This window comes from Oncorhynchus mykiss, chromosome 19 (assembly GCF_057628025.1).
Source record: "Oncorhynchus mykiss isolate SJ-2025 chromosome 19, ASM5762802v1, whole genome shotgun sequence".
NCBI lineage: Eukaryota > Metazoa > Chordata > Actinopteri > Salmoniformes > Salmonidae > Oncorhynchus > Oncorhynchus mykiss.
This window is the reverse complement of record NC_143040.1, coordinates 49,438,257-49,510,345: the sequence shown is the minus strand read 5'-3', so window position 1 is coordinate 49,510,345 and position 72,089 is coordinate 49,438,257. Positions and strand designations below refer to the sequence as shown.

Below are 72,089 nucleotides of genomic sequence, written 5' to 3'. Positions count from 1 at the left end.
CGAATGCACTGTATGTATCAAGTTAGGTAGGACTTTTGCCATTATATTGCTTATAAGCTTTGTTATTTTATTGTCACTATTTATTAAACTTCTATAATCAGCAGGAGACTCTACTGATTTTTGTGGTTTAATTTAACTTGAATAACTGTTTTTAAAAGGAAGTTTCTAAATTTGATTTAACTTTTGCGGAGTATGAGATTACCATTCCCATAATGTACGCCTTAAAGGCATCCCTAATTATATTGGGGGTCTGCTTTATTCTGTCATCTGTCTACATTTGTCATTTATTATTTAGTCCATGTATTTGAATACATTTCGGGTCCAGAAGATGCACTCTGTTCATTCTCCAAATTCTGTAACTAAGAGTTTTCTATTGGTGTAATTAAGCATGTTACCAGAGAATGATCCGATATCCCTATATCATGAATGTTTTAAACCAGTAAATTGATGAGTGCATTTTTGGAAATAGAAATGTAGTTGATTCTTGAATAGCTTTTCTTACTTGGAATGGTGAGGAAGATTTACATAACTACTCATTAGATTTTATTTGCCGTGCTCACTTCCTAAGCCAATATTGGGGTGGAAAGTGATCATTAACATAACACTGTTTAGCATAAACTCATAAAACAGCCAACAGAGTGAGTGATGCTTCTGACGAGTTTTGAGTTCCCATCATCTCGCTCCACTTCATAGTTTATCTTACTTGGAGAAAAAAGGAGTAGTCTTTTGTAGTTGAGAATAGTGATCTCCAGGTGTCCTGTAAATTATTTGTAGGGATTACATTTTTCAGCCTCTTTAGAGGCGTCTGTCAATCATTTGTGTGAATTAGGTCACCTGCTAAAATAATAGTTCCTATCTGGATTTTTTTTTTGTTTCAGCTTTATTTAACTAGGCAAGTCAGTTAAGAACAAATTCTTATTTTCAACAACGGCCTAGGAACAGTGGGTTAACTGCCTTGTTCAGGGGCAGAACGACAGATTTTTACCTTGTCAGCTTGGGGATTCGAACTTGCAACCTTTTGGTTACTAGCCCAACGCTCTAACCACTAGGCTTACCCTGCTGCCCCATTTGATCTAATATAGCTTGAATTTTGTCTAAAATTGTGGGATATACAATGAAATCAGTGTAAGGTATAATTCAACATCAGAAAAGTAATTTTTACATTATAATCTACAGGATTCTACTTAATCAGGTAAGAAAGAGCCCTAAAACATGCTATGATATATTGATTCTGATATTAGTGAAAATCTGTTTGTATGCCTAGTACAGTACTACACAGAACACTGTTATGGAATCTATTTAGAATCTACGTTGGAAATAATCTATCATACAAGTAACCCCCTTTCAATTATGTTTATTCTTGTTGGAGTCAATTCACATCCAAAACTTGAGGGAAGGTCAGCTTTGCTTCTTTGCTCGTACATTTTGTTCTCAATGTTGCACCCTTGGATGTAGTTCCACTGTCATATTTTGAAATGAAGTAGCACCATTAAAAAGTAACGTGTCTCAGATCACTGAGGTGGATGTGGGTGGCTCCGTTTAGTCTCAGTGATGTCACAGCCTCTGAGTATCAGATGGGTCTCGGATGGGGAGTGGGAGGGGCAAAGCCTGGTCACATTTCCTGTAACTGCTAGTTTGACTAGTGTTTACTGCAGTCAAACTGGGACTCCTGCTGGAAAACAAAGCGCCCTTCACCACTACCACTTCCCTGTGTGGCCATTGGCCTGAGTCCCTGATAACCTTTAACGCCAAGCCACTGTCCCCTCTGGCTCTGGAACACACTAATTGGTCTGATGGTGACCCTCCCAGTCCCACCTTTCACAATGATGAGACGTAATGGGAGCCCCCCTCCTTCCTATCTACCTCCCTTCCTCCCTCAGCCCTACTTCTCACACAGATGGGAGCCGAGATGATCTCTCTTGCTCACTCATTAGCAGGAGGGCTGAGTGGGTTATTATTGCCATGCCCTGTGGAATGTTTGTGGTTTTCCCAGCATGGAGCAGTGTGTGAGGGCCTATGCACTGCCATGCCCCCCTGTGTCTGTCCACACGCTTGGCCCCCTTTTTATAAGGGTAAACACTTATCTACCCTGCCAAAGGCTGATGGGCCAATTTACCTTAATTACTGCATGGCTTAGGGCTCTCACAGACCCCTGCCCCCTCTCTTGATGAGATGAAAGTGCCTCAGGGCTGTTTTAAATACACCCTCCCACTGTGTCCACAGGGTACACGCATACACAATATACAGTACACAAATTCTCATTTTTTGTTTAATGTCCTTATTGCAACAACTTTTTATTTATTTAAAAAAAAAAAAAAAAAATCTTATTTTTATGCACAAGGCCTTATGTTTTGATGTGTATTTTCTCCACTACCAATGTGTCTGCATTGTGGTGCTTGTGAAATATGTTGTACACTTACAGTAAAAGACTGCATGACTCAAAGGCTGCTTTTACACAGGCAGCCCAATTCTGATCTTTTTCCACTAATTGATCTTTTGCCCAGTCAGATCAGCGCGTTTGCCCATAATTTGGCAAAATATCAGAATTGGGCTGCCTGTGTAAAAGTGATTCCATCATGTTTCATCATGGCCCATGGCAAAGTATGTATGGACATGTGAATCTATTTTATGCATGATCTAAAAGTAGGCTCACGTCAGGGCCTGTAATCCACAAAGCGTCTGAGTAGATAATTGGTTTTGCGTGCTGAGAACATTTTACTTCTACTCTTATGGGTACAAATAAAAGCTATGCATGGAGCCTCTTTTAGTCATCAGAGTCCCACCTAGTCGACAAATATTTAGGAGACCTCGAGCTGTTCTAACCAGTTAAGGGATACCAGCAGATGTCTTGATAATAGAGAAGGGCAGCGAGTCAGTGGTTCCTGTGCCAAATTATTGCGCAATTGCTTTTTAAAAGTTGTTAAAAGAATGTATTGATATTTCTATATGATCAATCCATAAATAATCTAGACCTGCAACCGTATCTCTTGCGCGTTTGACAATGATTTTACATGTGGCCTATTTCACATGATATCTAAAATAAGTACAACCACAAGGCTAATAAATAATCACATTTTTCTTTCAATTATTTAATTAACCTATATCACGTTGTTTAAAAAAGCCTTCATTGGGAATGCATATAAGAATTGGGCAATTAAGGCATTTGATTGTGTTCAATGAAAATTATTGAAAGGTCTAACATTTTATGCAACATTATGGGCAAGTGACTACTGTGCCAAAGCGATAGTCGTTACACGGTAGTGACATAACGGTAATATTATCAAAATTCTGATTTTAAACGACCCTCGGGATTGGTTAAAAAAAAATATACACTGCTCAAAAAAATAAAGGGAACACTAAAATAACACATCCTAGATCTGAATGAAATATTCTTATTAAATACTTTTTTCTTTACATAGTTGAATGTGCTGACAACAAAATCACACACAAATGATCAATGGAAATCGAATTTACCAACCCATGGAGGTCTGGATTTGGAGTCACACTCAAAATTAAAGTGGAAAACCACACTACAGGCTGATCCAACTTTGATGTAATGTCCTTAAAACAAGTCAAAATGAGGCTCAGTAGTGTGTGTGTGTGGCCTCCACGTGCCTGTATGACCTCCCTACAACGCCTGGGCATGCTCCTGATGAGGTGACGGATGGTCTCCTGATGGATCTCCTCCCAGACCTGGACTAAAGCATCCGCCAACTCCTGGACAGTCTGTGGTGCAACACACAGTTGGTGGATGGAGCGAGACATGATGTCCCAGATGTGCTCAATTGGATTCAGGTCTGGGGAACGGGCGGGCAAGTCCATAGCATCAATGCCTTCCTCTTGCAGGAACTGCTGACACACTCCAGCCACATGAGGTCTAGCATTGTCTTGCATTAAGAGGAACCCAGGGCCAACCGCACCAGCATATGGTCTCACAAGGGGTCTGAGGATCTCATCTCGGTACCTAATGGCAGTCAGGCTACCTCTGGCGTACACATGGAGGGCTGTGCGGCCCCCCAAAGAAATGCCACACCACACCATGACTAACCCACCGCCAAACCGGTCATGCTGGAGGATGTTCTCCACGGCGTCTCCAGACTCCGTCACGTCTGTCACATGTGCTCAGTGTGAACCTGCTTTCATCTGTGAAGAGCACAGGGCGCCAGTGGCGAATTTGCCAATCTTGGTGTTCTCTGGCAAATGCCAAACGTCCTGCATGGTGTTGGGCTGTAAGCACAATCCCCACCTGTGGATGTCGGGCCCTCATGGAGTCTGTTTCTGACCGTTTGAGCAGACACATGCACATTTGTGGCCTGCTGGAGGTCATTTTGCAGGGCTCTGGCAGTGCTCCCCCTGCTCCTCCTTGCACAAAGGCGGAGGTAGCGGTCCTGCTGCTGGGTTGTTGCCCTCCTACGCCCTCCCCCACGTCTCCTGATGTACTGGCCTGTCTCCTGGTAGCCAGGAAGCATAGGAACTGAGAAGTGGTCTGTGGTCCCCACCTGCAGAACCACTCCTTTATTGGGGGTGTCTTGCTAATTGCCTATAATTTCCACCTGTTGTCTATTCCATTTGCACAACAGCATGTGAAATTTATTGTCAATCAGTGTTGCTTCCTAAGTGGACAGTTTGATTTCACAGAAGTGTGATTGACTTGGAGTTACATTGTGTTGTTTAAGTGTTCCCTTTATATTTTTGAGCAGTGTATATACCTCCTAATACATTCTAAACTCTCACCATTACAATAACAGGGGAGGTTAGCATTTTGCCTCCAACTTTCTCACTCAACATCATTCACGATTAATTTAGGATTATCCTTAATCATGGTAGCATCCACATTAACTTTAGAAACATTATATTCTTATTTACAATAAAAGTGACTCCAAAATGACACTACATTATTTACCATTTATTTATATTGGGTGCAAAATAACCTGAAACAACCAAAACAAACAGCAAATGCATCCAACAGGTTTGTAGAGTCACACGTTTGATGCAGTCATTGTGTGCTAGGAATATGGAACCAAATACTTAACTGTTGACTACTTTAATACACTTAAGTGAATTTGTTCCAATAACAGCCCTCCATAATTTTGGTTCCCTAAAATGGGGGGACTATGTACAAAAAGTGCAGTAGTTTCTAAACGGTTCACCCGATATGGATGAAAATACCCCCTTGTATCATTTCAAATCCAAAATGCTGGATTACAGAGCCAAAGTAGCAACAAAATTGTCGCTGTATTAGGCAAGAATTTAAGAGTAGGCAAAGTGATCCTGTCAGGCCAAAAAAGTTTTACCATTGCAACATTTAATGTAGACACATTCACCATTGTCTGAAGCGTGCTATTGAGTTCACAGCTGGCGATGCGTCATCTTGATTGGTTATACCCATCATTTGCAACAATGTCAATGAGCTTCATGACCATCTTTCCATTGCAGTACCTCAAACCGTCTGTCGTGATTACCAGCGAAGAAACTTTTATGAATTGAATTTATTGCTGGCTCAGTTTGTCTGAGCATCCAAAAACCTACTCTGCGTTGGGAGCTTTTTTTTTTTAGTCTTAAAACAGGTTTTAACAGGATTCCTAAGACCTTTTCTGAGACGCTTTGTCAATATGGTCTTTGTGTTCCACATGACAAACTTCAGATTAAACTCCAGGCTAAGTGTTGTCATGTTCTGTATTTATCATAATGTCTGTGAGCTCTGAGAGAATGTGTGAGCCAGGAATATCACACTGTAGCTATACCACTGGGCAATTATGTCTCAGGAAGGGAGATTATACCACTGGGCAATTATGTCTCAGGAAGGGAGATTACTGGCACCCCCATAGTAACTGCTCTAAATAAAGCGGGCCAAAACTGTAACTGCAGTTAATCCAGGCCCAGGGCAGAGACAACAGCTGGAGTCGTTCCACCTCAAAAGAGCACAGGGAAGAGGACAAAAACCATTCTTTTGTTGAAATATAATTTGATCAGTGAGAAATTAAGCTAATTGATCGCACACAAATAAGTTATTTATGTTTGACCAAGTAAGTAGTAGGGCTCCCGAGTAGACCGTCATTGTAAATAAGAATTTGTTCTTAACTGACTTGCTGACTTAACTGACAAAAATATGAAACTGCGGCTTGGAGTATTGTCTAACATTGTCGAAAGACCCATGGGGCGGCGCACAATTGGCCCAGCGTGGTCCGGGTTAAGGGAGGGTTTGGCAGGGATGTTCTTGTCCCATCGTGCTCTAGCGACTCCTGTGGCGGGCTGGGTGCAATGCACGCTGACACGGTCGCCATGTGTTCGGTGTTTCCTCCAAAAGGGTTTGTGTGGCTGGCTTCCGGGTTAAGCGGGCGTTGTGTCAAGAAGCAGTTGTGGCTTGGCTGGGTTGTATTTCGGAGGATGCACGGCTCTCGACCTTCGCGCCTCCGGAGTCCGTACGGGAGTTGCAGCGATGAGACAAGACTGTAACTACCAATTGGATACCATGAAAAAGGGGTAAAAAGTAAAGAATGAAATGTAAGAAATCCAAATAAATGGTCAAAAGTCACTCATGGACCACCCAAATCCCACACCAAGCCTACCCAAACAGAATACAGTATCATTTTTTTTACATCTTAATCATTGTTAGGTTTGATCCAAATCAGATGTTGGGTACTATATTTATTGAATATTATATGAATCCTATTAATTAAAATGGGCAATTTGGGTGCAATCAATTATTTTAATTTCTCAAATGAAATTATATTAAAAAAATAATGTTTCAGGAATGCTTATCTGTTTCTAACTACAGAAGCAATTTCAGAACAATCTGAGATGCTAGGTGTCATAGCTTGCTGAAATGACATTGAACAACTTGTTGGCATGTGATGCTGGGGTTCCCTCACACATCCTGTGAGAAAAACGACACTGTTAAAGGCACAGTCTTTCATCTTTCAACTTCATGTGTATCTGTGTGAGTCCATGATAGGGGCCTAGTGGGTGTGTCAGTCTGTGTGGGAAGTAGTGTTATTGGAAGAATTTTCTAATGAAAACAATTAGTGGATCAGTCGGGATTAGGGTCTAGGTTAGTTTAAAGGAGACGGGAAGACCAGCCCCAGGACAGTCTGGTTCTGGTCCCAGGCAGCTAGCCCAGGCCCTCCCTCTTTCCCCAACCTAATCCCTAACACTGTTTCCCTTTACCATAGCCACTGACTAACTCTCTCTCTCACTTACCCTGTTCCAAACACTTCTCCCCTCACTTCATTTGCTCCATCTGTCCCTTTGCCCCTCTCTCTCCTGCTCTGTCATATTCGGGGTGGCAGTCTGACCCACAGGAAGTGACCTAAAGTCCGGCCTCTGATTGGCTGTCAGAAGAGTTTGGGGGGAGTGAGGGGGCGAAACACCTGGATTAGCGTCAGGGATCATTATGGTTAGCATTCCTTCCCTTTCCATTCTGGCCGCCCTGACGGGGGCTTCTGTAGTGGGAACATCTGCATAGTGTCTAACTCAGCACAGCAGGCTTAGCTGGGGGGATCCCCAGAGTCTGCTGCCCCACCTCTGTCAGCTTGCTAGAGACGAGGACTAATATTCTAAACCTGTGTCTGTCTGACCTGTGGTTGGAACAGCATATTTGACTGTATTTGCTTTTGTGTGTGAATAATGTGTTTGCACTCCAATAACTCACTCTTTTTAATGACCGTCTCTGTTGATATTCCTCCCCAGCCATGTCGTCATACATGTTCATCTTGAAAACCGAGCTTCCTGCAGCCATCGCCAGCTTCCTAAGCCGGTACGCATAAGCTTCCAGCATTATCAATTCAAATAAGTAGACCTTTATTCAAACAAACATAAAATCCTAGTAATCGTGCCATTCTTTCCCTATGGTGCATTAATCATATGACCTGACTGACAGGTAAAATGCCATTAGAGCAGATTTGGATCAAACAACAGACATAAGATCAAGAGAATACTAACCACAAGGCTACAAAACCTGGAATCAACTACCCATACCTAGCCAGGCATCAGAGATTCCGCTAAGATCACATGAAGAATGTGGAGGAAACATGTCACCAAACCAAAATACACGGCTACACTGTTTAGCAGGGCTTGGAGAAAAGCCTGTGTGGTGTTGTATAACGTGGAGCAGCAGTGGAGGAAATGTACCTCTGACTGAGAGAGAACCATTCATCAGACCCCATCAGCACCCAGTGTCCTGTCCTTCATTTGGGCCTAGCTGCCTGTGTAAATGTACCTTCCACTCTCCCTACGCCCTGAAAACAGCCCACAGAGAAGTCCAAGGCCAAACTTTTTACTTCTATCATTTTATTATCAGCCACACTGAGCTGAGCAGAGAGCTGTGGCTGGCCCAATCCGTCAACATCTGACTCTTCCCCTTACAGCTGCTTTGTATTAGAGGCTCTCCCTCGCCCCAAATCTCTCGCACATGTTCCCCGGAATCAGAGCGATACAACGGGATATCAGTTCTGCCATTCTAATTATGGCCCACGCTGAGGGAAACAAAACAGTGCTGATAATGAGTGGCTTTGGGATGTTAACACACTCTTATTGAAGCACATTAAACGCTAAATAATACATTTGATTTATATTAAAAAGCATTTTCCCTTTGCAGCCTCATTTATCTTTATCCTAGAGTAAAAGAGTTGTGGTCTATTTTGGAGCCTTTGGATTATGTCTAGTGATTTATGTACTGCCTACAATAAGTCAATGGGTCCTTGTTAAAGCCTACTGACACAGCCAGGTTTCTACAGTGCTACCATTTTACAGTAGTCTCCTAAATATTTTGCTGTGCTGCCTGGAATTTTAATTTGAGAGCCCCAGTGCCCCTACAAGAAAACAAACACCTCGATAATAATTGTTGTAATGGTTACTTTGCTGTACCGCTGCCTCTGGGTGCCATAGAGAATACACTGAGCATATATTAGGGACCGCCATGCCTGCATCATTACTACAGGAAAAATGGCAGGTTTCTAGCTCAAACTGTTCAAATGTTATGACCCATATTACCGGCGGAAACGCATTTTACATTCATAAACCATGTTGCGGGCCATTAACCTTGTTCAGTAATGTTACAGCATTAGCTAGCTAGCTAATTACCTGCTAACCACAGATGAACGTTATCATATTCTTTGTGGTAATTCTACCAGTAGTGTGCAAACATTTGGTGGCACAGAAAAATTGAGAGCTTCTTCAGGAGATAAGCTTCAAAAGTAGCTAGGATTCATATAGGCTCAATGAAGGCTACATCTTAATCAATTTTCTGGTGCTCCTTAACCCTGTATTTTGTGATTGCTGGCAATTTTTATCATTAAAGGACCCCCACCAGAGGCAGTTGCCGCCACTATTTCGGCATAATTTCCTGTCCTGGAGAGAAAATACACACACAAAATGTTCCACCTCCGAAGAATGACGAAAGCTAACATTACTTATTTTTTCACGAATTTGGTATGGAAATTTCCACATGGAGTTGGTTAACATCAACAAATAGGGCACTGACAGCTGTCAGTGTAGCTAGCTACCATGCTAATCTTATCTAGCTAGCTAATGTTATCTGTTATTGGTGTTTGTTGTATTTTTTTTCACTGCGCCATATTCAGAAAATTAACCAGCTGGTTCTGGAGCTAGATTTGTCATACGCATTGATTTAGGGAAAACTTTGCCAAAGATGGAAACCACATGCCTATCTTGTACTTCTATTGTTATATCAAAGGTTTTGGCATCTTCCATGAATTGTAGCCGCAAATCCGCCATAGATATAGTTAGACAAACTCCTGAGTTTTCCTGTTTTGAAGGTGAACCTTCGCCCCATTCTGAGGTTCTGAGTGCTCTGGAGCAGGTTTTCATCAAGGATCTCTCTGTACTTTGCTCCCAATCAAACCTGGCAGAGCTTGAGAGGATCTGCAGAGAAGAATGGGAGAAACTCTCCAAATACAGGTATGCCAAGCTTGTAGTGTCATACCCAAGAATAATAAATTGTGTAATTGCTGCCAAAGGTGCTTCAACAAAGTACTGAGTAAAGGGTTTGAATACTTATGTAAATTTAAATATTTCATTTTTTTAAATTTATTTTATTTTATATATTAGCAAACATTTCTAAAACTGTTTTCCTTTGTCATTATGGGGTATTGTGTGTAGATTGGGGAGTGGGGGGGGGGGGGCTCAGGCAGCCAAGTGGACACAACTCATCTGTTACAATGAGGAATAACTTGCCATTGTTAATTAATCAGAAACAGCTGCAATGCTGGTGGGTGGTAACATTCAAATAAAACCCAGCCCTGAAACAAAACCTAGGCTGAAAATAATTTGTATGTCCTATCATAGGAAAAGACACCGCATTCACAGTTCGGATTTGTCACTTCAATCCAAAATACTGTATATAATACTTTGACTAAAACGATGATTTGACTTAACTCGTTGTGCAACATGGGTAAGCTCTGGTCTTTCTGGTCTTTCTGCTCAAAGAAGTGGATTTCTACTGGTGTGGGCATTTAATACCTCATATGTTTAATTTTGCTCCTAAATCTCCGTGCTCCTACTTTTTTCAATTTAGGAGCACATGTAGAACCCCGAGAGCCAGGCAGGGTCATGGACAGCTGGGATGTATTTGCGCTGCATTGACCAGATTTATTCTAATCCCCAACACTTGGAGTCCCGTCCTGCAGCTTGTTATACCATGAAATGTGGCACATTTCATGGGTATTTCAAGTATCCTTTTCCCTCTCCATTGAGTATTCTAACCAGGGTGGATCCATATCCTTGAGATGGCCAGTGGCAATTTGTTATCCCTTTGTCAGTCAGCAGTAGTGTGGGTAGAACCAGCGAAAAGGTTTGGCTCTGAACTGAACAGAAGTATATAAAAACAGAAAGCTATGTTTTAAGTGAGAAGTAGGCATTGGTCTGAAGCTGAAAAAGAAAGTAAATTCACATGGTTTTCCAGCATACAGCTTTGACCTACTAGGGAAAGGGGGATACCTAGTCAGTTGTACAACTGACTGCATTCAACTGAAATGTCTTCCACATTTAACCCAACTCCTCTGAATCAGAGCCTTAATCTACATCATCGGTGCCCGGGGAACAGTGGGTTAAATGCCTTTTTTTTTTTTTTTTTAAATGCCAGATTTTTACTTGATCAGCTCAGGGATTCGATCCAGCAACATTTTGGTTACTAGCCCAGCATTCCTACCCGCCAGGCTACCTGCCGCCCCATAGCTATGTTGGTATTGTATTTCAAACTATGTTAAGGCAGATTGCTTAGGGTTCAAACCTTCTCAAACAGGAAAACCTTGGGAGAGCATGGGTGGAATAGGCATTGTGGTGCTCATGAATTTCCTTTTTCGGCTTCAGACCAATACCTACTTCTCACTTAGTTTTTTTTGTTTTTAATTTCCATGGTTATTACACTGGAAGGTGATTATGCAACATTATACAACAGATGGGTCTAACACTGATTGGTTAAAACCGCATTCCCGCCGGTGTCTATTTCACAAGTTACCATTGGCTAAAAACAGTGGGGCAAAAAAGTATTTAGTCAACCACCAATTGTGCAAGTTCTCCCACTTAAAAAGATTTGGAGGGAGTTGAAACCAAGCTGCTTACCTATTGCAGATTCAGTCTTCCCAGCCATGTGCAGGTCTACAATTTTGTTTCTGGTGTCCTTTGACAGCTCTTTGGTCTTGGCCATAGTGGAGTTTGGAGTGTGACTGTTTGAGGTTGTGGACAGGTGTCTTTTATACTGATAACAAGTTCAAACGGGTGCCATTAATACAGGTAACGAGTGGAGGACAGAGGAGCCTCTTAAAGAAGAAGTTACAGGTCTGTGAGAGCCAGAAATCTTGCTTGTTTGTAGGTGACCAAATACTTATTTTCCACCATAATTTGCAAATAAATTCATTAAAAATCCTATAATGTGATTTTCTGGATTTTTTTTTCCTTCTAATTTTCTGTCATAGTTGAAGTATACCTATGATGAAAATTACAGGCCTCTCATCTTTTTAAGTGGGAGAACTTGCACAATTGGTGGCTGACTAAATACTTGTTTGCCCCACTGTATATGCTAAAATGCCTATTTACTGTTCCATCTGACTGCACAGTCCACTGTCTCATCAACACAGCCAGGCAATTTATAAACTTGATCTCCACTTAAAAATAATCTAAACATTCTCACATTTCTTTTAGACTAACATTTAGTTTTCAACATCGGAGATATGTATAAACCATGCGGTCTGTCTCTCCGACATTTGCAACATTGTTTCAATATTCAAATTCGATCTCCAGCAGTCCCATAATAATGAACGAGTCGGGCGGGATGAGACAGTCATGCAGGCAGCGTTTCTCAGCCAGTCGAAATCATGAATCAGCTGGCCTAATTTTATTGGTATATTCAAAGAAACGTAATTTGAAAAAAGGTCAAATGAAACAAAGTGCAGATAGTTTGCAGTCTTTCCAGCTTCACTTTTAAGTGGTTGTGTAAGCTGTGTTGTTGGCTAGCTTCTCTGAACAACTGTGTCCTGACGAGACAGCACATTTTCTATGATATAGCCTCATTAGCTAATTTTTATGGATATATCCAAATAAATGTCACCTAGAAAACAGCTTAAGCAAATGCTTTGTTTTTTTTTAGTAGCTACTATCTTGTCTCATCGCTACAACTCCCGTACGGGCTCGGGAGAGACGAAGGTTGAAAGTCATGCGTTTACTGAAGAAAGGCCTAGTACTACATTACCTGTAAACAAACGGGAGTTCTCACTTAATATAAAATGTACAACTGAATGTACATTCATTCACACAGCATGACGCACAATTTAAGCAAGCAGGGAGGTGGTTCGATTAATCTGGCCCAGGGTACACCGGGCTAAGGCCCACCACGTTATCGGTCGAAAGCGGGGAGGGAAGGCACATAATGCGTTTTTATCAAAAGCAATCACTTTTTCCATGTCAAAACAGGGAATCCTACTCATTACCACACATGCTTAATTACATAACTTTTTGTTGTTGTTTTGAGACGAATTCGCTGTCGGACAGAGCGGGGCACCTGGCTCACGCCCGGGAATGCAATACACTTTCAGCCGGTGCAAAAAGTGACTTGACACTGTTAATCAGTCAGCACAAATGTGGATAGTAATAATGACAAGAAGGCAGATAGAGCATATGCAGGAGCTGGGATGTATTCTACATGTTTGAAACAGAGATGCTGTCAGTTGAGTCTGCTAAATTGTCTGATGCTAGCATGTATTTGCACTGAACTTAGGCTCTGTTTACATGAGGTTCAACCTTAGATTATATGCGCTTCATAACTAACTTACTGTTTCCTAACAAAGCAATGCATTTTCTTGGTTGTAGTTTGTAGCCTAGCTAACTGCAGTGTTTGTCCTGTCTGAAATCTGGCTACCTTGTCAGTTTTGCAATGCCCAATGTAGCTAGCTAGAAGTGTGGCAGTTTCCCAAAGTTTGGCGTTAGCTTTGATCCTGCTTCGAACTAGAGCCAGACGATAAATCGATTTGCCAATATTATTGGTGATATTATCCTTTCACAGAAACATTTGCATCGTTCTTTATTCCACAGATAAAGCACTGATATTATATACATAGTATCAACTAAAACACATATTTTTTTTTTTTTTTTTTACATTTTCAACGGCTGGCTGAAGAGGGCATTTTTCAAACTTCTCATTGAACATCATTCATCATTCTCTTATGAACATCATTCATAAATCACGACGTGAGAGAGAATAGACATGGTGGTTTGACGGTGAGTAGCTTGCCACAGCCAGCAACAACGTATTTAATCAAATTTACACGTTTACCAGCAAGCAGCCCTGTCCTCATCAAATGTTCACTTTCGTTAATGTTAGCTGGCTAGCAGTCTGTACTAATGTGCGAACATTGGACTGGCGCCAAAGTGAAAACTGACTCATCCTTTATACAAAAATAACACTGTCACTGTCTGGGCCTATTATGTTAGTGGGCTTAGTTAGTTTTCTGAAATATGCAAGCTACAAAAAGCAAGACAGTTGGTGGAGGTCTTCTGCCCATGTGTTTGCATTCATGATGGATGAGATACGATAGTTAGCTAGCTAGATGGCTACACTGAACAAGAATATAAACGTGTCATGCAACAATTTTAATGAGTTACAGTTCATAAGGAAATCAGTCAATTATACCATAATTGATGGATTTCACATGACTGGGAATAAATATATACATCTGTTAGTCACAGATGCCTCAACAACAAAAAAACTTGGAGCGTGGATCAGAAAACCAGTCAGTATTTGGTGTGACTACAATTCCCTTCATGCAGCACAACACGTCTATTTCGCATAGAGTTGATCAGGCTGTTGATTGTGGCCTGGGGAATGTTGTCCCACTCTTCAATGGCTGTGCGAAGTTGGTGGATTTTGGCGGGAACTGGAACACTGGTGCACGTCGATCCAGAGCATCCCAAACTTGCTCAATGGGTGACATGTCTGGTGAGTATGCAGGCCTTGGAAGAGCTTCCAGGAATAGTGTACAGATCCTTGCAACATGGGGCCGTGCATTATCATGCTGAGGTGATGGATGCTGATGAATTGCACGACAATGGGCCTCGATCTCGTCACGGTATCTCTGTGCATTCAAATCGCAATTGTGTTCGTTGTCCGTAATTTATGCCTGCCCAGACTATAATCAATGCCTCCATGGGGCACTCTGTTTACAACGTTGACATCAGCAAACCACTTGCCTACATGACGACATGCTGGTACAGTTGAAACCGGGATTCATCCGTGAAGAGCACGCTTCTCCAGCGTGCCATTGAAGGTGAGCATTTTCCCACTGAAGTCTGTTACGACACTGAACTGCAGTCCGGTCAAGGCTCTGTTCAGGAAGACGAGCATGCAGATTAGCTTCCCTGAGACGGTTTCTGACAGTTTGTGCAGAAATGATTTGGTTGTGCAAACCCACAGTTTCATCAGCTGTCCAGGTGTCTGACCTCAGATGATTCTGCAAGTGAAGAAGCCGGATGTGGAGGACCTGGGCTGACGTGGTTACACGTGGTCTGCGGTTGTGAGGCCGATTGGACGCACTCCCAAATTCCCTAAAACAATGTTGGGGGCAATTTTATGGTAGAGAAATTAACATTGAATTCTCTGGCAACAGCTCTGATGGACATTCCTGCAGTCATCATGCCAATTGCATGCTCCCTCAACTTGAGACATTATGTTGTGTGACAAAACTGCACATTTTAGAGTGGCCTTGTATTGTCCCCAGCACAATACCTGTGTAATGATCATGCTGTTTAATCATCTTCTTGATATTCCACACCTGTTGAGTGGAAGGATTATTTTGGCAAATGAGAAATGCTCCCTAACAGGGATTTAAACACATTTGTGCTCAACGTGAGAGAAATAATATTTTTCTGTGTATGGAACATTTCTGGGATCTTTTGTTTCAGCTCATGGAACACTTTCAATGTTGCGTTTTTATATTTTTGTTCGGTGTTAATTAGAATGTGTGACTAAAACCAGTTTGGCAAGCCTTGTCCTGCAGAAGTTGAAATATATAGCCAATACATTTTGTATCGAATGAGTGTAATTTACATTATGGTTTCAGTGAGATTTTTTTCCACCACGTAATGAACAGCTAGCGTGTGCTTGTCCTAAGCCATCATTCCACGGTTGCCATAGTGTTTATTTACATGACTTGACTCTTGTAAAGCACTGTAGTGAATCTACTCAGTACAATGACATTACAAATGACTGCATTTCACTGCACAGTTTGAACTTCTAAACAGTGCTATTTTGAGACCGTTTAATTCAGGCCTTGTTTATTAGTGTGCTTGTGTTGCTTCAGAACAAACACTTCTGCATTGTTATCAACTGTCATAGATAGGTACAACTTATTAAATATTTGTCTAAGAAGGTAAACTGAACAAGTGTTTTGTATTTACTTTCGAATTTGTAGAGGAGATAGTTGGTGTTGTAAACCACAAATAAAATCTTAATATTAAGTTAAGAAATCATCATTTAGAGTATCTGTTAGTCCTTTGGCACACAATTTGTGCGACTATTATACACTGCTCAAAAAAAATAAAGGGAACACTTAAACAACACAATGTAACGCCAAGTCACTTTTGAATGATGGCGGTGCTTTCACTCTAGTGGTAGCATGAGACGGAGTCTACAACCCACACAAGTGGCTCAGGTAGTGCAGCTCATCCAGAATGGCACATCAATGCGAGCTGTGGCAAGAAGGTTTGCTGTGTCTGTCAGCGTAGTGTCCAGAGCATGGAGGCGCTACCAGGAGACAGGCCAGTACATCAGGAGATGTGGAGCAGGCCGTAGGAGGGCAACAACCCAGCAGCAGGACCGCTACCTCCGCCTTTGTGCAAGGAGGAGCAGGAGGAGCACTGCCAGAGCCCTGCAAAATTACCTCCAGCAGGCCGCAAATGTGCATGTGTCTGCTCAAACGGTCAGAAACCGACTCCATGAGGGTGGCATGAGGGCCCGATGTCCACAGGTGGGGGTTGTGCTTACAGCCCAACACCGTGCAGGACGTTTGGCTTTTGCCAGAGAACGCCAAGATTGGCAAATTCGCCACTGCTCTTCACAGATGAAAGCAGGTTCACACTGAGCACGTGACAGACGTGACAGAGTCTGGAGACGCCGTGGAGAACGTTCTGCTGCCTGCAACATCCTCCAGCATGACCGGTTTGGCGGTGGGTCAGTCATGGTGTGGGGTGGCATTTCTTTGGGGGGCCACACAGCCCTCCATGTGCTCGCCAGAGGTAGCCTGACTGCCATTCGGTACCGAGATGAGATCCTCGGACCCCTTGTGAGACCATATGCTGGTGCGGTTGGCCCTGGGTTCCTCCTAATGCAAGACAATGCTAGACCTCATGTGGCTGGAGTGTGTCAGCAGTTCCTGCAAGAGGAAGGCATTGATGCTAAGGACTGGCCCGCCCATTCCCCAGACCTGAATCCAATTGAGCACATCTGGGACATCATGTCTCGCTCCATCCACAGACTGTCCAGGAGTTGGCGGATGCTTTAGTCCAGGTCTGGGAGGAGATCCATCAGGAGACCATCCGTCACCTCATCAGGAGCATGCCCAGGCGTTGTAAGGAGGTCATACAGGCCTCCCTAAAATCAGTATCGGCTCCAAAAAATCCCATATCGGTTGTGCTCTACTTTGAAGTTATTTAGCTAGCTAGCTATGTTTTGTGGAAGAATGTAGCTATGATATATTAACATTTGAGTTGTGGTACAGTCTTGTTGGGGTAACATTGGCTACCTAACTAGCTAGTCCGGTAGTAAGCATCGCATCTATTGTACCTAGCAATGCAAAATAATGTTAGCAGCATGGCAGTTTCCGAAAGTTTGGTGGTTTTAAATTTAACATAACTAACGTTGGCTGGCTAGCTAGCTATGTTTTGTCTAAGAAAGTATGATACTGTATATTGTGGTGCATGAACTGGTCATACGTGTTAGCTAACGTTAGTCCTACGTTAACTGGCTATCACGGCAGCCAAGGACGTTAGCTTATTTGTTTGTGCTCTGCTTACATGCAAGTGTCTAGGTCAGCAATTGACCCATGATGACTTCAGTCTTATATGGAAAAACCTTACTTTGCAAAATATAGCTAGCTTTCCTCGCTTGTTGTTTAGCTACCTAGCCAACGTTCTCTCATATGGCTGGTATAACTTTACATTAGCTAGCTAGCATGCAAATGTATGTTAGCTATCTAGCTAATCAAAACAAAACCACATTCATTGGTTAGCTCAAATGCTACAAAAAGAAAGCAGCACATCGTTGGTTCTTGAGAGCGTTACATTTTATGAATTTAATCAGAACTGTTTACCCTACAAACGTATTCAGTCCGAAGGTGGCAAATCTAATGGTCACTATGGGCGCTATAGTCTTGTTGTTGTCCGTCGCCTAGATCTTGAGCTAGTTCTGCGCAACAAAATATATATTTTTCCTCATGTTAATGATCCTATTAAAAATCCTGTATGTGGTTCTCGTTAACAGACGCACAGCTCATGATGAGAGGCAGAGAGTGTGTTGCATACCTCCAATATTGGCTTAGAAATGGTAGGGAGATTTTAATTTAACATTGATTGAAGCTCAATGCCAATATATTGTGGTGGCTATCGTCCCCACAATAATACAGGCTGTGTTTGGCCTGATTGTCCTAGGTTAAGTGAAGGGTGAGGTTTAAGTTGAGGCAGGCGCTAGGATGAGAGATGGGATCAAAGTGGTTGTCTACATGACATCCAGTTAAGGACTGTCCACCCAGTGCAGACAGAGAGACGAGACTTTGGGCCACTATGGTAACCCAGGAGCTGTTAAACTGCCAAGCAAGAGTCATTTGGTGTTGATATGGTCAGAGCAGGTGCTGCTGATACTGTGAGCCCCATAAACAGCCCTGGAGCCAGTCCCCCATGACCCCACACTGCGTCCCCTTCCTCCCCTCCCAACACAGCAGCCAGCGCTTCCTTTCCGCCACCCCTCACCCCGACCGACCCTGATCCCAGTGAGCCAGCATGCCTTCCACATGTTTCACCCTTTCGTCCCCCCCTCTCCAACTCCTCCCTCCTGAATAAACTGCCAAGGCTGCCTCAGCAAAGGAAAATATTATTCGCCCTCAGAAAAAAGCCAATGAGTGAAATCTTGCCCCATCTGACAGAGCGACAGAACGTTTGCATGTGAATTAAATAATTGTTATGGTTTGCGAGAGCTAATGCCCTTAATTTATACCATATTATGAGGCTGTATTTGAGCACGAAATGGAGACTCATTTCCAGGCAGAGAAGAGAGGTCCAGGGAGAGAGGGAGACTCCTCATTGTCTTCATCATAAGACTTGTGGAGGGGGGACATTTCTAAAGGTATCAACTTTCATCCATAAAAATAGTAAATATTCTCTTTCCCTTTATCCTCTGTTTGTCTCTCTGTAGGGTGGCCTGGTATGAAGATGGCAGGATGTTACTGATTCTGATGACTTGTGAGGTTCCTCTGGCTCTACTGACCCAAGATTGGAGAGTGGCACAGTTTGGTCTCATCTGGCACACTTGTCCTTAAATCTATATGATAGACATGTGTATCACCATCTTTGTCCTTCCACCCTCCAGGATTCCAGGCTACACCAGCAGCCTCCTCTTCATGCTCATCTTCTTAGTTGTGGTGAGTTCAGTACAAATCTTATGCCTCTAAAGGTTGACTAGTTTCTCTTCCACCATAATCCACCTGATCTGTTGCTTCTCTCACAGGTTGTGGTCAAGAAATGGGTACATCCCCTGCCCCGTACCAAGCAATGTGACCAGGTAACAACCACATTACAAACGGCCCTAATCACACACACCAAATACTGAACGTGACCTGTAGGCTGTGAGCTTCACTTCATGTGGCAGGTAGCCTAGCGGTTAACAGCGTTGGGCCTGTAACCGAAAGGTCGATGGTTTGAATACCCGAGCCGGCAAAATATGGAAAAATCTGCTTCTGAGCAAGGCAGTTAACCCCCAACAAAAACTGTTCCCAGGGCACCGGTGACGTGGACGTCGATTTAAGGAAGCCCCCTGCACCTCTCTGATTCAGAGGGATTGGGTTAAATGGGGAAGACACATTTCAGTTCAATGCATTCAGTTCTGCAACTGACTAGGTTTTCCCTTTCATAGATTTTTTTGTATCTAACTGCCACAGTGACTGGTGGACCAAAATGTTAATTTCCCACCCTGGTAACACCTACCCTCAAGTCCTGGTTGTAGGATTAGGCAGGAATCCTGGAGATTGTTTTTCTGAATGGGAGGCTTTGGTGGCTGACTAAGCCAGTTATGTATTGACGAATACCAGAGAATGCTGCACTGTGACTGGTGCCAGTCCTGAAGGGGAGGAAGTACTTACGACCCTGCCAGTGCCAGGAAGTGAACTTTGACCTTGTTGGATATAACAGCAGCACTATTGCTTCCTTGTATACAGTCATGGCTGTGGGTCCGTTTAAATGGCTGTTGTTTAGTTTCCTCCGTGGTCAAGACTATGGAATTCAATCTACCCCAAAGACACTCGTATTTCCAACCACCCTTTTTTAACTCCTCTCATTTTGGAAACATTAGAAATGAACAAGAGTGAAATTAACATTGCTGCATTTATTCATTTAATAAAACATTTCCAGATATCGAATTCCTTCGGAATTGGAATGTACGCCCAAACTCTCACCCAGTAAGGTATGTATGCATCGGTGCCATTTTATGATGAGTGAGGACGATAGAAGAAAACAAACATTATGCCCATGGCCTTATTTCTATTACAGCACATTGGATGACTGTCATTCATATTCCATTCACTCCGCTGAATGTAACATCAATATGTTTCGGCTACTACATGCTACTCAAATGTTCCCTATACCCATCATGAGGTTGCTACAACCTAGCTTATGAATGAAACTTTACAACATAAGTGCACAGGTCGAGAGAAATTTGAGTAATCAAGGTGACAGACATTGACGCATTCAATACCGCCTTGCACACTCGTCTGCATCTAGCTGATCTAAGGTGTAATCATTAGTCCTGCAGTTGCAAACAAATTTCTATTGGACAAATTCAAGTATGTTTATCCCTGTTTTGTTCTGTTTGCTTCCGTTTAAGAAACATAAGCCCTTGATCACATGCAAACACAGTTCACTTTCATGGCAGCCACATACAAACAGCAATGATCCCTTTGATTGTTGTATAATTCCTTATTGGATCTATGCAGTCTCCTCTCACCTTTTCCCTTCGCTTGTGAACTTCAGTGCACAACACATCAGCTGTCTGTTAACAGGTGAAAAAAATCTTCCAAGCCAAACCTTAATATCATAACCGCTAACAGCTACACACAGCCTACATCGTCGTCACCATATTAGCTAACATCATAATTAACATAGCTACTAGAACTAATGTGTTACTAAACTGCTACAATCACACAGGACCGCGTACAGCAAGCAGTTTAGCAGTTACACCGGCGGGCGCTGGTGGTTATAAAACCAAAAGCTTACCTTGACTTGGAAGAGTTCCAGTGTTGGATAGCCATAGCCAGCTAGCTAACATAGCATCCCTCTTGAGCCAGGTATTAGAGTAGGCTAAACTAGCTAGCTGCATCTATGTCTCTTGCTTCTCCATTTTTTAAGAAATGAATTTGTTCAAAACTGTTCAACTATTGTCTTTCTCTGAGTCAACTACACATTTTATGCACTGCAGTGCTAGCTAGCTGTAGCATATGCTTTCAGTACTTGAATTATTCTCTGATCCTTTGATTGGATGGACAACATGTCAATTCATGCTGCAAGAGCTCTGATGGGTTGGAGGACGTCCTCTGGAAGTTGTCATAATTACTGTGTAACTCTATGGAAGGGGGTGAGAACCACGAGCCTCCTAGGTTTTATGTTGAAGTCAGTGTACCCAGAGGATTGCGGAAGTTAGCTGTACCTCGGCTACATGATGGTGCTACCCTACAGAGTGCTGTTGAGGCTACTGTAGACCTTCATTGCAAAACAGTGTTTTAATAAATTATTTGGTGACGTGAATAAATGTGGTATAGTTATCAAAAAAGGATGACTTCAATGTTTCACTATTTAACATTTTCTGAAATTGACTGATGAGGATGGTCCTCTCCCTCTTCCGAGGAGCCTCCACTGATGCATTGACTCAACTTGTCTCCATCAACCCTGGATATGTAGTCAGTAAAACAGACTGTATAATATTTGTAAGCTGTAATACGCTTTATTGCATTTAATAGTGCACTACAATTATTACTGTGGCAGAAGCAGTTTTCTGGATCTTCTGGAGCTTTAGTAAAAGGCACCGTCTGTCTGTAGTTCTTAGTCACTGTCAGTGGTGACATTTCCCAATCATTAAGAGTGCAGGATTGTGTAGTGTATGGAATAGCATATGCTCCAGAGCTGAGTGCAACCAGCAGCTGCCACTCGCATGTGAATGTGCCTGTACTATTAATCTGTGTGTGTCTTGGGGGGGCGTGCAGAATTACATGGCACACATGGTTATACGATTCAGATACCATTATATATTGCTGCCAGAGGAGGCAGTGCAAAAGTGTGTTTATTTGTGTGCAGTGTGCATGTATTTATAGATATGTCTCAAATACTAAATCAGAGAACTTCTCACCTCAACTTTACATTATCACACACTGCAGTTTTGCTGGTAATGACTACTACTATTATTATTACTCCTACAACTATTACTACTAGACACACACACACACTGCCCCCCTCTCCCCTACTTTCGCTGGGTAACCGTATACGTTTCTACGGTGTTAATGATGGCAGTGTAGTGAATGATGGATGTGTGTTTTGAGTGCTTACATCATCCCCACCATGGCCTTCTCCTTCCTCTGCCACACTACTGTGGTGCCCATCTACTGTGAGCTGGACCAGTCAGTACCCTGCCTGCCTGCCTGACTGACGCAGCCCTTACACATCCTTCTAAACAGTGATTTTTCTGCCATTGTAATCCTTGGGCTGGCCGTGTGTGTAAAAAAAAAATGAAATAAAAAAATTAATAAATATATATAAATATTTATTATTCATTTTCTTGAATGGAAAAACACTTTCAGTGTAAAACTTCAATGACTAAAACCAGATATAAAGTATGTTGAAATTATGATGGTACTATTATTTTTAAATGTAATTTTTGAGAACTAGCAATCACCAAAATAAAAGCTAGACAGTCAGACAGAGACTGAGCTAGACGGAGAATTGAAAATTCCCAAAACAATGATTTAAGCAGTATTGGTTTTGTTGTGTTTGAGCAAAAGAACACAGTATATGCCATGGAAAAATCAATTTAATTGCAGGAAATTGGTTTTAAAACTGCAAAAATGTATCTTGGCTCCCATGGACAAATGTGTATAATTGGCTTAAAAATGCAAAATGAAATGGGCAGTGACACACCTCACAGAGAGAGAGATAGCTGGTTGACACTACAAGCTCTATTAAATCCATGGTGTCTCTACCTCCTCCTAAAATGTTATATTGAACCAGTCCTTCACTTTGCTTTATCTCTCTGACAGGCCACATGGACACAGAGCTGTTGGTAGGCTACGAAGTGAACCTTCCGAGTGATGTGTTGGTGATGGAAAAGAGACCATGGTCTCAGCATTGACTCCATGTCAAATTAAATGTTCAATTAAAAACTAAAATGCCTGAGTGTCTGACAATCCTGCTGGCTGTGCTGCTGACTGTGTTTGGGGTTGTGGGTAGGTGTTAAGTCGTTTAACTGATGGGGTTTCCTTTTGGGGGGTATTCATTGTCCCATTAGCATCTACTGGTAATGTTAGGACCTTATTAGCTAAATGGGTTTTGAATGGTTGGTTAATGTTCTCATGTTTAGGTTATTTAATCTGTAGTTTGCTTTGGGTGTTAAGTATAGCATGGTGTACCGTGTGTACAAAGTCTCTGGAGTCTGTCGTGGTAAATGCACACTTCCCAAATTCATCCTCATACTGAAGTTGTTTAGCCTCATAAATCATGGAAAAGACAAGATTGCAAGGACCCCAAAAAAATGAAAGAAAATGTTACATTTTTAATGGCAATGTTTTCATATTGGCTGGCGATGTCATGCAATGTAATGATCATGACTAACCTGTGACTGCACTGTATCACTACGATGATGTAATTTCCTTGTGCCCCCAGGCTCTGTTTCTGCTGATCTTCAGCCTGTTTGTGGGACTGCTCAGTCTGTGTCATCGTGGTCACCTGGGCAGAGAACCCCTGAACAGGACCACATGACCAGACAAGCCATGTACCTGCTCCATGGAGCCTAAAGGGAAAATGCTGCCAGATAAATCATATTTGGCAGCAAACCAGGACGCTATGACCACCAAACAGGCCAGTGGTAGGACCACAAGATCACTGCATCCAGACTCTGAAAGCAGAAGACTGCCCAGTTACTGAATGTTGCTCTGATGTATTGAGTGAATATACTATACCTTCCTCTATACCGCACCATAGAAGAAGTCATAAAAATGCTTATCAACTATTTCATTATATGATCAATTTATTGTACTGTAAAATGTTAAATAAAAGGGAAACATTGTGATATGTATAATTGACTTTGGTCTTTTGAGGACTGTTGTGATCTCTTTTACTGTGGAATGATAATCACTCGAGCATGTTGTGTGCGTGTGTGTGTTTGACTGACAGCCATATTATTGACGTTGGGACAAACTCTCCAGTGTAGGGCTGGGGGTCCTGTCTGTAGCTAATGAAAGCCAAATGCCCAGTACGTTTCCAATCATGATGCTGTTTAGATTGTCTCGGCACCCTCTGGAACCTCTGGTCGCTGAACTGCCGCTTCTAATCTGAGGAATTAGGCTCACTGACTGGTCCCCATTTCCCTCCCAAAGCAGAGTAGGAGACCGCCCTCTCCTCACACCCCCAACCAGGGGTTAGGAGGCTCCCTAATCCAGGAAATCTCCCTGGTCTCCCCCATACCCCGCAGGACGTTCCTAGAATAGGCAGACAGCCTGCTGGCTATGAAAAATAACATGGGAGATCTGCTATCGTCAGGGATGTGAGTCATTGCTGGAGTATTCTGGTAAAGCTTTGCTAGTTTGGCTCTCATATACAGTGCCTTTGGAAAGTATTCAGACCCCTTGACGTTACAGCCTTATACTAAAATGGATTAAATAAAACCATTTCCTCGGCAATCAACACACAATACCCCATAATGAGAAAGCAAAAAAAGGTTTAGGAATTTTAGCTAATGTATTAACTGAAATACCTTATTTACACAAGTATTCAGACCCTTTGCTATGAGACTCGAAATTGGGCTCAGGTGTATCCTGTTTTCATTGATAATCCTTGATGTTTCTACAACTTGATTGGATTTGGAAAGGCACATATCTGGGGAAAGGTACCAAAACATTTCTGCAGCATTGAAGGTCCCCAAGAAACAGTGGTCTCTTTTTTTAAAATTACTTTTACCCCTTTTTCTCCCTAATTTCGTGCTATCCAATTGGTAGTCAGTCCTGCCTCATCGCTGCAACTCCCGTACGGACTCGGAGAGGCGAAGGTCGAGAGCTGTGCGTCCTCCGAAACACAACCCAGCCAAACACAAATTGCTTGAAACAATTTCCGCTTAAACCGGAAGCCAGCTGCACCAATGTGTCAGCGTGCATTGCACCCAGCCTGCCACATTTGAAACAAAACAAAAAAATACAAACCTGTTTTTGCTTTGTCATTATTGGGTATTGTGTATAGATTTGATGAGGGGAAAAACAATTTAATCAATTTTAGAATAAGGCTGTAACAAAATGTGGAAAAAGTCAAGGGGTCTGAATACTTTCCGAATGCACTGTGTGCAAAGATGTATACAATACCAGTCAAAAGTTTGGACACACCTACTCATTCAAGGGTTTTTCTTTATTTTTTACGATTTTCTATATTGTAGAATAATACTGAAGACATCTACTGTGAAATAAGACATTTGGAATCATGTAGTAACCAAAAAAGTGTTAAACAAATCAAAATATCTTTGATTCTTCAAAGTAGCCACCCTGTGCCTTTGCACACTCTTGGCATTCTCTCAACCAGCTTCACCTGGAATGCTTTTCCAACAGTCTTGAAGGAGGTATGAACATATAGTGAACACACATGCTGAACATTTGCTGAACACTTGTTGGCTGCTTTTCCTTCACTCTGGTCAGACTCATCCCAAACCATCTCAATTGGTTTGAGGTTGGGTGATTGTGGAGGCCAGGTCATCTGATGCAGGCCATATGATATCTCCAAAACCCACTGCTTGTATAGTGCCTTCAGAAAGTATCCACACCCCTCAACTTTTTCTACATTTTGTTGTTACAGCCTGAATTGAAAATTGATTAGATTTAGATCCTTACTGTCCCTAGAATTTCTAAGCAAACAGCTGTAGGCAGGGCTTTCTTCTATAGAGCTCAATTTTTATGAAATGGTCTGCCTACCCATGTGAGAGACGCAGACTCGGTCTAAAGCTTTTAAGTCTTTATTGAAGACTCATCTCTTCAGTAGCTCCAATGATTGAGTGTAGTCTGGCCCAGGAGTGTGAAGCTGAACAGAAAGGCACTGGAGCAATGAACTGCCCTTGCTGTCTCTGCCTGGCCGGTAACCCTCTCTCCACTGGGAATGTCTGCCTCTAACCCTATTACAGGGGCTTACTGAGTCACTGGCTTACTGGTGCTCTTCCATGCCGTCCTGAGGAAGGGTGCGTCTCTTGAGTGGGTTGAGTCACTGACGTGATCTTGCTGTCGAGGTTGGCGCCCCCCCTCGGGTTCGTGCCGTGGGGGTTATCTTTGTGGGCTATACTCGGCCTTGTCTCAGGATGGTAAGCTGGTGGTTGAAGATATCCCTCTAGTGGTGTGGGGGCTGTGCTTTGGCAAAGTGGGTGGGGTTATATCCTGCCTGTTTGGCCCTGTCCGGGGGTATCGTCGGACGGGGCCACAGTATCTCCCGACCCCTCCTGTCTCAGCCTCCAGTATCTATGCTGCAATAGTTTGTGTCGGGGGGGGGGCTAGGGTCAGTCTGTTATATCTGGAGTATTTCTCCTGTCTTATCCGGTGTCCTGTGTGAATTTAAGTATTTTCACTCTCACTCAGAGGACCTGAGCCCTAGGACCATGCCTCAGGACAACCTGGCCTGATGACTCCTTGCTGTCTCCAGTCCACCTGGTCGTGCTGCTGCTCCAGTTTCAACTGTTCTGCCTGCGGCTTTGGAACCACTGCCTATTCACCGGAAGTGATACCTTGTCCCAGACCTGCTGTTTTAAACTCTCTAGAGACAGCAGGTACTCTGAATGATCGGCTCTGAAAAGCCAACTGACATCTACTCCTGAGGTGCTGACCTGTTGCACCCTCTACAACCACTGTTTTTCCTAACCACTGTGCTACTACATCAGCATTGCTTGCTGTTTGGGTTTTTAGGCTGGGTTTTTGTACAGCACTTTGTGACATCAGCTGATGTAAGAAGGGCTTTATAAATACATTTGATTGATGCATTACTCCATCACTCTCCTTCTCAGTCAAATAGCCCTTACACAGCCTGGAGGTGTGTTGGGTCATTGTCCTGTTGAAAAACAAATGATAGTCCCACTAAGTGCAAACCAGATGGGATGGTGTATCTCTGCAGAATGCTGTGGTAACCATGCTGGTTAAGTGTGCCTTGAATTATAAATACATCACAGACAGTGTCACCAGCAAAGCACACAGACACCTCCATGCTTCACGGTGGAACCACACATGTGGAGATCATCCGTTCGCCTACTCTGCGTCTCACAAAGACACAGCAGTTGGAACCAAAACTCTCCAATTTGGACAGAGGACAGATTCCCACGGGTTCCCAACTAATGTCCAGTTCTTGTGTTTCTTGGCCAAGCAAGTCTCTTCTTCTTATTGGTGTCCTGTAGTAGTGTTTTTTTTTGCAGCAATTTGACTATGAAGGCCTGATTCACGCAGTCTCCTCTGTACAGTTGTTCTGTTATCTGAACTCTGAAGCATTTACTTGGGCTGCAATTTCTGAGGCTGGTAACTCTAATGAACTTATCCTCTGCAACAGAGCTAACTCTGGGTCTTCCTTTCCTGTGGTGGTCCTCATGAGAGCCAGTTTCATCATAGCGCTTGATGGCTTTTGCGACTGCACTTGAAGAAACTTTCAACGTTTTTCATTTTCTGCATTGGCTGACCTTCATGTCTTAAAGTAATGATGGACTGTCATTTCTCTTTGCTTATTTGAGCTGTTCTTCACACAATATGGACACAACTGATTGGCTCAAACGCATTAAGGAAAGAAATTCTACAAACTGACTTTTAACAGGACACCTGTTAATTCAAATCCAATAAGAGTACATCAGAGTGTCTAGTTTGAGAAACAGACACCTCACAAGTCCTCAACTGGCAGCTTCATTAAATAGTACCCACAAAACACCAGTCTCAATGTCAATAGTGAAGAGGCTACTCCGGGATGCTGGCCTTCTAGGCAGAGTTCCTCTGCCCAGTGTCTGTGTTCTTTTGCCCATCATAATTGTTTATTTTTATTGGCCAGTCTGAGATATGGCTTTTTCTTTGCAACTCTGCCTAGAAGAACAGCATCCTGGAGTTGCCTCTTCACTGTTGACGTTAAGACTGGTGTTTTGAGGTACTATTTAATGAAGCTGCCAGTTGGGGACTTGTGAGGTGTCTGTTTCTCAAACTAGACACACTAATGTACTTGTCCTCTTGCTCAGTTGTGCCTCGGGGCCTCCCACTCCCCTTTCTATTCTGGTTAGAGCCAGTTTGCGCTGTTCTGTGAAGGGGGTAGTACACAGCGTTGTACGAGATCTTCAGTTTCTTGGCAATTTCTCGCATGGAATAGCCTTCCTTTCTCAGAACAAGAATAGACTGACGAGTTTCAGAAGAAAGGGCTTTGTTTCTGGCCATTTTGAGCCTGTAATCGAACTTAAAAATGCTGTTGCTCCAGATACTCAACTAGTCTAAAGAATGACAGTTTTATTGCTTATTTAATCAGAACAACAGTTTTCATCTGTGCCAGCTCTTTTGCAATTATGTTTTCTAATGATCAGTTTGCCTTTTAAAATGATAAACTTGAATTAGCTAACACAATGTGCCATTGGAACACAGGAATGATGGTTGCTGATAATGGGCCTCTGTACGCCTATGCAGATGTTCAATAAAAAATCTGCCGTTTCCAGCTACAATAGTCATTTACAACATTAACAATGTCTACACTGTATTTCTGATTAATTTGCTGTTATTTTAATGGACAAAAAATGTCTAAGTGACCCCAAAGTTTTGAACGGTAGTGGTGTGTGTGTACACACACACACACAGTTGAAGTCGGAAGTTTACATACACTTAGGTTGGAGTCATTAAAACTTGTTTTTCAACCACCACAAATGTCTTGTTAACAAACTATCGTTTTGGCAAGTCGGTTAGGACATCTACTTTGTGCATGACTTAAGTAATTTTTCTAACAATTGTTTACAGACAGATTATTTCACTTATAATTCACTGTATCACAATTCCAGTGGGTCAGAAGTTTACAGCATAAGTTTAAACAGCTTGGAAAATTCCAGAAAATTATGTCATGGCTTTAGAAGCTTCTGATAAGATAATTGACATAATTTGAGTCAATTGGAGGTGTAACTGTGGATGTATTTCAAGGCCCACCTTTAAACTCAGTGCCTCTTTACTTGACATCATGGGAAAATCAAAAGAAATCAGCCAAGACCTCAGAAAAAAAATTGTAGACCACAAGTCTGGTTCCTTGGGAGCAAACGCCTGAAGTACCATGTTCATCGGTACAAACAATAGTATGCAAGTATAAACACCATGGGACCACGCAGCCGTCGTACTGCTCAGGAAGGAGACGCGTTCTGTCTCCTAGAGATGAATGTGCTTTGGTGCGAAAAGTGCAACTCAATCCCAGAACAACAGCAAAGGACCTTGTGAAGATGCTGGAGGAAACGGGTACAAAAGTATCTATATCCACAGTAAAACGAGTCCTATATTAACATAACCTGAAAGGCTGCTCAGCAAGGAAGAAGCCACGGCTCCAAAACCGCCATAAAAAAGCCAGACTACGGTTTGCAACTGCACATGGGGACAAAGATCCTACTTTCTGGAGAAATGTCCTCTGGTCTGATGAAACAAAAATAGAAATGTTTGGCCATAATGACCATCGTTATGTTTGGAGGAAAAAGGTGGATGCTTGCCAGCCGAAGAACCTTGAAGCACGGGGTGGCAGCATCATGTTGTGGGGGTGCTTTGCTGCAGGAGGGACTGGTGCACTTCACAAAATAGATGGCATCATGAGGGGAGAAAATTATGTGGATATATTGAAGCAACATCTCAAGACATCAGTCAGGAAGTTAAAGCTTGGTCGCAAATGGGTCTTCCAAATGGACAATGACCCCAAGTGTACTTCCAAAGTAGACTTCCAAAGTGTACTTCCCTGACCTCAATCCTATAGAAAATGTGTGGGCAGAGCTGAAAAAGCGTGTGCGAGCAAGGAGGCCTACAAACCTGACTCAGTTACACCAGCTCTGTCTGGAGGAATGGGCCAAAAGTCACCCAACTTATTGTGGGAAGCTTGTGGAAGACTACCCTAAACGTTTGACCCAAGTTTTAAACAATTTTAAAGGCAATGCTACCAAATACTAATTGGGTGTATGTAATCTTCTGACCCACTGGGAATATGATGAAAGCTGAAATAAATAATTCTCTCTACGATTATTCTGACATTTCACATTCTTAATATACAGTGGTGATCCTAACTGGCCTAATACAGGGAATTTTTACTGGGATTAAATGTCAGGAATTGTGAAAAACTGAGTTTAAATGTATTTGGCTGAAGTGTATGTAAACTTCTGACTTCAACTGTACCTCCTGTGAGTCCTGCCCATCACCGGTAGCTAAAATGAAATCAAACGCTACAGCACGTGTGCCACTCTACACTCCCTTGCCTCCTCCACTGATGATACTGTCTGCACACACTAGAGTATCTAGTGTCCTGCCAAGCATATCTTTGCTCCAGGGGGATACTCCTTGCCTGCTCTAGTCTGTGTGCACCCCCCCCCCCCCCCCCTCAAAATACTGCTGACAGATCTTTTTATATATAATTCTGATAAAACGTGGGCTTAAAAAATGTCATTCATATTACATCTGAACATTTTAAAAACAGGAAAATCTGAGGGGGCACGTGCCCCCTATGGGCATGACACCTCTGCTCTCATCTTGCCCATAACTACACAGATGTGTGACATCCAAACAGAAAAGTAATAATTTGTCTGCTTGTGTGATTTCCCTCCGATGATTTAGGTTGCAAAGAGGCTTCTCTGAAAAGCATTTCAGCAAAGACACAGGTTTGTTAACCAGTAACAGATATGGAGTGTTATAGATTATAGCTATCTGTCATCACTGTTGTCGGTTGGTCAGCACACAGGTTTCCACTGAAATGGTGATAATCAGGAACATCACTACACTGATGGCCGTGTCTTATGTTCCCAAGAAAACCAGTATACCGTAAGCTACCAATATTCTTCAATCATTGCACCATCTAGTGTTTGACAACTTAACTCCACATCTCTACCACTGCTTGTTGACATGGCGTGCTTCGTTTACGTAAACTACGGAAGAGAGATGTAACCAAATGCAGGAGTTTTCTCCTTGCTTTTCCCTGAGTTGGAGCTGTATGTTAATGTAGACCAGGGGCATGTGTCCTCAGCAGAGGGAGGGAGTGTTTTATTGTTTTGCCAAACTAGTTCCCACCCTGGGCCTGTGTCCAGCAGAATGACAACACCATCTCCCAGGGAGGAAAGATGGAGTGGGGAGGGGACACTGGGCTTAAATTAAACCCCCGCTGGCAGCCACAGCTCTCATATTATTCTTAGAGGTGTCGGTTGGATTCTTAAATTGTTTTCTGTTGTTGATCAGGACGCGGGGTACCACCACCAGTTTTTATTCAATGTCCCTACATTGACCCTTCTGTTTGTGTGTGTGCACACATCTTATTAAAATATATTCTCAAGTCTGTTCTGTTCTCACAGAACTGTTCTGTGTACTCCCGTTCAGTGAATTCCTATTCCCAGAACTGAGTCACGATACAGGGTAAGCCCACAGGGACACAGTATAATGGCCTCTAGTCCTCCCAGTAGGAAGAGACCGGTCCTGCCTGGCCAGACAGATGAATGGACAGACAGTCCCAAGTTTCCTCAGGTGGTCCTGGTGTAACTGGGTGTGTGGTAGCAGCCAGGATGATCAGTGGTTGGCTCTGAGAGCGTGGCCATGAGAGAGAGCAGAACCTCTTCTTGAGTGCCCCACTTCCTGGTCCTGTGCAACAGATGAGGAGCCATCAGTATAGGCTCAGTACAGGCGCCATCTGGCACTGTAGCAGATCCAAGGCCTGTAAAACATCTGCTTACTGTTTACCATTACAACCTGAACAACCTATTCAAAGTCAGCGCTGAGAGGGAGTCTTGTAATATGTTTTAGTATTAAACTTTTTCCTAGTGGCCATGTGAGATGTTTTTCTCTATTTGAACATTATGGTTGGGGAATGTCGTGCAGACATGAGAGCAATCGGAATCCACTTGTAAATACTATAATAGATCTGTACATAATGTTATGTGACCGTGCCAACAGATATGAAGGGTTTTTTCATCGTCACTATGTCAGCCTGCTCCCTCTAACCACTCCTTGCTCCTTTCCATCCCACAGACCACTTCTTTAACCCCAATCGATTTACATGGTCTATCACTAGCCATGCTTTTCACGTCACACTAAGAACATTCCTCACTCTGAGGACTTTTAACACCACAGATGTCCCCTCATTCACACCACTCCAGTCATATTAATCACTTCACACATGCACCCGCACACATGTGCACTTCACACACATACAGTATACACACACCTATACGCGCACACACACTATAGGGTGAAGAATTAGCACTTTCAGTTAACTGTGTATGTGAGTTTGGCAGCAGGCTCCTGCGGTGTAATTTATGGAAGATTCATGGCCACAGAGCTTTTCAAAACTACCTCTTTGTTAAGTGAGTGACATACGCTGATCACAAAAGCCTACATGGAAGAAGGTAAAGCTGAAAGAAGCCAACATTATTTTCTCACAGTGCAACAGGCAGTGTCTTGCGTAAAGAGCTTGAAAACACACCAATCACACAGCAATCTTCTGCAATTGTCATTTTCTTTGTGGCTGTTGTGGTTGAAGGGCTCTGTGTAGTGGTCTTCATCCTTATTATACTGACTAGAATGTAGCAGGGCCTTCACCACTAGATGTCAGGGCTCTGCTCGATAAAGTACACTTCCCCTATTTGTCCTTTCAAGTGCTTTATCAATCACTGAAACAGATAGACAATGCTGAGTTCACCGCTTAACGCCAACCAAATGTCAACAGCATGTCTTTGAAGCCTTGGCAGTAGAATTAAGTTCCATGTTGATCACTTTTCTCTTTCTCACTGCAGTTTTGGTTGACACAATAGCAGCACAATAACGTAGGATAAACTGATTCAAACAATGCGGTCTCCATAGTGACAAACACACAAACTCCCGCTAGGGAATGTGTAGTGCGTACTATAGTTTAAGAAGATAATTCCATATAACTCCACAGAAACACTAGAGCAGGAGAGCACAATGATTTGTTTACTACATTTAGAGCAGAGTGTTGGCCTCCAACAGCTCATAGCTGATTTAGACGGGGAGGTGGGGGAGATCGGCTAGGAAGGGGGGCGCAATGGTCAGCAGCACAGTATGGGGATTTGAGCAGACTCTGTTTTTGGGAAGGGGGGGTGCACGCCTCTCCCCCCCGATCCCCTCAGCCCTACGCTGAGCCCTTAATGCTGCTATGACGCCTCGCTGGCGCAGAGGCCACGCTACCCCGCATCTGGAGCCAATTACCCAGGAGGAGCTGTGACATAGAACCCCACTCCCCCGCTCCACTCTGCTGTCCCACACAGGACGGCCCAGTCTCACATTCACACATTCTTCTGCTTTTCACAACCTCATTCTCTCTCACTCTCGCTTTCTCCTTCCTTCCCTTCCTCTACATCTCTCTGTCTACCAGTCTAGATTTCCATATCCTGTCTTCTCTCACCCCCATAACTTATCTTATTACATCTACTATAGTACTATTCACACACAGTCTGCATGTCTCCCCATATTAAACCTGAAATAGGAAACACAGAACTCGCTCTCTGACCCTACTCCAAAAAGGGTGGAAGGAATGATAAAGTAGGATAGTGAAGTCAAATGCACCCTGATTGGGACAAACTTTCTCTGTCTCTCTCCATCCATTCTAAACCTGCAAATATGAAGGTGTCACGTTTCCCAGTGGCAGAGTGCTGGTATGAAATATGCACATGTAAATAAAGGAACACTTAGCACCAAATCAGCTTTTACGACTGATTTATGGCATGTTGGTTCTCCCCTCATTTCATCTAAAGGACTGCTTGTTTTATTTTGCAGGTGAAGAAGCAAACTAAGAGGTGAATAGGAAAGAGTGACACTGATGGTGGATTACATATCAGCTCATTTGGCCTGGTTCTCACACATACTTACACCCCAACACACACACACAAACACACACTACATACGCCCACACACACAACATGCGCACACATACATTTGACGCCACACACACACACCACATAAGCTACTGCTCCACATACAATGCTATTACAGCTCAGTCTATTATCTATCCTGTTTCCTAGTCACTTTACCCCTACCTATGTGTACATAGCTACCTCAATCACCTCGCACCCCTGCACATCAACTTGGTACCGGTACTCCTTGTACTGTATATAGCCATGTTAATTTCACTTATTGTTATTCACTGTGTACTTATTCCTCGTACCACTTTCTATTATATTTTTAAAAAACTATCTTTAACTCTTAACTCTTAACTGACTTTCCTAGTTAAATAAAGGTTAAATGAAAACATGTAAAATAAACCTCTGCATTGTTGGAAAATGATCGGTAAGCATTTCACTGTTAGTCTCCATCTCTTGTTTACAAAACATGTGACATAACATTTGATTCTGTATTCAGGACTTCAGTTCTCTCTAGTCTTATCAAACATGAGGGGGCTGATGGGGTATGGTGTTGAGGCAATGCCCCTATAAGTGATGGAGGTAATTGGGTTCGGGCTGAGGGGGTTGATGTGGGAGGCATGGTGTTTGTATTCTAGCCCCTTGGGCCTTTCCTTACTGGGGTCAACACTCACATACAGAGGGCTGGGAATGGAGCTCACCATACCTGGCCCATATTACCCATATTCCCTGTTGTCTTGTTTAGCACCAATGCTATGGTTCATTAGCTGCAGCTATAGAGTGTACCTGGGCAGGGAGCCAGAGAATAGAGCTGTCCCGGGTTACAGAAGTGGAAATCTGTGGACGGTGAAGGGAAATGTGGAAGCACTACAGGTGGCAGTTACTTTAGTCATTCCAATGAATACCCTACACAGTGATACAGCTGAGTTGTGGTAGCTGCTTCTCTGTTAATGTGTACAAGAACGTTAACATGCCGTTTTTGTGTGTTTGTGGAGTACACACCAGAACATGCGTTTGAGTTCACATGTCTGTAGTGTGTGATAACTCTTGATTTGGGTTAGGCAACAGCTGTAGAGAGGAGAGTGTATAAATGGATGAAAAGTAGGGGGGAGCGAGAGAGACAGGAACAGTTGGGAAAACAGGGAGACCAAACAAATCATCCTCCATGATCGTAAAAATGCCTGCCATGGATGGCACCAGTGAAACAGAGGAAGATGGCTATCAAATCAACACTTGAGTTCAACAGCCGTCTTAGCCTGCCCTCTGCTGGACAGTAAGGTGTAATGCTCTACAAACCATGCAATGAAAACCAATATTTCATGGAAATAATGAAAGTGAGGAATGGTTACTCACAGACAATGGATGAATTGAATGTGAATACCTGAAATGAAAATTTTCACAAGGGGTTGTTAAAGACCACCATGATGTATTGGCACATTTTTGTCCCTGAATGCCATTTCAACGAACTCTTGAGTGGGGCAAGGCACTGCATCTCAGTGCTTAAGGCTTCACTACAGACACCCTAGTTCGAATCCAGGCTGTATCACAACCGACCGTGATTGGGAGTTCTATAGGGTGGCGCACAATTGGCTCAGTGTTGTCCGGGTTTGGCTGGTGTAGGCCGTCATTGTAAATAAGAATATGTTCTTAACTGACTTGCCTGGTTAAATAAAGGTTAAATAAAAAAAATGAAGACATATCTCTCTCTGTAATGTTTTTATGTCTGACTGAACACACTGACACCTACAATATACAAATACATCTGTATTCAGGTTAGTCATTCTGTGGTGATCATTGTGAAACAGATGAACCCACACTATCCTATCTGTCACTTTTATCTCATCACTCTCCTCTTTTTATAAGGGCAGGTAAAGCTGTTGTTTATGACAGCCTTTATCCCTGAGATGTGTAAGAGCCGTGTTAAAAGCTTTGTCTTTTACGACCATCTCTCTTCCCTGGGATGTGGCCTCTTTATTTGAAGCAGCTGAAAGAGAGAGATGTGGGGCGCTGACATTTGGCAGAGAAGGGTGAGAGGTCATGTCTAACACTAATAACAACCAGACTTTGATCATGACATTTATGGATGGACTAAACTCCCCTAAAACACACCACATAGAGAGAGATAGACAGAGGGGAGAGAAATAGAGAGAACAAGAGAGAGAAAAGAATGACAGTTTGCACCGAATGTGAAAAAAATGGAGACCCACAGAGAGTGGGGTCAAGGGAGTTTGGAAATGAGGGCAGAGGGAGAGTGAGTGTGTCAGATGAAGATATTCAGAGACAGAGGGTGCAAGTAGGGTTAAGACTGGAGGGGAGTTAGGACCAATACATGAGTTTCAAGGTCATAATTTGTGGTTGCTGGTGACTTTTATAGGTTATAGGTCCTCTGAGGCTCTCAGAAGAAAACTCTCATGCCTTTTCATTATTAGAACTCAGCATAAATCAACTCCACATCTCCCATCCTTTTAATTCACATTAAAAGCCCCGTTGTTTCTCCTATGTCTTGCAGCTCATGGCCATGTGCGTTTAGATCTTCACAGCTGTGCCAGGTGAGCTAAGATTTTTCTCACACAAGAACTGTACAAAAGACCTCAGGGATGAACTACTGAGACTAGATAGCTAAATACTCAGAATGGAGCCTGCAAGCTAAGTGTGAAGTTTAAGAATGTGTAGCTCGAGTTATTCACACTCTCTGTTCATCACAAGAGGGTGCTATTTGATTATTTATTTACAGTGCCTTCAGAAAGTATTCCACATTTATTGTTACAGCCTGAATTTAAAATGAATTAAATTGAGATTTTGTGTCACTGGCCTACAGACAATAACCAATAATGTCAAAGTGGAATTATGTTTTTCGAAATTATTACAAATTAATTAAATTAAAAGCTAATGTATGCAATGAGTGTTTAACATGATTTTTGAAAGACTACCTCATCTCTGTTCGCCAAACATACCATTTATGTAAGGTCCCTCAGTCAAGCAGTGAATTTCAAACACAGGTTCAACCACAAAGACTTGGGACGTTTTTGGTAGATGGGTAAAAATACAAAATAAACAGATAATTGAATATCCGTTTCACCATGAGGCCAATTGCGACTTTAAAATAGCTACAGAGTTTAATGGCTGTGATAAGAGAAAACTGAAGATGGATCAACAACGTAGTTACTCCACAATACTAACCTAAATGACAGAGTGAAAAGAAGGAAGTCTGTACAGAATAAAAATATTGCAAAACAAACATCCTGTTTGCAATACCGCACTAACGCAAAACTGAGAAAAAAAAAATCTAATAAATGAACTTTATGTCATGAATACAAAGCGTTATGTTTGGACTTAACGTTACCCAGAAAGACTCGCTGCCAACGATGATTCTAACATTAATCAGGGGTGTAATTTAATACATTTGCAAACATTTCTAAAAACATGTTTTCACTTTCTCATTATGGGGTATTGTGTCTAGATGGATGGGAGAGAAAAAATAATACATTTAATAAATGTTGAATTCAGGATGTAACAACAAAATGTGGAATAAGTCAATGGGTATGAATACTTTCTGAAGGCACTGTATCTGCTGAGGACAGGTGAGTCATTTTGATACCTGCATGCTTTGAGGCAACCCTAAGCACAGCGGTGCACCATGGTAGTTATAGTCGTAATGTACTTTCTAACAGTATTATATTAATCCTTGACAGTAACCGAGGAGACTACAATATCTAACATACTGGCAAGACCTTTTACAGTTGCATGCAGGTAGCAATCAAATTTGTCAGAACAAAATGTAAACACATTGAGAAAGAAGAAACTTTACAGGGAAATCATTGTTGCTACTTCTGGTAGGCTACTTCCTTTTTACGGAACTTCTTTGAAGATCTTCTTTGAAGAAGGTCGTTCTTCAGGACGTGCGAGCTTTCTGTTTTAGTTCACTTCAGCTGGGGTGTTTCGGAAGGCAAAGACACACATTTGACCAGGAAAGTGCTCAGGACCAAGGGTCAAGAGCACTGTGAGAACGCATCACCTGAAGATGGCAAATGACAAGAGCAACGCGTTTGAATCGCTTTAGGACGCAACATTGGACTCCAATTCAGTCAACGATATTGATGTATATTCTTTAGAAATTATATCAGCAAATAAGAATGCTTTGCATGCATGTTAAATCCATAGCGTATTTTTAATTTTAGTTAAGTTTATATTGTTTTTACTTTTTTCTTTAGAGGAACAATATCATGAAGTTTAACGGGTATCTAAAGGTTAGAATTGGTGAGGCGTTGGACCTCAAACCAACTACTTTTTCCCTTCGCCATTCTACAATGTTCAACAAAACAGCTCCCACTTTGGACCCTTACATTGTGATAAAGGTGGATGAGTACAAAATTGGACAGACGCATACAAAGCAGAAAACCAACATGCCAACTTACAACGAAGAGTTCTGCCTCAATGTCAACGACGGCAAGCATATAGAGTTGGCTGTATTTCACGATGCGCCCATAGGGTATGACGATTTTGTTGCTAACTGCACATTTCAATTTGAGGACCTGATGAAAACCTTGAACACAGAAGAGACTTTTGAAGGATGGGTGAGTAGCTAAGTCCTGGGCAGTTGGCACTGTGAGGATGGATAGGGATGTGGTTGACATGCTTGCCTGACACACTTTTATCCTCTTGGCAATTCGGGATAAAAGCTTAATTAATATAGTCAGACTGTAAGACACATACAGTCATTAAAGGGAGTCGAAATACACTGATCATGCTTTTTTTTTACTCTTTAGTAGTTCCCTTGGAACTTTTGCGGATTTGCATATACAGGTATTCCCGTAAATAATTGGTCCAAATGTCACAACATTTCTAAATAGTTTGAAATAAAAATGATTTTCATGCAGTTCCACATGTGTACTTAGAGGAATAAAAGTGAATATATCTACAAATTGGCCCGTAACTCCACTTATACAACAAGATAGGCCTAGTACTACAGCCGTGGCCAAAAGTTTTGAGAATGACACAAATGTTAATTTCCACAAAATGTGCTGCTTTCAGTGTCTTTAGATATTTTTGTCAGATGTTACTATGGAATACTGAAGTATAATTACAAGCATTTCATAAGTGTCAAAGGCTTTTATTGACAATTACATGAAGTTGATGCAAAGAGTCAATTATTTGCAGTGTTGACCCTTCTTTTTCAAGACCTCTGCAATCCGCCCTGGCATGCTGTCAATTAACTTCTGGGCCACATCCTGACTGATGGCAGCCCATTCTTTCATAATCAATGCTTGGAGTTTGTCAGAATTTGTGGGGTTTTGTTTGTCCACCCGCCTCTTGAGAATTGACCACAAGTTCTCAATGGGATTAAGGTCTGGGGAGTTTCCTGGCCATTGGGCCATGGACCCAAAATATCTATGTTTTGTTCCCTGAGCCACTTAGTTATCACTTTTGCCTTATGGCAAGGTGCTCCATCATGCTGAAAAAGGCATTGTTTGTCACCAAACTGTTCCTGGATGGTTGGGAGAAGTTGCTCTCGGAGGATGTGTTGCTACCATTCTTTATTCATGGCTGTGTTCTTAGGCAAAATTGTGAGTGAGCTCCCTTGACTGAGAAGCAACCCACACATGAATGGTCTCAGGATGCTTTACTGTTGGCATGACACAGGACCGATGGTAGCGCTCACCTTGTCTTATTCGGACAACCTTTTGCCGGATGCCCCAAACAATCAGAAAGGGGATTCATCAGAGAAAATGACTTTACCCCAGTCCTCAGCAGTCCAATCCCTGTACCCTTTGCAGAATATCAGTCTGACCCTGATGTTTTTCCTGGAGAGAAGTGGCTTCTTTGCTGCCCTTCTTGACACCAGGCCATCCTCCAAAAGTCTTCGCCTCACTGTGCGTGCAGATGCACTCACACCTGCCTGCTGCCATTCCTGAGCAAGCTCTGTACTGGTGGTGCCCCGATCCTGCAGCTGAATCAACTTTAGGAGACGGTCCTGGCGCTTGCTGGACTTTCTTGGGCGCCCTGAAGCCTTCTTCACAACAATTGAACCGCTCTCCTTGAAGTTCTTGATGAGCCGATAAATGGTTGATTTAGGTGCAATCCTACTGGCAGCAATATCCTTGCCTTTGAAGCCCTTTTTGTGCAATGCAATGATGACGGCACGTGTTTCCGTACATGTAACCATGGTTGACAGAGGAAGAACAATGATTCCAAGCACCACCCTCAGTTTGAAGCTTCCAGTCTGTTATTCAAACTCAATCAGCTTGACAGAGTGATCTCCAGCCTTGTCCTCGTCAAAACACTCACACCTGTGTTAATGAGAGAATCACTGACATGATGTCAGCTGGTCCTTTTGTGGAAGGGCTGAAATGCATGGACATTTTGGGGGGAGGGGGGATTCAGTTCATTTGCATGGCAAAGAGGGACTTTGCAATTAATTGCAATTCATCTGATCACTCTTCATAACATTCTGGAGTATATGCAAATTGCCATCATACAAACTGAGGCAGCAGACTGTGAAAATTAATATTTGTGTCATTCTCAAAACTTTTGGCCACGACTGTACACATTGTTTAAGCAGAGTTCATGTAGACATTGGCAATTCAAATTCAGGGACTTTTCAAGCACTTAATAATTTATATAATTGTACATATAGGGCCTAATACAGAACCTAACACCCCCCCCCCCCCCAAAAAAAAAAATGCAGAGTGTAAAAAAAATAATAGGCCATTACCACTTTAAGAATGCTTTTTAAAAACCTTGCCAATGTATTGATACTCAAATTATTATTGCATTCTAAAATATGTGAGAATAATGTGGACATTGCCTGACTGTAGCCTATGTGGCTGACGCAGGCCATGGATAGTGGTAGCCTTAACCTCACCATCGCTGTTTTTATAATGAGAAAGTGCCCCAATACCAGTTCCCCAAAAAAACAGTTCCCCTATTTATATGGAATGCCAACTCGAAGCCAACATTAGATGTCGTCATAATAACCACACGTGGTTTTACCACAGCGGAGAAGCCCAACACCCTTCAAATGAACCGGTGAGAAACAAATGAAAGTGGCCTCATTTCTCTCATATAAACGGTTCAAAAAAAAATTTCACAGATCAATATAAGCGACCAGTAATTACAATAACTTTTCAAGCACCATATTGAGGAAATGTCTGATTTTTCAAGGTAGGCCTATTCCAGTAGCCTACTTGAATTTCTGAGCTCCGAATTCAAGTTAAAGTACAGTAGCTTAGCCTACTTCAAGCTCCTTGCAAATTGCAGGTGTAACATGGAAACCAAAATGTATTTGTCATGTTATTTCATTACCAGATCATGTTGTGAAGAAGCCCACTAGGCTACGTCATTTGTTGTCATTATATCCAGAATAATGAATAGGAATAGCGTTGGGTGCAAGCAGTAGACTTGGTGTCCAATCCGAGGCACAACAACATATGAAGCTGACTGAAAAACATGAACTCATAAGTATAGCCTGATGCTTTTTCTTTTAAATCTAAGAAGTCGCTACTGTTAATCAAGCAGACAACAACAGAGGATCAATGTCAGTTGCTAAGGATATTAGATCCAATGTGGTATAAGGCACAACTGTCTTCCACAGCATATTCTGGACATTCCTCAGAAACACCTTTTTTTTCCAGCACTTGGGCTGTTGTTTCATCGCATGCACCATCACAACAGCTGTTCATCACTTGACTCTCAATTGGAAAATTCCTTCCTGGATCAGATGATGATGTGTGCAAATCTCATGGCTTAACTAATCAGCTGCACACCAAATGTTCCTCCAACAAGTATTTTGCATAATTATTGAAGAACCACGTCAATGACAGTATCAGTTTAGGTTTTAAGTATTAAGATAAGGTGACTCTTTTGGCTAGAAGCATTCCATTTTGAAATGTATAGCCTACATTATTTTCGATTTGTGTGCCTGTAAACTCTTTGCACCCAATAATAGATGTAAATGTAACATAGCTGCACTGCATTTCTAAGATCTGTCTGAAAGGGAGATCCAGGATTCTTAGGGGTTCAAGATGAATGTCTTATTTAACTGATTAATGCTTAATATGATATAACAACTTACATGCCGTAAATGCAAGGACAGAAAAGGTCATGTTTTATGTCACATGATTTTGGACAAGTTCGTCAAGACACCAACCACGATAAAGGGTTAAAAAACTTGTGAATTTTATTGACCATGGCTATGATCCCCCTTATATCTTAATGTAATTACATGAAAAAGGTTGGCAGATTATTATCAGTGACTTATCAACAGTTGTAACAAGTTATTCAGTGTAGGAAATCTTCACTGGTACCCTAGTTTATAGAAAAGCCCCATACACATTCCATAATGTACTGTATGTTGATAAACTGATGCCAGGACCCATGGAACACAATATTCTTCTTGTCGACCTGCATCGTTTACACTCATTCTGCCATTCCTTTTCCAGTCCTTTCTGTACAGGGCAAGTGATATCCAAGGCATGCAGATCCCATAGTCTCCATTTCCCATAAGAATCTTCAGCAGCTCGTTATAGGTGGCATCTTGGTGGATACCTCTGTGTATTTAACTTAAGCCTGTCAGAAAGTCAAAGGTGACATCACCAAGAGGTATTTGTATTTATTAGGGATCCCCATCATCTGTTGCCAAGGCAGCAGCTACTCTTCCTGGGGTCCAGACACATTAAGTCACTTACATTACACATAAAACAAAAGATAAAACAGGACAACATATAACGTTATTACACCACCACATATCTACAATACAACATGTATAATACCGCCATAGAACAATATTACAATGTATGTTTGTGTAGAGTGCGTGTTCTATGTGTGTGTCTGTACCTGTGTGTGTGTGTGTCTCTTCAGTCCCCGCTGTTCCATAAGATGTTTTTGTCTGTTTTTACATCTGATTCTACTGCTTACATGAGTTACCTGATGTGGAATAGAGTTCCATGCAGTCATGGCTGTATGTTGTAAAGTGCACCTCCCATAGTCTGTTCTTGACTTGGGGATTGTGAAGAGACCTCTGGTGGCATGTCTTGTGGGGTATGCATGGCTGTCCAAGCTGTGTGCTAGTAGTTTAAACAGACACCTCAGTGCATTCAGCTTGTCAACGCTTCTTACAAAAACAACTAGTGATGAAGTCAAGAGATTGACATGCATATCGTTGTTAGCTCCCCGTCTACATTTAAGGGTCATCCGTGCTGCCCTGTTCCGAGCCAATTGCACATGACGACACGACTGAACAGTAGTCCAGGTGTGACACAACTAGGGCCTGTCGTGCCTGCTTTGTTGATAGTGTTGTTAAGAAGGCAGATCAGCGCTTTATTATGGACAGACTTCTCCCCATCTTAGCTACTGTTGTATCAATATGTTTTGACCATGACAATTTACAATTCAGGATTACTCCAAGCAGTTAAGTCATCTTAACTTGCTAAATTTCCACATTATTCATTACAAGATTTTAGTTGAAGTACAGCGTTTCGTGGATGATTTGTCCCAAATACAATGCTTTTAGTTTTTGAAATATTTAGGACTAACTTATTCCATGCCACCCATTCTGAATTTAACTGCAGCTCTTACGTGTTGCAGTCATTTCAGTCACTGTAGTAGCTGACGTGTATAGTGTTGAGTCATCTGCATACATAGACACTGTCTCAAAGCCAGTGGCATGTGGTTAGTAAATATTGAAAAAAGTAAGGGGCCTAGATAGCTGCCCTGGGGAAATCCTGATTCTAAATGGATTATGTTGGCGAGGTTTCCATTAAAGAACACCCTCTGTGTTCTGTTAGACAGGTAACTCTTTATCCACAATATAGCAGGGGGTGTAAAGCCATAACACATACGTTTTTCCAGCAGCAGACGATGATCGATAATGTCAAAAGCTGCACTGAAGTCTAACAAACAGTCCCCACAATATTTTTATAATCAATTTCTTTCAGCCATTCATCAGTCATTTGTGTAAGTTCTGTACTTGTTGAATGTCCTTCCCTATAAGCATGCTGAAAGTCTGTTGTAAATTTGTTTACTGTAAAATAGCATTGTATCTGGTCAAACACAATTTTTTTCAAAAACTTTACTACGGGTTGGAAACAGGCTGATTGGTCGGCTGTTAGAGCCAGTAAAGGGGGCTTTACTATTCTAAGGTAGCAGAATGACCTTTGCTTCCCTCCAGGCCTGAGGGCACACACTTTCTAGTAGGCCTTAAATTAAAGATATGGCAAATAGGAGTTGCAATATTGTCCGCTATTATCCTCAGTAATTTTGCATCCAAGTTGTCAGACCCCGGTGGCTTGTCATTGTTGATAGATAACAATAATAACCACACATGCCTCTGTCGTGCTAACTATGCCTCCCGGTAGCAGTATGTGAAGTATTGCATTGTAAAGTATGCTGGAAACCACAACTAATCTAATTCCTGTGACTTGCATGTACAAACAAGCTGAAGTGTGATAATACCCTATCTTAGGGCATGTCATATACAGATGCTAATGTGATGGTATCAAGAGCTGGTATTACTCTCCACGTTTGTCTTTGGTTGATGTGTGTTGCTTTCGAGGTTACACCCTCTGTATACCATAGTAGGCTACTACTGGTTTGGAATTTGTCTGTCACTGGAGAGAGAATTTCCCTCTGCAACAGTTTCGCTCATCTGGTTTACTTTCAGGTCCTAGAGGAGTAAACAAAAATGTGATTGGTGTGTAACCTGAACTTGTACATGCCTGGGACAGGTCGATCTGGTAACGTATGTGCGCCTTGAGACTCAACGCCCTCCAGTGGCTATCTGGCCTTCTTATTATCTCGCATGGTCATGCAATACAGTGGTCTGCCATACTCAAAAACTCACCTGTGTCATGGTGCCCAAAAGCTGTTAACAGACAGCTCACTCCTCTTGAAAAGTAGAATCTGAGCTAGATTTTTTTGTAAAGCTTCCACCAGGAACCAACCAATGAAGGCCAGAGTCAAGTACAGTGGGTGTGTCTGTGAGGTTTGGCAGAAATGTGTGCACAGCCTGGCTTCACTCTTTTACGAGATGCAGCCTTGAAAATACTCATCTGATAGATCTGAACTGTGAGACCAGGGTGACGTGTTCACTGCCGATATAGCGACGTGACCCGCGGTGTTTGTCATTATACCCTGATGAAGACAGCTTGGCTGTGGAAGTGTTGGTTAGTAAATGATTGCATCTGAGCTCCTAGAGCGTGCAGCTCTCCTTTTCTTTTTCAAGTACTCTACTCCGCTGGCCAAAACCTAAACAGGTGTGCGTTTCTTCCAGCTCAAGATCTGAACTGAGACTTGTTTTGCTTCGTTAACTCTCAGATGAAGTGCTTGGGGCCCTATACCTATGACGTGTAGAGTAGGGCACAGGCCTCCACACGCCCACACCACTGTTGTTGAAGGTTTCCCACCGTCTGCTTTACGCTCAAAGGCTCCCAAGTCTTTTCCCATCTCATCTCCCTTGTTTTATAGCTTCTCTTGGTTCAGAGCCAAGGACAGCACTTTCTCATCGGTGTTCCTCTCTAATCAGTACAATGTTGCATATTAAACACAATACTTCAGTGTCTTTGATCTAAGGGCTCACACACACACACACACACACACACACACACACACACACACACATACACACATGGGTGGATAGGTTTCTTTATCTAAACAAGTAGCAGTATGAGGCTTTAACCTCAAGAGAGCAGCTCAAAATAGAAGCATGCAGTCATATCTGTTGTCTCATGGGCCTGCGGCTCAGCCTTACAGTATGTGCCATCCACCCACTCCTCTCACACCCCACTCACAGCCTTAACACTGGAGGGAAGATTCCACTAAGACCCACAATTTTACACCTGTGATGACTTCATTAGTGTTCTGTGTTGAACCATCCTTCAGGTTCATCTTGACAGTCTTGTCTCTGCTTTAAGCAGAAGTGGATGGAATAGACTCAGTTTAACTGTAAATGTTTGTCAGGAACTATCGCTCCTCCCCCGGAAAAAAAAGTACTTCCCCTTACTGCCGTGTGGTACTCAGTCAGACAAAGTTCCTGCTTTTTAAATTTAGTATGGTCGTGTCAGCATCAAAGCCTGATTTAGTCTGAACTCTTCTGTCTTCATCTGACTCTGGAGTTCTGTTTGCCTCGGTTGATTCCCTGAAGACACAGGTCCAGCGTTCTCAGAGAAAGAGAACAGGACAGTAATGGGTGACAGTAGGCTAATAGTTTACACAAAGGAAACATGCGTGGAGGGTGATGCCATGTTAAGGAGAGAGGTGGAATTATCATGATCTTACATCTGATGGTGTACTTAGTCTGGGGTTTTACATGTCCTTATGTTTGAGCCTCAGCAGTAGAATGTGTTATGTTAGAGATATGCCCTCCTCATAGCAATACAGAATGATATAACTGACCAAGAATATTGAATGGAGAGACAGGCTGGTAGAGATGACTGAATCAGGATGGAGATGCTCTTGCAGTATCAGCCCAGTCATGTCACTTTTGTCATGGGTTGTCAAGATTTTCCATTGGGGGGGGGGGGGTCTGTCTGACTAGAACAGTGTCTGCAGTTTGCTGTAAGTAACCCCAGTTTCAATGAAGTGGTTAGTGCATGGCCTCTGCAGCAGTGGAGCTCTTTTCAGGTTTCTGACTGTGTCTTATGTCTATTGTCTGTCTCTGGCCGTATGTCTTCTTTATGCTGATGCCTATGTCTGTGTGAGATAGATGTTATTTTGAGTGAAGCAGGGTGTCATTTACTGAAGCTAGCTAAACAAGCTGGACCGGCTCTCTAGTCTCTCTTCCACATTGCTCACATTCTCCCCACATTACATACACACTCAACCATTCACAACACACGCACCTACACGCTACATACCGGTATGTTAAACAAGGATCTAACATCATGTCTACACACATTTACATACCTATAACACACTCCCCCTACGCCTTGCATAGGGGAGAGTGGGGTAAATTGAGCCATGTTTTTCATTGAGTCACTCCGTCAAGTGAAATATAATATTCTTTCTGACAAAGATATTTACACATACTGTATTTCAGGATGTTGTGTATCCCTGGAAATAATCACAATTCATGTAAACAGTACAGTTTTGACAACAAGCTTGTCCAAAAAGAGAGGTATCTTGGCACAACATGTATGGGGTAAGTTGAGCGCCGGACAGGGTAAGTTAAGTCACCTACAAATTCCTCTACTGAAGAAATAGTTCCACTACCTTTTTAAAACCATGTCTATCTTTATTTCCCAAGCACAATTTAACACAGTCACTAGGCTTATTAACACCTACTGTAACAAACACTTTGTACTTTGTTTGTACACTTTTATTGTTACCTCATATCCCAGCGATAATGCCTTGCATTACGCCTGGGAAACAAAAACAAATCTATTTGCTCAACTTGCCATTGGCTCAACTTACCCCAAGGCAAACATTTAACCCACACAACTTCAAGGATGCACTTTCATGCTAGGTTTAGGACCTCATATTGAAGCTTTGAGACCCAGACTGATGTATAACACAATCTTAAAATGATCTACTTTGATTTAGATACCAGCATCATGAAACCTCTAACACAATAAATTAATTTGACTTGGTGAAAAGCAGTTTTTTTGGACCTAACTCACTTTTCCCATGTTTTTTTTCCTCCGTGAAATGATGGTCTCTTCCTAAATATTTGTGTATAGTTTCCTAGAAAAAAGAGTGTCTCAACTTACCCCTTTGGCTCAACTTACCCCTATCTCCCCTACAATAAATATAGGTTATATTGCATTACATATGTTGGTTTGGGAGTTACCTGGTTGGTTGGGAGTCACATGGTTAGCTTTTACTCATTGAGTAGTCTCGTCTAATGTCTAGTCTCCTGTGTTTGTGTGCAGGTGGACCTGGAGCCAGAGGGCAAGGTGTTCATCCTCATAACACTCAATGGCTCCTTCATTGATGGTAAGGATTTTTCATTGTGTATATCACACCAACCATCTATCTATTTCATCCATAGATAGTATTGCCATCTCCCTCCCTCTCTGTTCGTATCTTTTTATTTCTCTTACACTAAGATGGCACACATTCTTTCAAGTCCTTAAATATTCAGTAACACTTTGTTCTGTTCGACATAATGTACAGTAAGTCCCTCCTCCCTCTAAAGTTAATTGTCTGTCTGCTTTAACACAGCCCCTGATGCAGCTGATTACTTACAGGCTGTCAGACACAGATATTCAGCATCACAGAAACCTGTTTGTGTGTGCGTTCATGCATGTGTGTCGTGTGACTGACTTACTGTAAGTCATACTGCAGGTGCTTTGAATCTTGAATCTTATCGGCTTCTTTGTTTCCTTTCCGATAGAACATTGTTGCTTTAATCATTCATATTTGATCCTCTGTTCTCTGTCGGACAGACATACTCCCCTCCGGGTCGTTCCATTTAATTTCAGCAAGACATCTCAGATTTTTCCAAAAACGTTTCTGTAGTTAGAAACAGAAAAGATTAGCATTCCTACAATATTATTTTGTTGAAATATAATTTGACCTCTGATAATTTTTTGTTGTTGCCATTTGTAGGATTCATATAATATTCAATAAATATAGTACCTAATATCCGATTTGGACCAAACGTTTTTTCTAACAGTGAGTAAGACACGAGTAATCTAAATAAATTGTCAAAAATCACCCACGCACCCCCCCATCCCACGGCCATCCCAACCCAACAATGAGTATCAGTTCTCTGTGCTTGACAAGTAGTATTGGGCTGCTGCTCGGAGTATTGTTTCTTCATCTTATCTTATGCATTCTCCGTGAAATTGTTGATGTTTTTCTTTCTGCTCAGAGAAATTGGTTATTGAAGTTGTTAGCTTTAAGTCCCATCCTACATCCTGATATTACCAGGTATTGACCACTAGATGGTGCTGTTCCTACTATTAGGTGATTTGTTTTAAAGGGGATTTTTTTGAATGACTTCATCTCTGTACCCTACATAAACAATTTTCTGTAAGGTCCCTCAATCGAGCAGTGAATTTCAAACACAGATTAAAATACTAGGGAGGTTTTCCAATGCCTCGCAAAGAAGTGCACATATTGGTAGATAGGTACATAAAAAAAAGCAGACATTGAATATCCCTTTAAGCATGGTGAAGTTATTAATTACACTTTGGATGGTCTATCAATACACCCAGTCACCACAAAGATAACTCAGTTCCCAGTGAGGAAGGAAACCGCTCAGGGATTTCACCATGAGGCCAATGGTGCCTTTAAAACAGTTACAGAGTTTAATAAATGTGATAGGAGAAAACTATGGGTATACTTGTAATCGTTAAGGACTGAGGAGTTTTTCAGGATAAAAAAATAAATGGAATGGAGTCAAGTACAGGCAAAATCCTAGAGGAAAACCTGGTTCAGTGTACTTTCCACCAGACACTGGGAGATGAATTCACTTTTCAGCAGGACAATAACCTAAATCACAAGGCCAAATCTAAACTGCTTACCAAGAAGACAGTGAATGGTTGTGAGTGGCTGAGTTACAGTTTTGACTTAAATCTGCTTGAAAATCGATGACAAGACCTGAAAATTATCTAGCAAAGATCAACAACCAATTTGATAGAGCTTGAAGAATTTTGAAAAGAATAATGGGTAAATGTTGCACAATCCAGATGTGGAAAGCTCTTAGAGACTTACAGTACCCAGAAAGACTCACAGCTGTAATCACTGCCAAAGGTGATTCAAACGTATTGATTTAGGGGGTGGAATACTTATCTAATCAAGATGTATTACTGTCTTATTTATTTATTAAAATAATAAAAAATCTTCCACTTTTTCAGAGTTTTGTGTAGATTTTTGACAATTTAAAAAAAATTAAATGCATTTAATCCCACTTTGTAACACAGTAAAAGGTGGAAAAAGCCCAAAGTTAGCATTTGAAACAGTGGCCAACAAAACCAAAGCATGGGTTGCTGTCATACCTTGTCAATAGACTGCTTATTGGCAGGGGTTGGATTCAGGGAACCGAAAATCAGATTTCTTTTTTTTTTTGGAGGAACAGAACGAAAACTAAGAACGAAAGTGATCTATACTGTTCCGGAACAGGGCCGTTATATTAAAAGCATGGGAACCGGTTAATAACGTCCTTTTTTCCCCTAGTCCCACAAGAAAATGCAACAAAGCGCCTATGCAAAGCCTGCCAGCTGAAAATCTTGCCAGAGTGTGTAGGCAACCTGTTCCCTGCCCTCCCTCCAAAGCATGCATAGTCTACTGTAGCTACTGACGTTACAGGCGAGATTCAGAAATTAGAGAGAGAGATTTTTAATTTGAGAACAATGGATTTACTTTTTCATTGCTAGTTAAGTATAATATAACATTTCACATTGGATTTATTAAGTACAAAAAAGTAAAACTTGTTTTTATTTTAATTCTGGTGCCGCTCTGTACACACAAGCTTGTTAGCTAGCTCTGGTCTAGCTCTCAAACTCTAAGCAACATTATGTGTAATTTAATAGAACTGAATCATTATCAAGGGTAATGATTTGGTCCAGCTTTAGTTAAGCCAACTTTCTGAAGTTCAAAGACGTTCCTTCACAGAAGCCGTTCCTCTATAGGTATAATTCTGTGGGCCTAACTCAGATAATACATGTCATAGCAACAAGATGCCCAGCGCCCTCCTCACCACAAAATTTAAATCGCATGTTGCACCCTACACTACACTTGTCTGTCCAATGCATATACAGTTGAAGTCGGAAGTGTACATACACCTTAGCCAAATACATGTAAACTCAGTTTTTCATAATTCCTGACATTTAATCCTAGTAAAAATTCCCTGCCCTGTCAGTTAGGATCACCACTTTATTTTAAGAATGTGAAATGTCAGAGAAATATTTATTTCAGCTTTTATTTCATCATATTCCCAGTGGGTCAGAAGTGTACATACACTCAATTAGTATTTGGTAGCATTGCCTTTAAATTGTTTAACTTGGGTCAAACGTTTCGGGTAGCCTTCCACAAGCTTCCCACAATAAGTTGAGTGAATTTTGTCCCATTCCTCCTGACAGAGCTGGTATAACTGAGTCAGGTTTGTAGGCCTCCTTGCTCACACACTCTTTTTCAGTTCTGCCCACAATTTTTTTTATAGGATTGAGGTCAGGGCTTTGTGATGGCCACTCCAATACATTGACTTTGTTGTCCTTAAGCCATTTTGCCACAACTTTGGAAGTATGCTTGAGGTCATTGTCCATTTGGGAGACCCATTTGCGACCAAGCTTTAACTTTCTGACTGATGTCTTGAGATGCTGCTTCAATATATCCACATAATTTTCCTGCCTCATGATGCCATCTACTTTGTGAAGTGCACCAGTCCCTCCTGCAGCAAAGCACCCCCACAACACGATGCTGCCACCCCCGTGTTTCACGGTTGGGATGGTGTTCGTCGGCTTGCAAGCCTCCCCCTTTTCCCTCCAAACATAACGATGGTCATTATGGCCAAAGTTAAATTTTTGTTTCATCAGACCAGAGGACATTTCTCCAAAAAGTACAATCTTTGTCTCCATGTGCAGTTGCAAACTGTAGTCTAGCTTTGTTTATGGCTGTTTTGGAGCAGTGGCTTCTTCCTTGCTGAGCGGCCTTTCAGGTTATATTGATATAGGACTCGTTTTACTGTGGATATTGATACTTTTGTAACCTGTTTCCTCCAGCATCTTCACAAGGTCCTTTGCTGTTGTTCTGGGATTGATTTGCACTTTTCACACAAAAATAGGTTCATTTCTTGGAGACAGAACGCGTCTCCTTCCTGAGCGGTATGACTGCTGCGTGCTCCTATGGTGTTTATACATGCATACTATTGTTTGTACAGATGAACGTGGTACCTTCAGGCGTTTGGAAGTTGCTTTTATTTTGATTTTGCCATGATGTCAAGCATAGAGGCACTGGGTTTGAAGGTAGGCCTTGAAATACATCCACAGGTACACCTCCAATTGACTCAAATGAGCTTATCAGAAGCTTCTAAAGCCATGGCATAATTTTCTGGATTTTTCCAAGCTGTTTAATGGCACAGTCAACTTAGTGTATGTAAACGTCTGACCCACTGGTATTGTAATACAGTAAATTATAAGTGAAATAATCTGTCTGTAAGCAATTGTTGGAAAAATAACTTGTCATGCACAAAGTAGATGTCCTAACCGACTTGCCAAAACTATAGTTTGTTAACAAGAAATTTGTGTAGCGGTAGAAAAACAAGTTTTAATGACTCCAACCTAAGTGTATGTAAACTTCCGACTTCAACTGTACATAGTTTGCCCGCTCCATAGCAAGCTTCTCTATCCATTGAAGCAATTTAATGTTGAGCGAAATGTAAAACGAAACAGAAAGGAACTATCTAAATTGTTCCTTTTTTTTGTGGTTTGAACTGGTTCAGTACTTTATTTTGCTGGTCGGAACAGTGGAACGGAACGAAAAAAAGGATGTTTCTGTTCAGAACGAAACAATTGGAAAATCATTTAAATTTCTACCTCTGTCTGCTTACAGAGGTAGAAGGAACACCACCATCTAGTGGTCAGAACCTGGTAATATCAGGATGTAGGATGGGATATAAACCTAACGACTTCAATTACTAATTTCTCTGAACAAGGGGAAAGAAAATTCACCAAATTCACTGAGAATATATTACATAGGATGAAGAAACAATACTCTGAGCCGCAGCTCCATACTACATAGAAAATTGATGCTGTATACTGGTTGTTGGAATGGCATTGGTGAGGGGTGGGGAGAGTCCGTCGCTGGCCTTTGACCATTGTTTTGGATTCCTCAGGTTCTTCTCCTTGTTAGGGAAAAAAAATGTTTGGTCCAAATCGGGTGTTAGGGACTTTATTTATAGAGTATTATATGAATCCTATCAATTAAAATGGCCAATTTGGACGCAATTAATGAGCTTAATCTCTCAAAGATAAAATTATATTTCAACAAAATAATGTTGCAGGAATGCTAATCGTATCTGTTTCTAACAACATAATTGATTTCAGAACAATCTGAAGTGGTGGGTGTCAGTCCTCGTTCTTGTGCTTTTTGAGTAGGAACAACCCCTCTAGCAGTTTGTACAGTACTCTGTTATAGTTAATTCACCACTGAAAATCATCAAGACCTTATCTAAACTGCATCTGACCGATACACTCTATAAATCATAACTGCACTGAGCTCTGCACATTTCTCTCACTTTATCATCATATAACTCATAAACATCTGTTTTAAAGATCCCTGATACGTGTACGGTTGGGATAGGTCGTGAATGCTTTAGAGAAGGTCCAGCCATTGAATTACTGTGGTGTTTAGCAAACTCTCACCCTCAAGTTCCCTTTTTATCTGCTGTCACTTCTGACTGGTTTTCAAACTTGTCAAAATTCTACTCTGCTCCAATAAGCATGTAGAATGTGTATGTTTTCCCAGTGAACAAACATAGTGTGTTTGTGTTTAGCTGCTATGTGTTTGTGTTTAGCTGCTGTGTGTGTTTGTGTTTAGCTGCTGTGTTTGTTTGTTTGTGACTGCCCAGCATTGCTGTATGTTCCGTCTCATACCCTAACTCTCCTGTGTTGTTATATTCTGCTGTGTGTTTAGCGTTGCCACAACACTGTTATGGGGGTTATTGTGATGTGGAAGGAAATGCAGGGGTTAAGGTTCAGCACTGTAGGAGGGCTGCTTTTGACCATGAGTAGTGTTGGCAAACTGGGACTTCATACAGGAACTACCAAGACCTGCCCATAACTCACTGATCTGTATTATCCCTTTGGAAACTCCCCTCGCATTACGTCTGCTCAGCTTTAATGATGGTCCACGATAGTGGCTGACTGGATGGTGTCACTTAGGGGTGCACCAAGTGACATCTTGTCTTATATCCTAGTTCAATAAAGAGAAATAACTTGTTTTTTTTTGCTGTGGCGAGCAAATCAACCAAAAGCAGTCAATATCTGACAGTTGAATGCCGTACTCGCTATAATACACCACCATCTCTCTCTCTCTCTAAGGTGTTGGGACTCCACATCATGCACGTTTTTGTTGTATACTTGTGGTTTCAGCACCTCACAAATAAAATGTCAGTTTAAAAAATGTCTGTTTAAAAACGCGTACCATCCGTGATATGCTTGTTGTGTACTCATTTTAACATGTCTGTCTGACCTCCATCCCATTGTGTTCTCAGATGACGCCACGGGGAAGGCCAAGGTGTTCAAGCAGTTCAACAGGAAGAGGCAAGGGGCCGTGAAACGCAAGATTCATCAGGTCAACGGACACAAGTTCATGTCCACCTTCCTACGGCAGCCCACCTTCTGCTTCCACTGCAAAGAGTTCATCTGGTAAGGGTGCACACACACACACACACACACACACACACACACACACACACACACACTCCACTGCCCTTACCTCAGAGAGTTCATCTAACGTGGTACACCAACTGTGACTGTATTGTCAATTGTGTAAAATAGAAACAGCCCATTACAATCTATTTATTATGTAAACATTATGCCTTGCATGATTTCTGATTGTCAGGTCTTTGGTTACAGGGGTGTGTTTGGGAAGCAGGGCTACCAATGCCAAGGTAATTGACACTGTTTTCTTTGGGTCTTTCTTTCTGCTTTCTGTCTCTCTTTTCTCCTTCACACCATTCTGTGACCACCCGCCCACTCAGACAGGAAGTAAGTGCTACTCCACAGAGACTGAGCTCTCACACCTCTTTTATTATAGAGTTGCTGAACCCAACCTCCATCTCAACTTACGGTGCCTGGCCTCCATCTCACAAACACTCTTTGAAAGTTCACTTTCATGAAAATAATTTGGCATCGTGCTCTTTCTCTCAAACAATTGATTAGAATCACCAACGTTTCAGCAGGAAGATGCCTTTGTCAGAGTTTCTTTCTTTAAATGAAAGGATCAGCGACAGACATGGTTTGATTGTTTGCTGTTTAGTTTCCATGTTTTCATTCTGTCTGTCTGTTTCCCAGTATGCACGTGTGTGGTTCACAAGCGATGTCATCAGTTGGTTGTCACGGTGTGTCCACGTATGAAGAAGCCTGTCAAGGAGCCGGTGAGACAACATACAGAGACCAGACATTTTACCTTCATCACCATATCCCTATTCCACTACATTAATGCTGTAACAGCTCTGTCATGTCATCACTATGACACCCACACCTGCATGCATTCTCCAAAAAACCATCCCCTCATCAATGGAATGTGTTCAGACAATGCAAAGACAACATTTTGTATTTTTACCTGAAATACACTGAAAAATGTCAGGGGATTCCAGAGTCAAAATAGGCTGATCTACAGGTGCATTGTGTTACAGCTGATAGACCTTAGACGTATGATGAACGTACATGTATTCAGCAGCTGTGTGTTGATCAGGGACCCTGCCCAGGATGCTGTTTGTGTTGAGCTGTTCAGTGAGGCAGAAAGGTGTGGGCCAACAACATCAAGCTACTGAATATTATCACACATATTCTACAAGTACACCAAAGACATTTTAGGGAACTTGTCTCAAACTGAGTTTCAATGTATGCTGAACATTCAAGTTTCATGTCCCGGTCTACTACACATATGAACACACCATACCACTGAAGAAGAATAGGAACTAAACAGATTGACACTTGACTTATTAATATACTGGTATGTGAAGAAAAACATTGATGTTTTGAGAAGTAGCATAATTACTTGCTAATGAATTATGATGCCATATGATGGTTTGCTTGAGCAAGCCTAGGTCAATGGGGTGACATACTGATGAAATCTCATTCACAGACCACCAACCAAGGCTTCAGTATCAACGTCCCTCACAAGTTCAACATCCACAACTTTAAGGCTCCCACCTTCTGTGACCACTGTGGTTCTCTACTGTGGGGCCTTGTCAGACAGGGTCTACACTGCAAGAGTAAGATTCTTTAATTTCTCATACGCTCTCTTTCTCTCTGATGTTTATGGACAGGTAGAAATCTGCACGGCTTATTAACCTGTACTTCCTGTGTATTGTGTGTCTGTCCTCTGCAGGCTGTAAGATGAACGTGCACATCCGCTGTAAGGGAAACGTAGCACCCAGCTGTGGGGTCAACAGTGTGGAGCTGGCCAACAAGTTGGCAGAGATGGGCCTGCAGGCCGGGGGGTTCTCCAAACGCAATTCGCTGGTAGGAGAGAGAGCAAATAAGACATACATACATACATACATACATACATACATACAGTGCCTTCAGAAAGTATTCACACCCCTTGACCTTTTCTACATTTTGTTGTGTTACACCCTGAATTTAAAATGTAATAAGTAATCTGTAAGGTCCCTCAGTCGAGCAGGGAATTTCAAACACAGATTCAACCACAAAGACCAGGGAGGTTTTCCAATGCCTCACAAAGAACGGCACTTATTGTTTGATGGGTCAACAACAACAAAAAAGAATGGTAATGTTTTTAATTACGCTTTGGATAGTATATCAATACACCCAGTCATTAGAAAGGTACAGGCGTCCTTCCTAACTCAGTTATTGGAGAGGAAGGAAACCCAGTTAAGGATTTCACGAGGCCAATGGTGACTTTAAAACAGTTACAGAGTTTAGTGGGAGTGATAGAAGGAAACTGAGGATTGATCAACAACATTGTAGTTAGTCCACAATACTAACCCAATTGACAGATGGGAAAGAAGATTGCCTGTATAGAATACAAATATTCCAAAACATGCATCCTGTTTGCTACAAGGCACTAAAGTCATACTGCAAAAAATGTGGCAAAGTAATTCACTTTTTGTCCTGAATACAAAGTGATATGTTTGGGGCAAATCCAATACAACACATTACTGAGTACCACTCTCCATGTTTTCAAGCATACTGAAAATCTATGGCAATACCTGGAAATGGTGGTCTAGCAATGATCAACAACCAATTTGACAGAGCTTGAAGATTGTTTTCTTTTAAAGAACAATGGGCAGATGTTGCACAATCCAGGTGTGGAAAGCTCTTAGAGACTTACCTAGAAAGACTCACAGCTGTAATTGCTGCCAAAAGTGCTTCTACACAGTATTGACTCGGATGTGAATACATATGTCAATTAGATATTTCAGTATTTCATTTTCAATAAATGTGCAAACATTTTGGTAATCATGTTTTCACTTTTTCATTATGGGGTAGTGTGTGTAGATTGGTGAGAAAAAATGATACATTTAATCACTTTTGAATTCAGGCTGTAACACAACAAAATAAGTCAAGGTGTATGAATACTTTTCGAAGCCACTGTACGTGCGTACATACATACATACATACATACATACCAATATGAACATACTCAGTAGTTAAATGCTCATCCTGTTGTTCACCAGTCCACTGGAGTGCAGGGCCAGGAGCGGGCCCTCAGTGTGAGGAGAGAGAGTGAAACCCCTCAGCAGCAGACCAGACATCTGGGCATCTCTGACTTCACCTTCCTACAGGTGCTGGGGAAGGGCAGCTTCGGCAAGGTGAGACAACCACCATAGAGCAATACCACCATGGACTGTGTGATGGTCTAGAGTTTGGTACCGGTAATTAACATGTGTGTGCTGTGTTCCTATTTCAGGTGATGCTGGCTCGGTTGAACAGCGGTGAGCGGGTGTTTGCAGTGAAGGTGCTGAAAAAGGACATAATTCTGCAGGACGATGATGTCGAGTGCACCATGACAGAGAAGAGAGTGCTGTCACTGGCCAGCTCCCACCCGTACCTCACTCAGCTCTACTGCTGCTTTCAGACACCGGTAAGAGTCACACACACACCCACGCACACTCACTGGCAAGTCTGTAGCTGTAATGCCTAGAGTGTCCTGTTGAGGGCAGCAGTGCCCTGACGTTATCTGAGTGGGAATGCAGCACAGTGTGAATGACCCTCTGCATGACAGAGCTATTCTCCAACCCAGGAGCCTAATCTGCTTTAGCTGTTTGAACCCTCACTGGCCTACTTCACTTTGGATCAGAATAGAGCAGCGTTGAGTGATGGATCCATGATACAGCCCATTCCCTTCCTCTGTTACTAAAAGTGAACTACCTTTACTCCTTCCTATACCCCACTCCCTGTTCCTCAGGCTACCACTTCATATCACACCCCTTGTGTTTGATTAGCCCACTATAATCTCATTTTGCCCTGGCTCCTATACACAGCTTTCTTATTCTTAACTGCCCCTAGACCCCATCTATCTTAACTTAATAGTTTGCTGTCTTTTTCCTTTGTTATTAGAGGGGGTAAATTGACTTGCTTCAGGTCTAATTGCACCTGCACTCTCACAGAGCCTTTCCACACCATTCATAACCATGATTCTAATGCAGTTGTGTTACTAGTTAACATCTTATAAGCTATAAAAAAATAAAGAGAGTCGCTTATAGTTTATTCGCTGTTAGTCACCACCTCTAGATAAAATCATTTTTTTCTGGGTGTGCGCCAGCTTATGTTTTTTATTCGACTTGTTAATATCTTACCAATGACATGAAGTCAATGTAAGACATGTTTAGGAGATGATCATAGTAAGGTCAATCGAAACTCTATAGACTCTCTACCTAGCTAGTGTTCACAGGGTCTGTTCTACCATGTGCTGGCTAGTCATGTCTGGGACATTTATGACCCAGACAGTACTGCTCATGTTCTGGAACATTTTTTCCTGCTCATGTTCTGGAACATGCGGGTGTCTAACCTGTAATGAGAAAAAAGGATGTATGTATTTGCACAGTGTATTTTCTCATTAGTGTCATGGAGTTGTGGCTCTGCAGTGATGGCTGCATGAATCTGCTATATGGGCTCATGAAATGTATGAGTATTAGACACCATTACCTCCTTGACACGAGGAATTGGTATGTCCTCGAGCTGTTGTGGAGGTAGTGGGGTTTCATTGTTGTGTATTTGAGAAAGGAGCCGTTGTCCCTGTGTTCCAGGACCGCCTGTTCTTTGTGATGGAGTTTGTCAATGGGGGCGACCTCATGTTCCACATCCAGAAGTCCAGAAAGTTTGAGGAGTGCCGCGCTCGCTTCTACACCGCCGAGATCACCTCTGCACTTAGGTTCCTGCACAGCAAGGGCATCGTCTACAGGTCTGACACACAATCACATGCTCTTATATAGAGACAGCTAACATTTGGAGTGATGCCAAGGTGGCCTTTGACTGGTTCTAATCCATCTAGTCTTTTTACGGGGCTGTTGTCAACTTACTGTGATGGCCAACACAAAGGTCTCTGTCAAGCCTCATGTTGATAAAGGTGGCAGCATCATGTGAGCGGCTACGCTAAATGTTGAGTTTATATTTAGATAGCCCTCCGTGTCAGCGCCACATAGCATGACTGCTAGCTTCACGTGACGAGCTAATGTCCTTTCCTGGAAATAGCCTAACCCTAGTACTCCAGGTCTTGCTCTATAACAGTACTAAAGACCTTGTGCTGACTTCTCAGCTCATGGCCCCAGATGTAGCCCAAGTGTATTATGTAAAGTAATGTCTTTATCGTGTCTCAACTATCTCTTCCTTGTGCTCTTTCACCCTGAGGTAAAGGGCTAATATTATCAGCCTATCAGGGGCAATAAAATAATAATAATAATAATTGTTTTTGCAAAAGTGCTTTAACCTCAATTTTAGTCCATTAATATCATCTTGAATCGAAGACCAGAGCTAATAGTACCTAATGTCAACATGTTACAGACCACCAGCGTACCCTTTTGGAGAACACATTAGTTTTAGTGTTTGTCTCGAATGTATTATGATTCGATCGTAATCTCTTTATGTTTGCTGACTGTGCTGTTAGTCATTCTCACGTTTGAAGACCAGAACCGCACACAAACTAACTACACAGCAAGCACATTTGGTTCCTTGGAAGTTGAGGGAACGTACGTTTTTGGTTCTGGGAACTAAGCCATAAGTTTCCTGACCGTTTAAAAAACGTTCAGTTTTACCGTTCTGAGAACTTCTGTGAAAATGTTGCTTGTTCTGGGATCATACATACAGGAGATTCTGAGAACGTTTTACTATGGTTCCCTAAATGTTTTCCTGGGAGGTTTTATTAACATCCTGAGAATGGAAATTCTAGATGAACTTTCACTGAATGTTTCAATAGGACTATATAACACTGCTGGCTCAGGTTAACTGTTTTGTACTCCAAGCACAGATAGGACACATGGAAATTAATTAGCTTAGGCAATTATCATGTAGACACATTTTGTTATTGTGGCAAGGCATCAGTGAGATTCTAACCTATGATCTTCTGTTATGCTGAAGTATTGAAATTCCCCCAGGAGAATGTTGTTTCTTAACGTTCTCTGAACTATTTGAGAACATTCACCATATCAAATCAGTTGGAGAACATTCTTAAAACATTGCCAAAACTGTAACTAAATGTAACCATGTTTTAAACTTTTAGGAAATGTAATGAAGTACCAAGAAAATTACGTTATTTTGTCAAGTTCCTTAAATGTGCAGAGAATGTTCCAAAGCCAATCAACTGTCCTGCTCCATTCCCAGAAAGTTGTGGGAAGATAGAATAACCATAGGACAACCACGCTCTAAGAAACGTATGGTTCTCAGAACATTATGTGCTAGCTGGGTAACCATTAATATGTAAAACGGTCTGGGTGTACATCACTAACTTCTCCCTCTCCTAGAACTTCCCCCTCACAGTATTCTAGTGAAGCACTTTGTTCCTCTTCGGCTGCAGCTGTTTCCCAATCACCAGTTGTAGATGTGATTCTCAGCAAATCAGCATGGCTGTTTGTCCTCAAGGTCATGACCACACCTTCACTATGACCTACATCTCACAGACAAAGGTCTAATGTATATTGTCTATGTTAATTCCCTACCCACCCAGCCATGCCTCTCACAGGAAGTGATGAAGAGGAAGTGAGTGGATGAGATAGAGACTGCAGTTGGCTTGGAGATAAACACTGAGATAAACCAGAGGACAGGAAGCAGGCAAGGTTTGTGATTAAGTAGAGGGTCACTCTGAGTAGAACAGTGCTTCATTAGACTCAAGCCTAAAAAAAAACACCTGGCTCCCTCACAGCTATCTGTTGTTTCTATGGAAAACTAACTCTTGCGGGGCTGCTTGTCGGTGTTGATGTTGTACTGAAGCTTCATGATGCCCTATGACCCTCAAACTCAACTCTGGACCTCAAAGCCAGTTCCATTGCATATTTTCATTGTTCCCCTCTAATCAGGGACTGATTTAGACCTCGGGACACCAGGTGTGTACAATTCATTATCAGGTAGAACAGAAAACCAGCAGGCTACGGACCTCGTAGGGTAAGAGTTGCCTACCCCTGCCCTATAACATGTAGTGAAATGTATACTCCTGGGTTGAATTCCCATGACATTAGTGTTTGGTTGAAAAGAGAGCTGCCCTCACTTGGCCTGTGTTGTTTGTTTTGCCGTAAGCCAGAGGCACCATGAGGAAGTGAATCAGTATTACACAATGAGTTTACGGTAAGTCAGGACAAACCAGCTTAAACCAACCACACTCTCCTTCCAGTGTGTGTGCGTGCGTGGCTTAACTTGGCACACTGTCTTTATCTCTTTCTCTCCCTCTCTCACACACTTAAATATTTTGTCAGATCATTACCTCACCTTTACCTGCTCACTCAGCTATGCCAGTCGATCACCTTGGTGACATGACATCACTGCTGTGTCACCTGATCTTAGATTAATGCTATTGGCTTGGTTAATCTGTTTTTCAGACTGCCAAGGCTCCAAAGGCCTCAATGGGTGGGGGGGGGGGGGGAGACAGAGACAACTTAGTGTGACTGGGGATGATTTATTATGTAGGAACCAACTTATTGCTCTGCTCTGCTCCTACCTTATAGTTTCTCCTGATGATAAGTATTGCTAATAAGTAGTGCTAATTCAAAGACGCTAGACAACCTTCAAAGATACTAGAGCGACGAGCACATTCATTTCCATTTATTTCCCATTTTGACAGGTCAATATTGACACTGTAGCACACCCCCCCAGCCCCATTAAGCTCTGTCATGAATGTGACAGACTTCTCTCTGCTGCCAGTACTGTAGCTCTCTGTTCAGCTCTATTCTCCATGTCTCCTGGTCCTACAGGTGGTCACTGTCCTCATGTGGCCTATACTCACCACACTCTTTCACCTCAAAGACTTATTTTAAGCAACAACTTTCAACGGGGTTGGCTTGGGACAGTTTAGCAGTCACAAAATGTAATATAGCAGCATTTGCTGACTCGCTGATAATGGGGAACATACTGGAAGTGAAATAGTTGCTCCAAAAAAATTTAAAGTACAGATTTATGGGTTTAGCTGTGGCATCTACAGGTCAGGAGATGTTTGTAATGAGGTATTTGTGTGTGAATGTTTGTGCTGTTGTGTTTTCCAGGGATCTGAAGCTGGACAATGTGCTCCTTGATAAGGACGGACACTGTAAGCTGGCTGATTTCGGCATGTGCAAGGAGGGCATGTTTGAAGGTGTGGCCACAGGCACCTTCTGCGGGACTCCTGACTACATCGCCCCAGAGGTCAGTTTACCCCCTCCACTCATACACCCCTTCCTCTGAACTAAGGTACCATTCTTTACCCCAATGGTAATCATGAAGCATCAGTTTCCCATAAATCTGTCTAAGGTCATTAGAGTTCACATTCTTTATAGGAGCCATCCGAAGTCCCAGCCCCACTACATCACCCCACCACTCTGAATACCAACACTTTGACCACTGGTCCTCTAGTCCAGCCTCTCTGGTGGTTAGTAGTTAGGTAACACACCTGTGTTGGATTGGCCACCTACCACCGTTTCAGTTCTGTCAGGAAAGCCCCATCTGCCTCTCACAGGCTCTGTTTGCCAACATTTTTAAAATCCCCACCACCAAATGTACCAAGAGAGGGGTCCTTTGTGAATATGAATATGAATGTGTGTATTGGAGTGTGCATGGGTTTGTAGGGGAAGCATATAGTTAAATTTTTATGACTGAAGGGCACAAGTCTGGATTTATGAAGGGCTTCATTGCCATCCCCAACACTCAGTCCTCAGTGTATCCCAATGAAGAGCAGCTAAACCCAGTAACCGGTCTTGGCTTAGTGGTTTCTGATGTTACCTTCTGTAATACTCCAGTACAAAAACTCCAGGCGATGAAGTACAGTACAGGTTCTTTGCTGTGGTGTGTAATGTGGTTTTATGTGATGTTTTTGTGGGTACCCAGATCCTTCAGGAGATGCAGTACGGGCCGTCTGTGGACTGGTGGTCTCTCGGCGTGCTGCTCTATGAGATGCTGTCTGGCCACGCCCCCTTTGAGGCAGAGAACGAGGACGACCTGTTTGAGTCCATCCTGAATGAGGAGATCAGCTATGCATCCTGGCTGAGTGCTGAGGCAGTCAATATCCTGAAAGCTGTAAGTCTATCCTCAATGCGGAGCTCATCAATCTTTCCTGAATGTCAATAAGAGTCCATGTTGTTCATGTTACAGAGGCCTTTATAGTGTTTATGTCAGAGAATGTACAGGTGACTGTCAAAATAAAGGAAACCCTTGAGTAAGTGAAGGACACAAAGTATATTAAAAGCACGTACTTTCATCCACACAGTTGTGATTTTCTGAGTTAATTTAATTAGCTCCAGTTGAAGTCGGAAGTTTACATACACTTAGGTTGGAGTCATTAAAACTAGTTTTTTAACCACTCCACACATTTCTTGTTAACAAACTATAGTTTTGGCAAGTCGGTTAGCATATCTACTTTGTGTATGACATAAGTAATTTTTCCAACAATTGTTTACAGACAGACTATTTCACTTATAATTCACTGTATCACAATTCTAGTGGTCAGAAGTTTACATACACTAAGTTGACTGTGCATTTAAACAGCTTGGAAAATTCCAGAAAATGATATCATGGCTTTAGAAGCGTCTGATAGGCTAATTGACATTATTTGAGTCAATTGGAGGTGTACCTGTGGATGTGTTTCAAGGCGCCTACCTTCAAACTCAGTGCCTCTTTGCTTGACGTTATGGCAAAATCAAAGTAAATCAGCCAAGCCCTCAGAAAAATAATTGTAGACCTCCACAAGTCTGGTTCATCCTTGGGAGCAATTTCCAAACGCCTGAAGGTATCACATTCATCTGTACAAACAATAGTACACAATTATAAATACAATGGTACCACGCAGCCGTCATACCGCTCAGGAAGGAGATGCGTTCTGTCTCCTAGAGATGAACCTACTTTGGTGTGAAAAGTGCAAATCAATCCCAGAAAAACAGCAAAGGACCTGTGAAGATGCTAGAGGCAATAGGTACAAAAGTATCAATATCTTATTAAGGCACTTTATGTTGGTGTTTCATTTATTTTGGCAGTTACCTGTATGTCAAAGAGTACATTTGGTCTCTGAACCAAAGTGCAAGGAAATCAATATCTTCACAGTTGTATATTTAGAGCTTTGTGAGAAAAAACAATAAGTACAATTAGCCTACCAGTCAGCTGTTTGCATAATGGGATACCAACATTATAGTAGCAACACTTCCATACAAACGTAACTGGCACCCAGACATCTGTTGCCAACAATGCACGCCACTAGTGCTATATAAACAAGTAGAGAATGCATATAAGCCCCAGTGGTGTAAACTACTTAAGTAGTGTTTTATTTAAGTAGTTTTTACGGGTACTGTAATTTACTATTTATATTTTTGATAACTTTTACTTCACTACATTCCTAAAGCAAATAATAATGTACTTTTTACTCCATACATTTTCCCTGATACCCAACAGTACTAGTTAGGTGTTGAATGCTTGGCAGGACAGGAAAATGGTCCAATTCACACACTTGTCAAGAGAACATGGTCATCCCTACTGCTTATCAAGAGAACACATGGTCATCCCTGCTGCTTATCAAGAGAACACATGGTCATCCCTGCTGCTTATCAAGAGAACACATGGTCATCCCTGCTGCTTATCAAGAGAACACATGGTCATCCCTGCTGCTTATCAAGAGAACACATGGTCATCCCTGCTGCTTATCAAGAGAACACATGGTCATCCCTGCTGCTTTTGATCTGGCCGACTCACTAAACACACATGCATTGTTTGTAAATGATGTCTGAATGTTGGAGCGTACCCCTGACTATCCGTACATTTTTAAAACAAGAAAATGGTGCCGTCTGCTTTGCTTAATATAAGGAATTTGAAATGATTTATACTTTAACTTTTGATACTTAAGTATATTTTAGCAATTACATTTACTTTTGATACTGAAGTATATTTAGAACCAAATACTTTTAGACTTTTACTCGTGTATTTTACTGGGTGACTTTCACATGAGTAACTATCTATTAAGGTATCTATACTTTTACCCAAGTATGACACTTGGCTACCTTTTCCACCACTGATAAACCCTCAGGTTAGAGCGATCACACAGGGCAGAGGTTTGGGGATAGTTTTTGGTCAGTGCAGCGCTGTAGCTATGTGGTATAACAGATCACATGGGTCTTAGTGTATGACAAGCCTCACACACAGTGCTCCCTCACTCAGCCAGCTGTTGTGTTAGCCCTGTCCTCTTACCTAACTATATTAAGGCACAGTCTGCTGTGCCGCTGCTGCTTTGGCTATAAATACCACCCAGCCCCCCCCCCCCCCCCGACTCAAACAGAGAGCACACTGTTTGGTGTTTGACAGTTGAGATGCTGAGGTGGACATTGTCCCACCTCATATTTGACTCTCAAATAAGAGCAGGGTAAATGTATTTTGGTGTCTTGTTGCTCTGCATTAGAGGTCTTCTTGGATCCCAAAATCGAGATCCGAACCGAATTGGATCCGTTAAATTCCTTCCCGTCCGACAGGGAAAAAAAATATCCAATTGGGATCCGAGGTGGGCCAGATCTGACCCAAAACATGTCCGAGCTGAGAGAGAATTGCATCCACCCGTCTGTAAAAAAAAAAAAAGCAGCTTTATTGCTGCGCAATCCAACAAAAAAATTGACATGTCTGGTAGTGTACTTTAATGTGCATTTTCAGTTATATCTAAAATAATTGCAGTTTGGTATTTTCACAATGATATCCCTATAGTTAGATTGAGGGTTTCAGAAATGTTTTCAAATATTTGGGAAGGATGATTTTTTATGTGATGATCATTGCGTGCCAGACAAAGCAGCGAATAGTTCACTTTTGCCTGTAACCTAATATTATGTAGGCCTATTCTTTTACTGAGCAACATTACAATCTAGCCTATTTAACTTTTTTGATCAACATTGATTTAGATGAAAGTTAGACCTGTTTGACCAGCAAGCTTCAAATTCAAAATACATTTTGAATAGGCAACGAAATGATGAAGTCACCCATCTGCATTCCCGTATAATTTCCAAGAATTAGGATCTTTAGGTCTAGGTTACTATTCCCGCTATGACAACGCTATTTTTGGATTGGAGAGAAGAGTAGAGGATCAAAGGAAATGGGTCAGTCAGTTCATGATGAGCCAGAGAGAAATGCACTATGTAATTCTGTCCTCCTCAACCGACCACAAAGTTGAAATTGGGCAATCCTATTTGAGACGCCTTGTGAGTTCTGTGTGGGAAGACATATTTTAGTAGGCTATTTCTTTAACTCGAGTCTAACTCATTATATTAGCCTAATAATTTTTTTTCTAAATGAAATGTAGATATATCCTTTAGGCCTACAGAATTAGCCTATACAGCCTGAGATTGGTTTGGATGCGGGTTTGATAGAAAAGTCATCCACGCCACGGCTGTGTACTCCTACCGTCTGGAGAGTTAAAAAAAATATTAATAATTGAATAGACAAGTTGTCCTGATTTCTTATACCTATCCATGCCATACACAATCATTAAATCGGCAGCCCTTCAATATTAGGCTACTATGTTTTCTGCAGATAAACCTATGGCGATCAGTCTACCACACACACACACAACATGAGAAAATCCTATTTTATTTGTCACATGCGCCGAATACAACAGGTGTAGACCTTACTGTGAAATGCTTACTTACAAGCTTTTAACCAACAGCGCAGTTCAAGAAATAGAGTTAATAAAATATTTACTAAATAAAGTAAAAATAAAAAGTGACACCGTAGAATTACATAACAATAACGACGCTATATACAGGGGGTACCGGTACCGAATAAATATGGAGGGGTACAGGTTTGTCAAGGTAATTTGTACGTGTAGGTAGGGGTAAAGTGACTATTCATTGATGATAAACAGTGAGTAGCAGCAGTGTAAAAACAAAGGTGGGGTGGGGGGTGTCAATGTAAATATTCCGGGTGTCCATTTGATTAATTGTTCAGCAGTCTTATAGCTTTGGGGTAGAAGCTGTTAAGGAGCCTTTTGGACCTAGACTTGGAGCTCCAGCACCGCTTGCCGTGCAGTAGCAGAGAGAACTGTCTATGACTCGGGTGACTGGAGTCTTTGACAATTTTTTGGGGCTTCCTCTGACACCGTCTGGTATAGAGGTCCTGGATGGCAGGAAACTTGGCCCCAGTGATGTATTGGATCGTACGCACTACCCTCTAGCGCCTAACGGTCAGATACCGAGCAGTTGCCATACCAGGCGGTGATGCAACCGGTCAGGATGCTCTCGATGGTGCAGCTGTAGAACCTTTTGAGGATCTGGGGACCAATGCCAAGTTGTTTCAGTCTTCTGAGGGGGAAAAGGTGTTGTCGTGCTCTCTTCATGACTGTATTGGTGTGTTTTGACCATGATAGTTTGTTGTTGATGTGAACACCAAGGAACTTGAAATTCTCAACCCACTCCACTTCAGCCCCGTCGATGTCGGGATATATACGTACGGTCACTGTGGGGACGATGTCCTCAATGCACTTATTGCTGGTGACTGAGGTGGTATACTCCTCAATGTTATTGGATGAATCACGGAACATATTCCAGTCTGTGCTAGAAAAACGGTCCTGTAGCATCCACATCATCGGACCACTTCCGTATTGAGTGAGTCACTGGTGCTTCCTGCTTTAGTTTTTGCTTGTAAGCAGGAATCAGGAGGATTGAGTTATGGTTAGATTTGCTAAATGGAGGGCGAGGGAGAGCTTTGTATGCGTCTCTGAGTGTGGAGTAAAGGGGGTCTAGATTGATTTTTTTCCTCTGGTTGCACATGTGACAAGCTGGTCGAAATGAGGTCAAACAGATTTAAGTTTTCCTGCATTCAAGTCCCCGGCCACTAGGAGCACCGCTTCTTGATTTGCGTTTTCATGTTTGCTTATGGCCTTATACAGCTCGTTGAGTGCAGTCTTAGTGCCAGCATCGGTTTGTGGTGGTATGTAGATGGCTACGAATAATACAGATGAGAACTCTCTTGGTAGATAGTGTGGTCTACAGTTTATCATGAGGTATTCTACCTCAGGCGAGCAATACCTCAAGAAATCTTTAGTGTTAGACATCGCCCACCAGCAGTTATTGACAAATAGACACACACCCCCACCCCTCTTACCAGACGTAGCTACTCTGCCCTGGCGATACACAGAAAAACCAGCCAGCTCTATATTATCCGTGTCGTCATTCAGCCACGACTCGGTGAAACATAAGATATTACCGTTTTTGTCCTGTTGGTAGGTCCCATTGGTAGGATAGTCTTGACCGTAGATCATCAAGTTTGTTTTCCAGTGATTGCTCTTTGGCTAATAACCGATGGTAATGTCGATTTACTCACTCGCCTTCGAATCCTAACAAGGCACCCCGACCTTCTCCCTCGTTATCTCCACCTTTTCTTCACGCAAATGACAGGGATGTGGACCTGTTCTCCGGAAAGCAGTATATCCTTTGTCGGACTCATTAAAGAAAATCGTTGTCCAGTTTGAGGTGAGTAATCGCTGTTCAGATGTCCAGAAGCTCTTTTTGGTCATAAGATACGGTAGCAGCAACTTTATGTTCATAACATGTTACAAACAACGCAAAAAAACGAACAAAATAGCACAGTTGGTTAGGAGCCCTTAAAACGGCAGACATCCTCACACTTTACTTGAGTCATTCAACATTAGTTAACAAACTGTTATTTTAAACAAAGACAATACCTAAATAAAATAGCAAGATAGCCTACACAAATTACTTAGCTAACCTAAATAACTAGTAAATTGAATAAATAAATTAAATAGCTCAGGTCTTGAAAATATGGGCGACCGTCTTTTCCCCTCCGTATCCACAATGTGCATAAATGAGGCCCATACAGAGGATTTCCCTGTCGGTTTTGCCTCCTTGTACTCGTTCATTCATTTTCTTCTTCACATCAATAAAGAATGTCTCAATGTTTCATTAACTGACTTTATATTGACGGGCTATCACTCTTTCCCTCTGCGTCGTCCTCCTCCTCTCCTACAACAAGTAGCCTATTTTACCCCACGTCACTGACATACAGTGGCTCATTTTCATAAAGTGAATATGATGTTTTGTTGCAAAATAATATTGACACATTTGGTTTGATGAAAGATGTAGTCCTTTGAGAGAATAAAATGTAAATGTGTGATAATGTTGTTTAGGAAGTTAGGAACTCTTCAAATATAATACCAACCTCAGATCCCGGGTCAGTATTTCACATATTTTCACAGAGATCTGAGGTTCATAACCACTGAGCAGGATCCTGCCCAGGATCATAGGGTTAACGACAAAATGTCGGGTCAGAATTCGGGTTCGGGTAGATCCGTGAAGCCCTACTTTTCCATGTCTCTCTATTTGATATAGTTGGCTTTTTCCCTGCATGGTGTCTCTCTGCAGAGTTTAGTTCTTAGGCCTGGCAGAGTGGATGGATCGCACAGCCCCGGTAGAGCTAGTGGAAAATATGATAGACTCAAATAGGATTGCCCAATTTCAACTTTGTGGTCAGTTGAGGAGGACAGAATTACATAGTGCAATTCTCTCTGGCTCATCATGAACTGACTGACCCATTTCCTTTGATCCTCTACTATGCTCTCCTAGCCTCTGCTTGTCTCCTCCTTTCTCTACATCTTCTCTCTTCTCCTCTTTCACTGTGAGGTGCTTTGTTCAGGTGGAAAGTAACAAGATGGCACTGGGGTGATTAAGAGTGTTACTTAGATTAGATATTGCTTTAATTCTGGTCTAGTCTCTGTTCGTTAACTGTGTTTGGGTCTGGTGTGACAAGACCTATTAATGTTAGGGTGGAATGGGGGTGAATCTGGTCTCATTCATCCTGGGGGAGAGAGAGAGGGCTGCTCATTAGTTTTGGCTGAGTGGGAATGCCACTGCTAGCCCCAAGGTGTGTGTTCAGACTCCTCCGCCAACACAAGGCTGGCCAATATACATTAATTTGTTAGTCTGGAATCGCTCCTTTGGGAAATGTGTTTTTAATGTTGGTTTGTTGTGTTTTCTTTTACTGCTAATTCCCCTCAAATGCTCTTACACTCCAACTTCAGATGTTGGACAGAAGAATGTGATAGGTCCACGTCTTAAGTCCAGGAAATGGTTGCTTGGTTTTGTTGGCTCACATTTAAGATGAATTGAATTTTCAAAACACATTTGTGTCTTGCCAGATGCCAAGATCAGCTGGAAAAGAAGGTGCTACTGGGCCTTTGTGTGTATGTGTGTGTCAGGGAGGTGGATAGGATGTTATTCAAGTTCGAACCAGAGCTGATGCAATTCTCAAAAGTCTAATTATAAGCCACACTCAAATGATATATTCCACCCTTTCATTAACACACATTTATATAATTTTATTGTACTTTTATTCACTTCTCATATGCAGTTATATTTCTGTGCTCTCCTCAGTTCCTGACTAAGAACCCTGCCCGGCGTCTAGGCTGCGTGGCGGCGGAGGGTGGGGAGAACGCTGTGACTAACCACGTCTTCTTCACTGGAATCAACTGGGACAAGCTGAACTGCAGGGAGCAGGAGCCGCCCTTCAAACCCCGCATCGTAAGACACTCACACACCTGATACACAAACCCTGCATCGTAAAACACACACACACACACCTGATACACACACCCGGCATTGTAAGTCACACAAACTGTTTACAGTAGACACTCCTGTTGAATTGTAATACCTCCTTCTGTCTTATTGTACCATTTACAATGCACAACCAGTTTCCTCTCTTATCCATTGTATTATGGTAAGTAGTGGCCTGGGTTATGAAGGTGGTATCTGTTGGCAGTTACCCCAAATTCTTTATAGAACCTCTCACTCATCTTTTGTGTTATTGTAACATTACCTCCTATGCTGTCTAACCAACACTCCAGAAAACTGCAGAGGACGTGAACAACTTTGACCCAGACTTCACCCAGGAGGAGCCCACCCTGACGCCCATTGAGGATCTCCTTCCCTCTGTCAACCAGGACGAGTTCCACAACTTCTCCTTCACCTCTCCTGAGCTGCTGGACGACTAGGAGGCCCTGTGTGACCCCCCTGCACCTCTAGACGACTGGGGCCATACAGGATCACAATGTGTCTAGCTCTGGCTAGTTCACTGGCACAGTTGACTGTTTGGCACTGCCTTAGCCTGTATCTCTAATTTTGAAAGGCAGTTTAGACTCAGCCCTCGTCACTGTGGTATATGACCGTCTGGTTCCCTGGAGGGAGGGAGGGAGGGAGGGAGAGAGAGAGGGAGAGAGGGGGAGAGAGAGAGAGAGAGAGGGAGAGAGAGAGGGAGAGAGAGAGGGAGAGGGGGAGAGAGAGCTCAATGAGGCCAGATTTTAGTCAGATGTTTTTTTCCATGATCCTTCCCTTCATCTTTGGAAAACATGGGACAGTCTTGACTTGTAACCTTCTGTATTAATGTGTAGTAATGCTCTTACAGTATCTGACTGCAATGCAAAGCCATTTTAATGGCAATTTGTCCCCTGATATGGGGACAATGAATTTGCCTACAGGTACTTCAAGATGAATACAAGCACTTTTTGAACTAATGGGAAGTGTGTGTGTCTTTTATTAATTTGGCATACCTTTTGTTCAATGCTGGGATCATTATTCATCAAAAGTGCCTGTGACTCCAGCACAAACGATGGCAGGGTAAAGGGTAACGTAATCAGCACTGCAAAGGTTTCCCAGAACAACTGAGCTGCTCGTTAATACTGGAAGGACTGCAGAGGGGGCTGTGTGAAATAGTTTCTCAGTGACGTAAGTCCTTTACGGAGAACACACACTCACACTCACTCACTCACTCACTCACTC

At 42.2% G+C, this 72,089-nt stretch overlaps 2 protein-coding genes across 14 annotated transcripts in view; both read left to right on the top strand.

Moving 5' to 3' along the window:
* LOC110497839 (solute carrier family 38 member 6) overlaps positions 1–24,049 on the top strand; it is a 35,731-nt gene extending 11,682 nt beyond the window's left edge. For 3 of the 12 annotated variants that reach the window (XM_090211264.1, XM_090211265.1, XM_090211263.1), the window contains 5 exons: positions 7,690–7,756; positions 9,777–9,918; positions 18,914–19,139; positions 19,226–19,279; positions 23,638–24,049. In XM_090211264.1, the coding sequence (XP_090067390.1) occupies positions 19,044–19,139; positions 19,226–19,279; positions 23,638–23,733 (246 nt within the window). In that variant the 5' untranslated portion in view covers positions 7,690–7,756; positions 9,777–9,918; positions 18,914–19,043 and the 3' untranslated portion in view covers positions 23,734–24,049. Of the gene's footprint in view, positions 1–7,689; positions 7,757–9,776; positions 9,919–18,913; positions 19,140–19,225; positions 19,280–20,124; positions 22,518–23,015; positions 23,202–23,637 lie in introns of those variants that run through there. The other 9 variants (XR_016488968.1, XR_016488969.1, XR_016488973.1 and 6 more) reach the window with 5 other exon arrangements.
* A 13,560-nt stretch (positions 24,050–37,609) lies between these two features.
* On the top strand, positions 37,610–71,824 carry LOC110497835 (protein kinase C eta type). Of its 2 annotated transcripts, none has more exons than XR_016488966.1 (14): positions 37,610–38,610; positions 47,899–47,962; positions 54,186–54,339; positions 54,550–54,584; positions 54,988–55,070; positions 55,784–55,913; positions 56,030–56,163; positions 57,342–57,476; positions 57,575–57,748; positions 58,914–60,935; positions 62,352–62,490; positions 63,169–63,357; positions 70,689–70,835; positions 71,159–71,268. XR_016488966.1 is itself a non-coding variant. In XM_036954802.2 (14 exons), exons 1-14 carry the CDS (start codon positions 38,260–38,262, stop codon positions 71,303–71,305), a joined length of 2,037 nt encoding a protein of 678 aa, XP_036810697.2. In that variant the 5' UTR covers positions 37,610–38,259; the 3' UTR covers positions 71,306–71,824. The 2 variants fall into 2 exon arrangements, 1 of the variants encoding a protein (XP_036810697.2); XM_036954802.2 differs by having other exon boundaries at positions 58,914–59,068; positions 71,159–71,824.
* The last annotated feature ends 265 nt before the right edge of the window (positions 71,825–72,089 follow it).

Coding starts and splice junctions, on each gene's coding strand:
- LOC110497835 (XM_036954802.2), top strand. CDS start 38,260: ATGAAGTTTAACGGGTATCTAAAGGTTAGAATTGGTGAGGCGTTGGAC. Junction 56,164..57,341: donor TCTCCAAACGCAATTCGCTG/GTAGGAGAGAGA, acceptor GTTGTTCACCAG/TCCACTGGAGTGCAGGGCCA. Junction 63,358..70,688: donor CAGTCAATATCCTGAAAGCT/GTAAGTCTATCC, acceptor TGCTCTCCTCAG/TTCCTGACTAAGAACCCTGC.